Source organism: Lolium rigidum, chromosome 7, assembly GCF_022539505.1.
Source record: "Lolium rigidum isolate FL_2022 chromosome 7, APGP_CSIRO_Lrig_0.1, whole genome shotgun sequence".
Taxonomy (NCBI): domain Eukaryota; kingdom Viridiplantae; phylum Streptophyta; class Magnoliopsida; order Poales; family Poaceae; genus Lolium; species Lolium rigidum.
In genome coordinates this window covers 97021687-97093775 of record NC_061514.1, presented here as the reverse complement: position 1 = coordinate 97093775, position 72089 = coordinate 97021687, and the positions used below count along the sequence as shown (strand labels likewise).

The following is a 72089-nucleotide window of genomic DNA, read 5'->3' as shown; positions in this document are numbered from 1 at the left end:
GTACCTTGGACAGGACTATGCAGTGAGAAGAAACTTCATTCTTCAGTTGCTCAAGAATTATGGTTTACACATTAGCTTCGAGCCACAAGGTTCAGTCTTTGTGTTTGCTGAGCTGCCCAAGTCTTGGCAAATTTCTGATGTGAGTTTCCTTTACGTACTTAATTACTGTTGAAGTATACGACACCAGTATAATCTGGCAGCTCAAGCAACAATTTTCAATTGAATTGGGGAGTAAAACAAGATATTATTTGAATGGCACTTGTTGTTTTATAAGCCCCTTTGCAGACAAAATAAACCATGTGTTATAAAGAAATACAATATCTCATGAATGGTTTACTATATAGATTTTTCAGATAATGTTGTACTCCCTCCGATCCGGAAAATATGTCGAGCAGGTCATTTTACGAAAACAACCTTGCATTTGTCTTTTATACAACCCGCACTCCAGGTCGCTGGGAGTGAGCGCGCGTGGATCTGCTTGGCGCATGGCAGTTGGTGGTATTGGCCAGACCCAGTTAAACTGATGGTCTAGTTTCCTGATTTCCGAGTGGTGTAAATGTAAAACGTAATTGTACTAACATCCCGACTCTTTTTTCGGATATGAGGAAGTACTAATATTGTCAGACTCATCAACTTAGGTATATGTGAGAATACTGTCTATTCACTATATATTTTTCATTATCCTATCAGTGAAATGCTTTCGAAGTAACCAGTGGAGTACTAAATCTCAAATATTTGAAAACATCTCTCTGTGCTGTGCAATGCAGATAGATTTTGTGACGAACTTGATCAACAATGCTGGTGTGGCGGCCGTACCTGGCCGTGGCTTCTTCCACACAGACTCCGACGACCAAAGCTACCATCACCGGTATGTTAGGTTCGCGTTTTGCAAGAGCGATGAGACCCTCAAGGCTGCTGCGCAGAAGATGATGAAGCCAGCCGAGAGCAATGGAAGAGAGTTGCATGACACTCCTCAAAGCTCTTGAGTTTCGAAATAGTAAGGTGAGAGGAAAATCATAATATCCTCTACATCATTTCGTTCACCAGAAATGCCATCCATATCTTCTATACCAGCACTGTTAACAGAGATTTGAGTATTAACACTATCATTTCAAATATGAATGAACAGGTGCAGTATCAGATGCTTAGAGACTACAGTCGAAGGGCGGCATGACTATTACCCCCAGCACCCGAGCGTAGCCCTGTTAACGATCCAACTAAACACATTTGTTGATGAATTCCAGCGAAGTTAAATCCAATCTATCTCAAGCCAAACGATAGGTCATTTCAGAACCGTACAAGTACAAGATAGTAATTTCGAAACTTGTGTGATGGTTTGCAGTCGATCAATTGTTACTGAATAGTCATAACCACTGTCTTGTCAAACAATAGGGCGATTTCGAGAGTGCTGAGTGATTACAAGGCTCTTTTGGCAGATAACCGGACAGATCCTGTACTTGGTTTCATAATCACTGTCAAGAGTGCAGACTTTATGAGCAACCGCCCAGCTCCGTCATCCGGCTTACGTTATGACCGGAGCATCCTCGGGATAGGGAGACGGCAGCCGGCAGGCAGGGCCGGTCCTGAGATTTCGGAGGCCTGGGCAAAACTAAAATTTTGGGTCCTCCCTACTACTTTTTTTTGCATGTATGAGATGATGAAAAATAAATACTTTTAAGTATACACAACATCAATATTCATGTAAAACAATGTTTGCATGATACCTTAAAATTTTCTTCGACAATCCCTAGAAGCAAAGTCCATGACGATGGAATCAATATCAAACTCGTCCACTAACTTCTTGTTGATGTATAGAGTTGCCAAACTAGTTAACCCCGCTCCTACAAATAAGAACAACAACTACTAATCAAAATTCAGAACCCGAATTATAGGCGAGCATATAGTAGAATTCCAAGAGAACTCCAGCGGGCGTTCTTACCTTCTATCTTAATCTAATACGCAGATTGGATGATTGTCTGATTGACGACTACCGGACTGGGACTTCCAACTACGACGACAACTGGCCGGCGGACTAGCAGGCAGCACCGTAGTCCGCAGGAGGGCAGCAGTCAGTAGATTGTCTCGCGGTCGGTACGTCGTGATCGGCGAGAGCTAGGGCAGGCAGGTAATCGAGGCGTCGGGCTCGGAAAAATTGGCGATGTTTCACGTATCGATAGATGGAACGGATTTCAGGCGCTGACTCAAGTCGTGGCCAGCCAGCTGGATTGGAAACCAATAGGAAAAGAAAAGGTCCAACTATAGACCAAACCCATATAAAATCGTAAAACTGCTCTCTTTTTTCTGCAATGTATAGTAAGTCTATACAGAAAATATGGGCCCCAATTTTTCTGAACCAGGGGCGGCCGCCCCGCCAGACCCTCCCAGGGCCGGCCCTGCCGGCAGGGGGAACCAAAGGTCTGGTGAGCTCGACACTGACGTTGAAAGCAACGATGTTAGAGCATCTCCACTCGTCCCCCCGACGAGGCCCCCGAGCGACGTTTTTTCCATCCGGACGGCGTAAATCGGCCCAGTCGCGCCCCCGGTTCCTCGTTTTCGTCCGGATTTGGCCCTTCATCCATCCGGTGAGCCCACGCCATCCCCGGTCCCCCGGGGCGCTCGGGGACTCCGGACGAAAGATTTTGGCGCGAAACGTCGTGTGGACCCGCGTAGTCGGCGACAGGAAAACCAAATCCTGTCGATTTTCCCTCCAATTTGCTTGCTTATCCCCATTCCCTCCAATTTGCTTGCATATCCCCATTCTCTCCCGCCGAATTTGTCCATTCTCGTCGTCTTCCAGTTCCAGTTCCCGGCGGCGTCTTCTCGTCCACCACCACTTTCCTCCTCGTCTTCTCGTCCACCGCAATGTCGCCGAAGGCGACGACGAGGAAGCCACGGGCGAAGAAGGAGCGGCCGCCGGGCATGACGAACGCACAGTGGGCGGCGGACGAGAAACGGCGCGAGGTGGAAACAAGCGGCAGGGCGGAGAGGGTGAAAAAAGCCGCCGCCAAGAGGGCGGCGGCCCAGACGAACAAGCGAGGAAGATCAGCATGGCCTTTAGCGGCGGCGGCGGCGCCATGTTCCCCGGCCAATGGCCGGCGCAAGGTACAAGCAGTTCCCCGTCGTCCTTCTCCCCTTCGATGTACTCGCCGTCGCCGCCCGCCATGTTCCAAGACGGCGCCTACATCCAACCGTCCAGGTTCACGCCCGAGCTTGACGTCGGCAGCGGCGGCCAGTTCGAGGGCACCTCGCCGGTCATGCGACGAGGGCCGCTCCCGTTCGGTGCGATGGCGGCGCCGAACGAAGAGGATATCCACGAGATGATAACCTCCGGCTCCATGGCCGCCGCTGCGAGCCCGAGGTTCTTCATGGCCGCCGCCGCCGCGAGCCCGGGGTTCTTCACGCAAGAGGAGGCAAGGGCGACGGCAGCTGTGGCGGCGCGCAACGAGTATGTGGAGGATGTGGCCGACGGAAGCCAAGCCGTCGAAGAAGAAGCACTACAAGAAATGTGTTAACTTGTGACCTTCTCGCAATGACCCTCGGAAAAATCGTCATGATTCTATGACGATTTTGCACTACATGGTCGTTAGCTATTTTGCGGGTTCAAAAGTACAAAAAATTGCGACGATCTAAGTTGAAAACGTCGTAATTTGCTTCCATAAAATCGTCATAGTTGGAAGGATTTGATCTACGACGTTATTTCTAGCCGAGTATGACAAATTAAGATCGTCATGGCATGTATGACAATTCGAAAAACGTCGTAGCCGCTAATACATTGTTATGAGTTGAAGGCCACGTCATCCGCTTTGCCTACGTGTGCTATCTATGTGTCGCTTTTCAGCTACGTGTCATTTCTGATCATTTATTTGAACTCACTAATATGTGGGACCCATTGCCAGTGAACTCTTGGGCTACTACTGTGTTATTCTATATTTTTGGGCTGTTGATTTTTCTTCTCACGAATAGGCCCATAGCCACAGATTCCGGCGGCCACAACGAATTGGGCCCCATAGCCCGTCGCCCGTCGCCGGAATTGGCCCCCGTAGCCCGTGCAGGAATTGGCCCATACAGGAATTAATTCTTCGGAATTGGCCCCCGTAGCCCGTGCAGGAATTGGCCCATACAGGAATTAATTCTTCCTGCAAAAATATGCGCCGGAAGGGAATCGAACTCGCAACCTGTGGCTGCCGAGGACTAGTCCCGACCGCTGTGCTAGCACAGCTGTTTGGTGAAAGACGGAAGTTTTGCTATGTATCTATTACGAGAATAGAGCACCGGCACAAGAGCCTGTAGTAACTTAGCAGAAATTTCCCCGTCTCGTGCAGTCGTGCTTGGTATCTGCGGGGGCGAGCGCAACCGGCGGGGGCCGGCGGCGGCGGACGCTGACAGAGGGGGAGACGGCAGCGGCGGTGGTGGTGGTGCCGACCCCGCGGCCGAGCAAGTGGGAGGCCTCCTCGTCGGTGGATCTGCTCGACCACGTCGCCGTTCGCCTCAGCCACGACGGATTGTCGCCGCAGGACTCCCCTTCGGCGGACACCTCCCGGTCTGCACCCATCTCCCCCCTCCCCTCTCTATCTATTATTTTGTAGCAGTCTTGCAGATAGTTTCAGATGAACAAAACCTCTTCTTTTCTAGCAGGTTTTCAAGATTATGTGTGCAAAAAGAATGGTCTTTGTTCTACTTCCTCATGCCCTGTCTCTCGCAAGTATCAAACATATGTAATTGACGAGTAGTGTTATCACTCTATACTAGTATAAATAAGAATTTCAGGGACATATCTAGCAAAATCATGAGCTTTTTCTGTTGAAATAACTATACTGATGCCAATATCTCCTGATGGAAGGACTACAGCTGTACCATATGCTGATGAACAAAACCTCTTCTTTTTCCTAGCTGTGTAATTTTTTTAGCAAATTGAAATAAATTGTATCCCTTTTCCTTGGATTGTTAGGAGTGATTCACAATGTGTCGATTTTGATTATGCCAGGCTAGAAAAAAACACATGCGGTACATTTGTATCCCTTTTCCTTGGAAAATATTGATTTGTACTCAAATTCTTTGTTCTCATTTTGGTTACATCTGCAGTACATACATCTATTAGTACAAACATAAGAAACTATACCAAAATGAGAAATACATAGATGTCCAGGGTCATGGTTTACTAGCGAGAGGGGTTCTGTCAAAATTATGTTCGTCAAAATTCCGTGCACTACCTTTTCTACTTGCCCTACACATTGAGTATCTCCTGAACAATGCTATTTTCTTGTACATACCTTCTGGGTGGCTGCTGGTGCTAGCACTTTGCAATATTATTGCACATCTTTGAAAGATTTATCTATTTTAGTGTTTCTTTGGCAGATGGACGATAGAAGTTGGATTACTAAAGGAGCTAGAAGGCTTTCCAGTGAACATTTGAAGGGTGTTGAAGGGTTCATGCAACATGTTAGCACAGTTTTTGGCAAAGACGTTGCCATTCTTTGCCCATGCTGCCAGTGCCTCAACCGTAATTCACTGCCTCAAGGAAAAGTGGAATATCATCTGCTTCTTAATGGGATTGCCAGCACATATGATAGGTGGATCCATCATGGAGAACCTTTACATTCTCAACCTGAACATGATGAACCTGAACATGGTCAACCTGATGCACAAGCACACCATGCCAATGATGATGGCATTGATTTCTTAGAAAATATTCTGCAAGATAATGCTGGTTTGGAGGAAGAGGATGGTTATGAAGATGATAGAATTCCTGATCTGTTGAAGGATATGTACATGTCTGAAGACCATGTTGATGGAGAGAAGTCAGTGTTTGCCGACATGATTGAAGAGGCAAAGCGCGCAGCTGTTGAAGGCGGTAAATTCTCAAGATTTACCTTCACCGTGAAGTTACTCCATGTCAAGTCTTTCTACCGGATCAGCAATGCTGCATTCAACGCAATCCTCCGTATTCTGACCTTGCAATTCCCTAATAGCTCAGTTCCGAGGTCTTATGATGAGGCATTGAGCATAATCAACAAATTAGGGCTTGGTTACGTTTCAATCCATGCGTGCCCAAATAATTGTGTCTTGTTTCGGAAGGAATATGCAAAGCTTGACAATTGCCCAAAATGCAATGCCTCGAGATGGAGAGATGCGGATGGGAAGAAGCGGATACCGGAAAAGGTATTGAGGCATTTTCCATTGACTAAAAGGCTGCAAAGGATGTTTGTTTCGAAGAAAGGATCGGAGGAGGTACAGTGGCACAAGGTCAAGCGACAGCCCGTGGATAATGAACTCAGCCATCCAGCTGACGGAGATGCATGGAAAGATTTTGACGAGTAAATATCCAACTTTTGCCGCCGATGCAAGAAACATTAGACTCGGCATTGCGACAGATGGTTTTAACCCGTTTGGCATGAGCAGAAAGTATAGCATGTGGCCCGTATTTGTGGTGCCGTACAACCTTCCACCATGGGCATGTATGGATCAGTCCAACTTCATGATGGCTTTGTTGATCCCGGGTCCAAGCTCTCCAGGAAAGGATTTCGACGTCTTTATGGAGCCCCTTGTGGAAGAGTTGCTCCTGCTCTGGGCGGGTGTACCTACCTATGGTGCCCTGAAGCCAGCAAATAAGTTTGATATGCGTGCTGCAGTAATATGGTGCATCCATGATTACCCGACACTGCATACTTTGTCGGGGAGGATCACAGCGGGCTATCAGGCATGTGTGCGGTGTGACAAAGAACCTTGTTCAAAGAAAATAAGGAACAAGATCTGCTTTATTGGGCACCGTCGTTTTCTTCCTAAAAACCATTCTTGGCGAAAAAGCAAAGACTTTAATGGCCATACTGAAATCCGTAACAAGCCAGCGGAATTCACTCAACAAGAGCTGCAGCAACAACTTGAGAAGGTCAAAGATGTGAGGCCAGGAAAGCTTCAAAGGAAAAGAAAGCGTGAGGAGGGTCAATGTTGGAGCCGCAGGTCCTGTTTGTGGGACCCGCCATATTGGGCAGATCTGAAGTTGAGGCATAATCTTGATGTAATGCACATCGAGAAAAACATATGTGACAATCTGCTTGGGACATTTCGAACATCGAAGGGAAGACAAAGGACACGTTGAACTCTAGGCTTGATTTGGAAGATATGGACATAAGAGATGATTTACATCTACGGCCTGTCGACAGTGGAGAATCGTGGGAAATGCCAGAGGCATGGTACACAATGAGTAAAGAAGAAAAGCTTGCATTCTGTGAGTTCATAAAAGCGGTGAGGTTTCCAGATGGGTATGCCTCTAACCTGGGAAAATGTGTTTCGGCTGATGGATGCAAGCTTCAAGGGCTGAAGACGCATGACTGCCATATCTTGCTCCAACGAATCTTACCGGCAGGCCTCCGAGGCATCATGCACAAGGATATATATGAAGCGGTTGCTGAACTTGGAAATTTCTTTAGAGAATTGTGCTGCAAAACACTGAAGCGAGATGTTCCGGATAGACTTGAAGCTGAAATCCCAGTTATCCTTTGCAAGCTTGAGAAGATCTTCCCGCCATCATTCTTCGACGTGATGGTTCATTTGGCCGTCCATCTACCAAAAGAGGCAAGGCTTAGAGGCCCTGTGCAATACGGTTGGATGTATCCAGTTGAACGAAGGTTTCTTACATGTAAGCGTTATGTGCGGAACACGGCCAGGCCTGAGGGATCGATTGCCGAAGCATATGTTGTTGATGAGTGCCTGACATTTTGCTTGAGGTACTTCGACGATGTGGAAACAAGATTCAATCGTCCAGGCAGAAACAGTGAGCGGGATGATTCGCACATTGGTGATGTCTCGGCTTTCAAGCATGGCGTCAACTTTATTGGAGGGTCCGAATACTTGGATGCCGGTGCTCGAATATGACAAGATGGTTTGGTATGTGCTGCGAAGTTGCCCCCAGGTTCTACCATACATCGAGTATGTCTCTTCATCTTGTGTGCACCCATATTCTTCTTATGCTCTGAAGGAACCCATATTGATTCACCATTTTTTATTGGCACTGCAGGTTGTGCAAGGAAGAGTTGAAGCAGCAAAATGAACAGATCAACACTGATAAATGGCTTGCGAAGGGTTTTGCTAAGTGGTTTCGGACTCATGTGAGATCTTTAGCATTGGATCAATTGCCACATGATTTTCTATTGTGTGTTACTCACCCTGGTTTATTTGTGCAGATTGGAGAATTGCATGTTCGGGGGAATGCCGGTGCTTGATATGTTTGCTTTGGCATCCCCGCAGATAGGAGAGTGAGGAAGTACTCAGCATGTATTGTTGATGGTGTCCGGTACCACACCGTTGACCGAGAGAAAAATAGAAAGACACAGAATAGTGGAATTGTTTCCGAGGGAGAACATGAAAAGGAGTACATTGATTTCTATGGTCAGCTCGGGGACATCATACACTTGCAGTACAACTCCAGTGGAGGTATCCATCGTTCGGTCGTTTTGTTTCGATGCGACTGGTTTGATCTTGGTGGCAAGAAGACCGGAGTCAATGATGATGGACATTTCAAAAGCATTAACACTCGGAAGGTTCTGGTATAAGAATGATCCGTATATTCTTACATCACAAGCCACGAAATGCTTCTATGTGCCAGACACAGGTTTGCGTGGAAATTGGCAAGTTGTGCAAAAATTTCAGCATAGACATTTGTGGTCTGTGACTGAAAATGAAATGGAAAAAGGTCCCAGTGGTGGTGGACTAACCTACCAGGATGAAGACATGGAGGAAGTTCCGATACGAGCTAATGAATCCAATGTGAGAATCATATTGCGAAGGGACCGGCAATCTGTGTTAGTTGATGCTGCAGTTGTAGAAAGAATTAAGAAAAGGAGGAAGGAGGTAGTGGATGAACATGACGGCGAGGATGGTGAAGAAAACCAGACTGATCATACGATGTTCCAGTATTGTGAGGATGATGAAGAAAACAGGGCTGGCCATCGAGTTTCTCGTTTTGATATCGAAGATGATGAGTAGATCAAATAAAGGAACAAGCAGCTTGTGGTGTGATGAAATTTCGAGAGAGGAAGGAATCCCGAAGCCTCGAAGTTTCCTTGTACTTGATATTCTTGTATCGGCATTTGCTGTAATGCTTGTAATGAAGTTTCTTTGTAAGCCCGAAGTTTCAAAGATCAACTAAGATCCTTGCATTTGTTGTAATGCTTATTTGTCAACAAAGTTTAAATCCTTAGCCAAGATCCAAGAACCTCCAGGTCTGTCAAATTGCTTAAGATCCTGGCATTCTTTGTACTGGCATTTGCTGTAATATGCTTTTTTGTCAAGAATTCTTGTTACTGGATGCTTGTAATGATGATGCTCTTGCAATGATACATTGACTTCAGTTGCTGTAATGCAAAAAATAGTTTAATCCTTAGACCGCATCCAAGAACGTACGAGTCCGTCAAATTGCTTAAGTTCCTGGCATTTTTTCAAAAATGTGGACAACCTAGGATTCGAGCACGGGATCACCAACATCTTTCGAGTGTGCCTTGCCATTGAGCCATCTGTACTCGATCTTGTTACAATCTGCTTCACCGGTATTTTTATATATTACATCCTTCTGTCTTTTGTTCAACAAGTTAAATCTTGATCTCTCTGATTTATTTGAACAATTGTTAAAATTCGAAGATCAAGAAATGAGAATAATCACAGTACACATAAACAGTATTCACAACACCATGGTTGATCACAAATAGATAAAGCACAACATCATATATTATGTAGTGAACACTTACAACTCCAACACTAGCACACACGGTCTGGGTAGTAACACTGGAAAAAGGCAAAAGCCTGAAAAAATAACCAAAAAGGCTGAAAAAAGGAAAAAAAAGCCAAAACTAATGGGCCCAGCCCATAGTGTTAAAAAGCTAAGGCCCATAAGATAAACGGACAGAAAAAAGCAAAAAACCCAAAAGATAAACGGATCGAAAATGGGCAAGGCCCAGGAAATAAAAGGCCAGTATTAATGGGCTCGACCCATGTAGACAACTGAAATGGACCGGGCTGATTTCTGATCACGACATTTTCAATTCGTCACCATTTTGCCACGTCAGACAGGCCACATGGGATCTGATGTGGCACGGGCTGATTGGGCGTGACGATATTAGAACGTCATAGAAGTTATGACGATGCAGTATCATCGTAGACGATCATGACGATTCCAAGTAGATGGTCATGTTGGTTGATTACTGACGCTCCGTTTTTGACAATTTATTTTTTGTCATAAAAACGTCATATATTAAAAATAATGACGATACTGTGACAAAAATGGAGTGTCGCAAGTCAACATATTTCTTGTAGTGAAGACGAAGAAGAAGAAGAGCCAACTCAAGCCGCCGCCAACCTGTCGAAGGGGAAGAAGAAGAGGAAGAAGGACTCGCCGCCTGCCGAACTGCGTATCAAATGGACGCCGAAGGAAGAGGAGTGCCTCGCCGAAGCTTGGATGACCGTGTCCATGAACGGCATAAACGGGGCCAATCAGACGTTCGACACATATTGGCTTCGAGTGAAGCAAGCGTACGAGGAACGCAAACTCGTCGATCCCTACTTCAACAAGACGAACATGAACATGTACCGGGGAGACAAGGCAATGGCCACCCATTGGGGGATCATGCAGACGGCGTGCAACAAATGGCACGACATACAGGAGGAGGTCGAAGAACGGCCGATCAGCGGCCACGACTTGGAGCAAAAGGTATGCTCCGTCGACCCTGCATCACCGAGGTACATCGTTGTGAGCTCACCCGTATCGCCGTACTCTTTTTCCCCAGCTGCGCCGTGCTTTGGACATGTACTCGGACGACACCGGCATGCAGTTCAAGTTCCTGAACGTCTACGCCCGCCTCGAGAACTGCGAGAAGTGGAAGGAAACCCGCATGACCCTCTCGAAGAGCAAGACCGAGCCATACAACCCCGACGCTCCGGCGGCTGGTGCGGCGGAAGGGCGCCCTGAACAAGGCCAGAAGAAGCTCAAAGAGCTCAAAAAAAGGGCAATCCCGCCGACAGGATGCAGGCGTCGATCAACAAGTGCTGGGCCGACTTGAGGTCGCACGCCGACGGGAGGAACGACAAGTTCGACGGCAGGTGGCGGGAGATGCTCGCCAACCAAGGCGCCCGGATCGCCTCGCCGAAGACGACGGCGGCGGCGAAGAAGAGGAACACGGACTTGGCGTTCACGATGGGCGGCGGCAACATGGAACCGATGGACGACGAGACGAGGAATTGGTACCGGGGCCACCGCAGCGACATCCTCCGAGCCACTCCGGCCGAGTCCTTCGTCGTCTCCGAAGGAGATATGCCCTAGAGGCAATAATAAAGTGGTTATTATTTATATCTTTATGTTTATGATAAATGTTTATATATCATGCTATAATTGTATTAACCGAAACATTAGTACATGTGTGATATGTAGACAAACAAGAAGTCCCTAGTATGCCTCTTAAACTAGCTTGTTGATTAATGGATGATTAGTTTCATAATCATGAATATTGGATGTTATTAATAACAAGGTTATGTCATTGTATGAATGATGTAATGGACACACCCAATTAAGCGTAGCATAAGATCTCGTCATTAAGTTATTTGCTATAAGCTTTCGATACATAGTTACCTAGTCCTTATGACCATGAGATCATGTAAATCACTTATACCGGAAAGGTACTTTGATTACACCAAACACCACCTGCGTAAATGGGTGGCTATAAAGGTGGGATTAAGTATCCGGAAAGTATGAGTTGAGGCATATGGATCAACGATGGGATTTGTCCATCCCGATGACGGATAGATATACTCTGGGCCCTCTCGGTGGAATGTCGTCTAATGTCTTGCAAGCATATGAATGAGTTCATAAGAGACCACATACCACGATACGAGTAAAGAGTACTTGTCAGGAGACGAGGTTGAACAAGGTATAGAGTGATACCGAAGATCAAACCTCGGACAAGTAAAATATCGCGAGACAAAGGGAATTGGTATTGTATGTGAATGGTTCATTCGATCACTAAAGTCATCGTTGAATATGTGGGAGCCAATATGGATCTCCAGATCCCGCTATTGGTTATTGGTCGGAGTGAGTACTCAACCATGTCCGCATAGTTCACGAACCGTAGGGTGACACACTTAAAGTTGGATATTGAAATGGTAGTACTTGAATATGGAATGGAGTTCGAATATTTGTTCGGAGTCCCGGATGAGATCCCGGACATCACGAGGAGTTTCGGAATGGTCCGGAGAATAAGATTCATATATAGGATGTCATTTTATGTGAATTAAAATGTCGCGGAAGGTTCTATGGAAGGTTCTAGAAGGTTCTAGAAAAGTCTGGAAGAAACCACCAAGGAAGGTGGAGTCCACATGGGACTCCACCTCCATGGCCGGCCAACCCTAGTGGGGGAGGAGTCCCAAGTGGACTCCCCTTAGGGGCCGGCCACCCCCCATATGGGAGGTGGAACTCCCACCTTTGGTGGGAGTCCTAGCTTGGCTAGGTTTCCCCTCATATGGAAGGTTTTTGGTTCGGGTCTTATTCGAAGACTTGGACACCAACACTTGGGGATCCACCTATATAATGAGGGGCCAAGGGAGGGGGCCGACCACCCCAAGACCACAAGCTGGCCGCCCCCCTTGAAGTGGCCGGCCACCCCTCCCAAACCCTAGCCGCCCCCTCTCCTCCATATCTTCCGCGTAGCTTTAGTGAAGCTCCGCCGGAGTTCTCCACCGCCACCGACACCACGCCGTCGTGCTGTCGGATTCAAGAGGAGCTACTACTTCCGCTGCCCGCTGGAACGGGAGGTGGACGTCGTCTTCATCAACAACCGAACGTGTGACCGAGTACGGAGGTGCTGCCCGTTCGTGGCGCCGGAACCGATCGTGATCAAGATCTTCTACGCGCTTTTGCAAGCGGCAAGTGAACATCTACCGCAGCAACAAGAGCCTCCTCTTGTAGGCTTTGGAATCTCTTCAAGGGTGAGACTCGATACCCCCTCGTTGCTACCGTCTTCTAGATTGCATCTTGGCTTGGATTGCGTGTTCGCGGTAGGAAATTTTTGTTTTCTATGCAACGTTATCCTACAGTGGTATCAGAGCCGTGTCTATGCATAGATGGTTGCACGAGTAGAACACAATGGTTTGTGGGCGTTGATTCTCTTGTTATCTTTAGTTTGAGTACTTTGCATCTTTGTGGCATAGTGGGATGAAGCGGCTCGGACTAACTTTACATGACCGCGTTCATGAGACTTGTTCCTCGTTCGACATGCAACTTGTATTGCATAAGAGGCTTTGCGGGTGTCCTGTCTCTCCTACTATAGTGAAGATTCAATTTACTCTTCTATTGAAAACATTAGTATCAACGTTGTGGTTCATGTTCGTAGGTAGATTAGATCTCTCTCGAAAACCCTAAACCACGTAAAATATGCAAACCAAATTAGAGACGTCTAACTTGTTTTTGCAGGGTTTGGTGATGTGATATGGCCATAATGTGATGATGAATATGTATGAGATGATCATTATTGTATTGTGGCAACCGGCAGGAGCCTTATGGTTGTCTTTAAATTTCATGTTGAGTAGTATTTCAAAGTAGTTGTAATAGTTGCTACATGGAGGACAATCATGAAGACGGCGCCATTGACCTTGACGCTACGCCGACGATGATGGAGATCATGCCCGAAGATGATGGAGATCATGTCCGTGCTTTGGAGATGAAGATCAAAGGCGCAAAGACAAAAGGGCCATATCATATCACATATGAACTGCATGTGATGTTAATCCTTTTATGCATCTTATTTTGCTTAGATCGCGATGGTAGCATTATAAGATGATCCCTCACTAAAATCTCAAGATAATAAAATGTTCATCCTTAGTAGCACCGTTACCAAGTCTTGTCGTTTCGAAGCATCTCGTGATGATCGGGTGTGATAGATTCAATAAGTACATACAACGGGTGCAAGACAGGTTTTGCACATGCGGATACTAAGGTGGCCTTGAAGAGCCTAGCATGTACAGACATGGTCTCGGAACACGTGATACCGAAAGGTAGAGCATGAATCATATGGTTGATATGATGAACACTTTGAGTGTTCGCCATTGAAATCACACCTTTTCTCGTGATGATCGGGTTTAGGTGCGGTGGATTTGGTTCGTGTGATCACTAAGACAATGCGAGGGATATTGTTTTGAGTGGGAGTTCACTTAGATTTTTAATTATGTTGAATTAAAATTTGAACTCAATTTGTCATAAACTTAGTCTAAACTATTGCAAATATATGTTGTAGAGATGGCGTCCTCATTCAATTTTAATCAGTTCCTAGAGAAAGAGAAACTTAAGAGCAACGATAGCAACTTCACCGACTGGTTTCGTCATGTGAGGATCTTCCTCTCTGGCGGAAATCTGCAATATGTGCTTGATGCACCGCTAGGTGACCCTCCTGCAGAAACTGAAACCGATGAAGTAAAAGCTGTTTACGAGACTCGGAAAACTCGGTACTCTCAAGTTCGGTGTGCCATCCTGTGCGATCTGGAATCCGATCTTCAAAAACGTTTTGAGCACCATGATCCTCATGAGTTGATGAATGAGCTGAAAGCTATATTCGAGACTCATGCGGCCGTGGAATGCTATGAAGCATCGAAACAATTCTTCAGCTGCATGATGGAAGAAGGCAGCTCCGTTAGTGAGCACATGCTCGCCATGACTGGGCATGCGAAGAAACTCAGTGACTTGGGAATAGTGATTCCTAACAGACCGGGGATTAATCGTGTCCTTCAATCACCGCCACCAAGTTACAAGAACTTTGTGATGAACTACAATATGCGAGAACATGAACAAGGAGTTACCTGAACTCTTTGGCATGCTAAAAGCTGCTGAAATTGAGATCAAGAAAGAGCACCAAGTGTTGATGGTCAACAAGACCACCGGCTTCAAGAAACAGGGCAAGTCTAAGGGAAAATTCAAGAAGGGTGGCAAGAAAGCTGCCACGCCTCCTATGAAACCTAAGAACGGCCCTAAGCCCGATGCTGAGTGCTATTACTCGCAAGGAGAAGGGACACTGGAAGCGTAATTGCTCCAAGTATCCGGCTGATCCGAAGAGCGGCCTTATCAAGAAGAAGAAAGAAGGTATATCTGATATACATGTTATAGATGTTCATTTCACTGGTTCTCGTTCTAGTACCTGGGTATTTGATACTGGTTCGGTTGCTCATATTTGTAACTCGAAACAGGAACTAAAGAATAAACGACAACTGCTGAAAGATGAAGTGACGATGCGCGTTGGAAACGGATCCAAGGTCAATGTGATCGCAATCGGCACACTTCCTCTACATCTACCTTCGGGATTAGTTTTAAGCCTAAATAATTGCTATTATGTACCTACGTTGAGCATGAACATTATATCTGGATCTTGTTTAATGCAAGACGGTTATTCATTCAAGTCTGAGAATAATGGTTGTTCTATTTTTATGAATAATATCTTTTATGGTCGAGCACCACAAAAGAATGTCTTATTTCTGTTAGATCTCGATAGTAGTGATACGCATATACATAACATTGATGCTAAGCGAATTAAATTGAATGATAATTCTACTTATATGTGGCACTGTCGTCTTGGTCATATTGGAGTGAAACGCATGAAGAAACTCCATACCGATGGATTACTTGAATCACTTGACTTTGAGTCACTTGATAGATGCGAAGCATGTCTAATGGGAAAAATGACAAAGACTCCATTTTCTGGTATGATGGAGCGAGCTACTGACTTATTGGAAATCATACATACCGATGTATGTGGAGCAATGAGCGTAGCATCGCGCGGTGGTTATCGTTATGTTCTAACCTTCACAGATGATCTGAGTAGATATGGATATATCTATTTCATGAAACATAAATCCGAAACTTTCGAGAAGTTTAAGGAATTCCAAAGTGAAGTAGAAAATCAACGTAACAAGAAGATCAAATTTCTAGGATCTGATCGTGGAGGTGAATATCTGAGTTATGAGTTTGGCATGCATTTAAATAAATGCAGAATACTTTCACAATTGACACCATCGGGAACACCTCAACGTAACGGTGTGTCCGAACGTCGTAATCGAACTCTCTTAGATATGGTTCGTTCTATGATGTCTCTTACTGATTTGCCGTTATCATTTTGGAGTTATGCATTAGAGACAGCCGCATTCACTTTAAATAGAGCACCATCAAAATCCGTAGAAACGACACCGTATGAATTATGGTTTAATAAGAAACCTAAGTCGTCGTTCTCGAAAGTTTGGGGTTGCGAAACCTATGTAAAGAAGTTACAACCGGACAAGCTAGAACCCAAAGCGGAGAAATGCGTCTTCATAGGATACCCTAAGGAAACTATAGGGTATACTTTCTATCACAAATCCGAAGGCAAAATCTTTGTTGCTAAGAACGGAACCTTTCTTGAGAAAGAATTTCTCACTAAAGAAGTGACTGGAAGAAAAGTAGAGCTCGATGAGATTGATGAATCTATACTCGTTGATCAGAGTAGCGCAGTACCGGAAATTGTACTTGTACCACCTACACCGGCAACAGAGGAAGCTAATGATAATGATCATGAAACTTCGAACGAGGAAACTACTGAACCTCGCAGATCGACAAGGGAGCGTACCACTCCTGATTGGTATGATCCTTGTCTAAATGTCATGATTGTAGATAACAATGATGAGGACCCTGCGACGTATGAAGAAGCGATGATGAGCCCAGATTCCAACAAATGGCAAGAAGCCATGAAATCCGAAATGGGATCCATGTATGATAACAAAGTATGGACTTTGGTAGACTTACCCGATAGCCGAAAGGCTGTCGAGAATAAATGGATCTTCAAGAGAAAAACAGATGCCGATGGTAATATTACTGTCTATAAAGCTCGACTTGTCGCAAAGGGTTTCCGACAAATTCAAGGAGTTGACTACGATGAGACTTTCTCACCTGTAGCGAAGCTAAAATCTGTGAGGATTTTGTTAGCAATAGCTGCATTTTTCGATTATGAGATTTGGCAGATGGATGTCAAAATAGCGTTCCTTAATGGAGACATTGAGGAAGAGTTGTATATGGTACAACCCAAAGGTTTTGTCGATCCTAAAAATGCTAACAAAGTATGCAAACTTCAGCGTTCAATCTATGGACTGAAGCAAGCATCAAGAAGTTGGAACCGACGCTTTGATAAGGTGATCAAAGACTTCGGGTTTATACAGGTGTCATGGAGAGGCCTGTATTTACAAGAAAGTGAGTGGGAGCTCTGTAGCATTCCTGATATTATATGTAGATGACATATTATTGATCGGGAATGATATAGAACTATTAAGCAGTGTTAAAGGTTATTTGAATAATAGTTTTTCAATGAAAGACCTTGGTGAAGCATCATATATATTAGGCATCAAAATCTATAGAGATAGATCAAGACACCTAATAGGGCTATCACGAGTACATATCTCGGACAAGATTCTAAAGAAGTTTAGAATGGACGAAAGTAAGAAAGGGTTCTTACCTATGTTACCGGGCAAGGTATTGAGTAAGACTCAAGGACCGGCTACGGCAGAAGAAAGAGAAAGGATGAGTAATATCCCCTATGCCTCGGCGATAGGATCTATCATGTATGCCATGCTATGTACTAGACCGGATATAGCACATGCTCGTTAGTTTGACTAGCAGATATCAAAGTGATCCAGGAATGGAACACTGGACAGCGGTCAAGAATATCCCGAAGTACTTGAAAAGAACTAAGGATATGTTTCTTTGTTATGGAGGTGACCAAGAGCTCGTTGTAAACGGTTACACCGATGCAAGTTGGAACACCGATCCCGATGACTCTAAGTAACGATGCAGGTACGTGTTTATATTGAATGGTGCTGCAGTAAGCTGGGCAAGCTCGAAGCGGTGCACGGTGGCGAAGTCTTCAACGGAATCGAGTACATAGCGGCTTCGAGGCTTCATCGGAAGCGGTATGGATGAAGAGGTTCATTGTAGAGCTCGGTGTGGTTCCTAGTGCATTGGACCCATTAATCATTTACTCGTGATAACATGGGTGCCATCGCCAATGCACAAGAGCCAAGGTCACACAAGAGGTCGAAGCATATCAAGCTGCGTTACCACTCGATTCGCGAGTACATCGAAGATGGAGAAGTAAAGATTTGCAAAGTACACATCGATCCGAATGTAGCGAGATCCGTTGACTAAAGCTCTCCCTAGGGCAAAGCATGACCAACACCAGAATGCCATGGGTGTTAGGTATATTACAATGTAATCTAGATTATTGACTCTAGTGCAAGTGGGAGATCGAAGGAGATATGCCCTAGAGGCAATAATAAAGTGGTTATTATTTATATCTTTATGTTTATGATAAATGTTTATATATCATGCTATAATTGTATTAACCGAAACATTAGTACATGTGTGATATGTAGACAAACAAGAAGTCCCTAGTATGCCTCTTAAACTAGCTTGTTGATTAATGGATGATTAGTTTCATAATCATGAACATTGGATGTCATTAATAACAAGGTTATGTCATTGTACGAATGATGTAATGGACACACCCAATTAAGCGTAGCATAAGATCTCGTCATTAAGTTATTTGCTATAAGCTTTCGATACATAGTTACCTAGTCCTTATGACCATGAGATCATGTAAATCACTTATACCGGAAAGGTACTTTGATTACACCAAATACCACTTGCGTAAATGGGTGGCTATAAAGGTGGGATTAAGTATCCGGAAAGTATGAGTTGAGGCATATGGATCAACGGTGGGATTTGTCCATCCCGATGACGAGATAGATATACTCTGGGCCCTCTCGGTGGAATGTCGTCTAATGTCTTGCAAGCATATGAATGAGTTCATAAGAGACCACATACCACGGTACGAGTAAAGAGTACTTGTCGGGAGACGAGGTTGAACAAGGTATAGAGTGATACCGAAGATCAAACCTCGGACAAGTAAAATATCGCGAGACAAAGGGAATTGGTATTGTATGTGAATGGTTCATTCGATCACTAAAGTCATCGTTGAATATGTGGGAGCCAATATGGATCTCCAGATCCCGCTATTGGTTATTGGTCGGAGTGAGTACTCAACCATGTCCGCATAGTTCATGAACCGTAGGGTGACACACTTAAAGTTGGATGTTGAAATGGTAGTACTTGAATATGGAATGGAGTTCGAATATTTGTTCGGAGTCCCGGATGAGATCCCGGACATCACGAGGAGTTCCGGAATGGTCCGGAGAATAAGATTCATATATAGGATGTCATTTTATGTGAATTAAAATGTCGCGGAAGGTTCTATGGAAGGTTCTAGAAGGTTCTAGAAAAGTCCGGAAGAAACCACCAAGGAAGGTGGAGTCCACATGGGACTCCACCTCCATGGCCGGCCAACCCTAGTGGGGGAGGAGTCCCAAGTGGACTCCCCTTAGGGGCCGGCCCCCCCCATATGGGAGGTGGAACTCCCACCTTTGGTGGGAGTCCTAGCTTGGCTAGGTTTCCCCCTCATATGGAAGGTTTTTGGTTCGGGTCTTATTCGAAGACTTGGACACCAACACTTGGGGATCCACCTATATAATGAGGGGCCAAGGGAGGGGGCCGACCACCCCAAGACCACAAGCTGGCCGCCCCCTTGAAGTGGCCGGCCACCCCCTCCCAAACCCTAGCCGCCCCCTCTCCTCCATATCTTCCGCGTAGCTTTAGCGAAGCTCCGCCGGAGTTCTCCACCGCCACCGACACCACGCCGTCGTGTTGTCGGATTCAAGAGGAGCTACTACTTCCGCTGCCCACTGGAACGGGAGGTGGACGTCGTCTTCATCAACAACCGAACGTGTGACCGAGTACGGAGGTGCTGCCCGTTCGTGGCGCCGGAACCGATCGTGATCAAGATCTTCTACGCGCTTTTGCAAGCGGCAAGTGAATGTCTACCGCAGCAACAAGAGCCTCCTCTTGTAGGCTTTGGAATCTCTTCAAGGGTGAGACTCGATACCCCCTCGTTGCTACCGTCTTCTAGATTGCATCTTGGTTTGGATTGCGTGTTCGCGGTAGAATTTTTTTTGTTTTCTATGCAACGTTATCCTACAGTCTCCGCCGGCTCCTACCTCGGCTTCCTCACCGTCGTCCACTGCCGCTGCTTCGACGTCCACTGCCGCAGCCTCGTCGTCGACTGCCGCAGCCGCTTCGGCCACGGCGTGTGAGGAAACTGGTCCGTCGGACACCGCCGTGCTGGCCGGGACTGCCGATGAGCCTGTTTCCGTGTAATTCCCCTCCGATCGCCGATCTGTGGCTGATCCTTTTGCTCCTTTTGCCGATCAACTGGCCGTACTTGTAGCGCGAGATGACGCTTTGTTTGAATTTAAACTATGTCCGCCGAACTCCGGGTGGACGACTAGAAATACGGTACTCCCCACGACTTAATTTCGTCCAATCCGGCGGTTGTTTCGTCCGGATTTCGCCGTGGGGAGCGCCAACGAGTGGAGATGCTCTTACCCGTCTTGTACAGAAAGTGCTGTAGCCGCATGCGACAGGGTAACGAATGAGGATTGAGGAGGAGGCCATGGAAAGGCTTGGACTTGGTGACACGATCAGGGATAATGAAGTCTTTGTCCATGAGCTTCTTGACCTGAATCGGTAAACTTTTCGATGGTAAAACAACAATAGTCCGTGCTATTGTTTATAAAACTCTTCACTGCCTAGCTTGAACTGAACATGATGTAATCAAAGTTATGGTTGACACCGTAGATAATATAAAGTCAATATGCAAAGTGTTATGCCCTAATAGATCCAAACACTTGCCTTAGATTGACTTCAATATATAATTGCTCCAGTGAATTAAAAAATAGATCAATGTTAGATAGTAAAAAAGAATTAAATCAAAATATCTTTCCAAATATATGTTTCAAGGATTCACCAAAAATATAGTTTGTGGGTCTCTTTATTTGTCTTATTTGGAAAGAGGAAGACTTAATAATTACTGGTTCGCGGGAACCAAAAGTACAAATAGCTGTAGATATGATCCTATAAAAACATCTTTTGGGAATGGCTCGTTGGTAATGGTAGGGGAGAAGAGGATCAGGGATAACATGAATGAAGACTCTTCCAGGCATGCAATGGTTGATGAGACAAAACACATTTTTTACAGTAATTTTTTGAGGTTACTCTTTTTTACAATATAAAGTGTATAAACGAACACTTGTGTCGTTTGATGGGCTGGCCACGAGCCCACGACTGAGATATCCATATACTCGCAGAAAAAAAAGATATCTGCGGCCCAGCTTAGGCTGTACTCATTAGGGCCAACTTGGGTTTGCCTAGCCGACGACTACCACCACCGCAAGTCGTCAGGTCGCCGCCGTGTTCCTCCCACGGCGATTCGTCTGCTCCATTGATCGGCCGTCCTCGCCAGCGAGAAAGCCACTGCTGAGGTTGGTTCCCTTCATATCTAACCCGCAAAAAGGAGAAAAATACCACTACCACATGGTTACGCTTCTCCAGCCAGCACGACCATAGGTTGTTTGTTGAAATGTCACTTCGACACCTGCTTCTCCAAGCTAGGCGGCGCTCGTGTCAGACGCCTCCGCAGCTCTCTGCAATCCTCCATATATTCTGTTCACTCTCCATTCAACCACCCAGAACCTCCCCGGCCCAAATCCAGCTGCCCCAAACCTCGCCTTGTTCCAATGCCAACGCACTTGGCGCCGGCTTCCACATTGACATTGTTGACTCCGACCTCTGGCCTTCTTCCTTCGGCTTCTCCTCAGAACCCATGCTGGGTGATGAGTGTCTTGATAGCTTCCAGGAACACGGAGAAGAAGTGTACGACTCGGATGACGAGATAGATGACATGAGAAACCGCAAGAAGCTGTTCTACAAGCTGGACAGGGGGTCCAAGGAGTTTGAGGAGAACAATTTGCCCTTGCGGCGCAGATGGAAGAGAGAGAAATCCAATTCCAAGAATCCATCAGAGAGCAACAAGGTGGAACCTAGCAAACCACCTCCTTTGAAGGTTCCAAAGTTGAAGGTCAAGCCTGTAGAGCGAAAAGACGACATGGTTGAGGTGAAGAGGGACCGAGTGCCGACGTTTAACCAGATGACTGCTCCTTACCACTACCCTTTCTGCCTAGACATACATGTCTCAAAGGGGTCCGTGCGTGCTTGCTTCGTTCACCGAGTGACCAGCAGAGTGGTGTCAGTTGCTCACTCCATATCAAAGGACATGAAGTTTGATCTTGGTTCAAGGAAGGGTATCAAGGCATGTGTGGCGGTTGGGGCGTTACTTGCGAAGCGTGCGATAGAGGACGATATTCACAATGCAATTTATACACCTAGAAAAGGGGACAAAATTGAAGGAAAAATCGAGGTTGTGCTGCGTGGAATAATTGAGAATGGAGTTGATGTGAAGGTGAAACTCAAACAAAGGAAGCTAACAAAGGTATCCCATGATTTTCTTATTATTGTACTTCGTTTTTTTTATGATGCCTGTGAATTTGTCTATTATATATTTTAGTCTTCTTGGCATATAACATCTGGAAGTAGTTCAGAATACTTGGTTGATATCAACTTATCAAGTGTGTGAATTTATATTTATATTTTTGTTAAATGAAGAAGCTCATTATGATGTCTGTCGTTGGAAAATGCTTCACAGAAGCAAAATGTTCAGGATGTGCTATGAAAACCATGTGCCCGTCTCGTTTATGTGACATTTGATTGTTTTGGTGAGCCTGTTTTTCTTAGGTAAAAATATTATGGTTTGAACATTGATGCCCAATATAGCTAAAAACAACTCAGTTTTGATCCATCTTTACTGCTGGGAGCAGTTAGAGCCGAATTCTTATTATCGCACTGTTTGCCATTATTATTAAGTGCTAGCAATGCTTGAACTCACAGTTTGAACCTTTACTTGCAGAATGCGCCGGCGGTGCAGCGTGACGAGTCTCGGTGATAACCTCACAGTTGGCCAGCATATATTAACCCCTTGATAGCATGGATCCAGCGCCACAGTACCCATTTTTTACTTTATGTCGGAGCCAAACCATTAGATATAGAGCAGACAAAGGAGATGTGCCAATCCTATCAGATCTTAGTGTTTGTGCTACCAGGCTTGCAGCTAGTCTACACTCTGCAGTTTGTGCTGAGCTTCTAGTTCCATGTGTCCGTCTTTCGCTTGCTTCATGACATGGCACAGTTTGGTGTATTCCTGTGTAGGACTCCGACGGCTGTCATTCCCCTTGTAGTGCTATTCCTCCTCATTGTCGCTGGCTGAAGATCAGAGATGTAGCTGTGATCTGGGCTTGTGGCTGTACCTATTTTTTTAGATGTCCTGTTGATCATACTGTGTATGTAGATGCAATGCTACTGGTTGCCGTCTGCACCAGACTATCGAGTGCCTAGTCAGAATTAGGGCCTCGTTGTATCAAAGGGAATTAGGAGACTATCAAAGTCTGGGGGAATTGTACATTTGCCACACTTTTGTTTGCACTTTGCATATTTGCCACATCATGTGTCACTGACATGTGATGGTCATAGGGCAAATATGCAATAACAAATGTAAAATGTGGCAAAATGTAAAGAGAATTAGGGCCTCGTTGTATCAAAGGGAATTGGGATTTTTTCCCGTGTATGTTGTTTGACAAAAGGGGCTTGCTCCAGTATAACCCCCTCCCCCTAAACTTGTAGAGCCCATCTAAGACCATGTCCAAAACCATGTATATCCATGCATAGGTATACAGATCCATGTATAGGCGTTATGTAGTCTCCAATCTCTATCCCGCACACAACCCTGAGCCACCCAACCTCGCCGTTGTCGACCGTCGGTAGGCAGGTCGGCGTCTCCTTGGCCACATCGCCGTCGCCCATTGCCGCTGGCGGGACAAGCAGCTGGACATGTCCGGCAACAAGTCCGGCTAGCCCACATTAAAATTTCTTTGCCCAGTACTACTTCGACGAGCATGTATCCAGACTATCCGTCGCGTCAACGCGCCGCCCCCTTGCCGTGCCGCCGCGCCTCCGCCCTTGCCAGCACACACCTACAAGGCCATTCTGAGGTGTGTGCCGGCCGGATCCACCTCACAGTGCATAGTGCCTGGCCAGCACTACCACCACCACCAGTCCGCCGTCCGTGACCATCGTCAGCGATGAACCGACATACCTATGTACTATTATATATACACATATGATAGAAAGGAGTATAATTTAGAGTGTGGATTTTGTACACCCACGCATGGGTGTGGGTCTGCCGCTCGTTCAGACCTCGAGATTCGTGCAAAGTGCAGCTGGGTTGAACATTTTCCATCCCATCTGGAATTTTCGGGTCGCATCGCGAGCTCCTTTTCGTCTGGCTTTTCTCCGCTGGAACCGGTGCCTGAGCCTAGCCTCTGTTCATGTCGGAGACATAGCCCTTGATGGAGACGCTGCAGCTCACTCTGTCCCAAAATCAGTAGGTGTCCCATCCTCCGTTCCCCATCTATTTCCGGGATTCCTCGTGCTCTTGCCGCCGGCCGAGATTCGCGATTCTCCCCCCGCCGGCCATCTTCCCCGGGAGCGGCGGCTGCTCCGTCGCGCAGCCTTGCCGCAGTACCACCAGTTAGCTCCGTCGTGCTGCTCTCGTGCAGGTACAGAACAGTACGCCGTCGCGCAGAATCACAGTATGTCCTCTTCCCCTTTCCTTCTGTTTGATTTTGTACTTACGGCGACTATGTCCTCTTCCCCCTTTTCCTTGAGCTTTGCTTCTGTACTTACGGCGTCGTCTGCTGCGTGCAGACAATGGCCGCCGGGAAACTCCAGAGCGTGCCACGCCACGGTGCCGCAGATAGGCTCACGGGCAGACGCAGGAGCCACACGCGGGCGGGAACCGTCACCGTGGATGAAACGGGCTCGTCCTCCACAGGCACACCTCACGCCGCCGAGCGTGGCGTCCAGGAGGACGGCGGCGGCACCGCCTGCGACGACTGCGCATTGGCAGATGTCCGGCTCGACGATCTTGGCCTCGTTGTTGGGCGATAGCAGCTCGGCCGTTCCATGCCGATTGCCGACGGCTTTCTTCGATCGAGTCCGTGGGCGCGCCGATGGCTGGCCGTGTTCTCCGTCAGCCCAAACCGCAGCAGGATCTCCGCCTGCGGTAGCGGCTTCGGGTGCGCGACCATGGCGACCAGCCTCCAACGACCGTCCGCTCTGACAACGGCTGCGGCAATGTTATAGGGCGCCGAGCCGCCGACAGCCACCCGGGGAGGTGAAGATCACATGTCCTCTTAACTTGACCAACGGCCTATCGTCGTGCTGCGGCGGCCGGGCCGCCGGTAGGATGGACGTGTACGTCCGCTCTGGACCATGCCGCGCGCACGCCACGCGGGAGCTGGTGGAGCAGTACGTCGGCGCCAGCGACCTCATCACCGTGTGACGGTGGACGGCCGGACCAGCTGCATAAGGGTCGTCGCGGAGATGAAGCCGACCATGATGGGAGAATGTTGTCGAGGAACAGAGACGCCGTGGAGATGGCAATTGCAGAGCTGGCATCGGAGTGGAAGAAGAGGGTGGACGTGGCCAATGAGATCCAGTGGGAGGCCGCAGCAGCCTCCTTCTCGCGCATTGTCGTTGCTGTCGTCGATACGTATATTCAGTTTGTAAATATGATGAGGCGAGTTAGATTGTCCTAGATATTCAGTTTGTAAAGAACAGATGTCTTGTTTTCAAACACAAAAGCAGAGTGTTCCTGATTGTCCTAAATATTCAGTTTGTAAACAACATAAGTTGTTCAATCGAATATGGTGTCTTGTTTCCAAACACAAAAGCAGAGTGTTCCTGACGGTGCAGGGGCGGCGAAGTATGCATGTAGCGGAGAACATGATCTCCGGCGACAAAGAATTTGCAACTGTGGTGCCGTGGTGGTGCTGCTTGAAGACGGTGACTCTTCTTCAGACCTTGGCTCGCAGTGTTTTAGGAGCGGGGCGAAAATGCCAATCTAGAAATCACATAGGAGTAGTATTAAATTCAGCTTGATTTTCCATGATTGGATACTAGATACATTAGAGCTACAAAGTTAGGCGTTAATTTAGAATTTTAGATATATTTGCAACTTAAGTCTTTACATTACTGAGCTGCAATCGCATAGGAACAACACGGCGCAAAGGACAATGGCCGGCGACGTGAAGTTCACGTACGCGTGCGTGAGCCCGCCAGCGGCGAGCAGCTCAGCCGCTGACGTGCAGTCCAGGTGCGCGTGCGTGTGACCGTCGATGGCGAGCAGCTCGGCCGCTGACGTAAAATCCATCCGCGTGCGTGTAATCGTCGACGGCGAGCAGCTCGGCCGGCGACGTGAAGTTCAGGTACGTATGCGTGCAACCGTTGACAGCGATCAGCTCTCTCCATGGAGTGCGCCCTCCATGGACTGGGAGCAGTTGGCGGCGGGGACCGACCGCATCCACCACACCAGGCCAGGACGGAGCCCCAGGGGACGGCCGCGTGACTCCATGCCTGGCCAGAGCCGCTACCGCTACCGCAGGCGCATAGCATCAGGGGCTTCGAGACGTGCTCGGATGTTTCTTCGTTGAGGCTGCATGCGCGGTTTTGACTCCATGCGCGGCCAGCGTCACCGCCGGATCCGCCGCCGCCGGAGCCTTCGCAGCCGGAACCGCCGCCGCCAGATCCGCGTCCTCCACTGCAACCGCATCCGCCGAAGCCTGCGACGCCGGCGCATCCGCATCCGCCGAAGCCTGCGACGCCGGCGCCGCCGCGTCCTCCAACGCCGGCGAATCCGCATCCGCCTCCGGCGCTTCCGCCCCCGCCGCCACAACCGCCACAAGTGCTGCATCGGTGGCCAGACGCGTCGCTGCTACGCAGAGAAGAGTGCGACATGGTGCAGCAATGGAGGTCGCGCGCGAGGAAGGAATGGAGGGGGCGGCGTGCCTGTCGCGCGTGAGGAAAGTGTGGACTGTGGAGGGATGGTGACCTGGTGTGCCTGTCGGTTCGAGAAGAAAGAGAATCCGCGAATCCTGGTGTCAAAGCCGTGCCGGGATGCTTTCCGCACGACCCCACGCGCTGTGCAAAACTATTGAAAAAATGACTTACAGGATTTCTCTTCCCACCCCACTTTTTCGAATCTGAAAGCATCCGACGGCTGTGGAAGCACCCACACCCATGCTTGTAAGCACAAATGTATTTCCGTATAATTTAGTTGGGCTATACGAGTTTTGTAGTATTAATTATGAAGGGGTATCGGGCGATCTTCGCTGTTCTTGTGTTTGAGTTTGTCTAAGTTTAGGTTGAGTTTGAGGGGACGGGGTTGTACCAGAGCAAGCAAACGCCTTAACAAAATACAATTTTGTAGAAAGTCTTGTCGATGTTTCATTTGCACTACATTTCCAAGCATCACTTGTGTTGACGCTGAACATGTTTAAAAGATTTCCATGTCGTTTCAATCATGTAAGATTCAGAATGCGATGGCATTGTGATCAATCATGTGCGTGTTGGAAAAGGAAAATCCTGAGAGCCGAACGCTCGCGTCAGTCACCGCTCCATCTCCAAACCGAGAAAATTCATCCCCACATTGTAGCAAACACCCTCCATGCCGCTCCGCACGCTGCTCCGGCACCTAGCCGCCGGGCGCTTCGCCCGCGTGCAGGCTCTCACGGGCGCGGCCACGGCGGCGGCGGCGCACCGCGTCCTCCACCTCCTCCTCCGCACCGCGCCGCTCCCTCCCCTGCCCCACCTAGTCTCCCTCGCGCGCTGGTCGCGCGCCCACTTCCGCGCGCCGCTCCCGCTCCCGCTCCACGCGCTCCTCCTCGCCCGCCTCGCCTCCCACAGGCTCTACCCGCTGCTCCGCTCCGAGCTCCACGCCCTCGCTGCCGCCCGCTTACACTCCCCGCCTTCCATCCTCCGCGCCCTCCCCGCCGCCTCCTCCCCCACCGCCCCGCCGCTCATCGCGGACATGCTCGTCTGTACGCTCGCTACGGATTCCCAGCCCTTGCCAGCGTACGAGGCTTTCCTCTTCGCCGGAGACAACTACCCGCGCCACCGCCCCTTTGTCTTCTCGGTGAACCGCCTTCTATCCGCCCTCGTCGACGCTGGCCGGGCCGACCTCGCCGAGAGGGCTTTCAGGGCGGCGCTCCGGCGGCGGGTATCGCCGGACCTTTTCACTTTCAACATCGTCATCTCCGGGCTCTGCAAGGCCGGCCAGCTCAGGAAGGCTGGCGATGTGGCCAAGGACATCAGGGCGTGGGGGCTGACTCCCTCTGTGGTCACCTACAATACTCTCATCGCTGGATACTGCAAGAGGGGTCGTACCGGGAGGATGTACCATGTGGATACACTCTTGAAGGAGATGATCGAGGCTGGGATCTCGCCAGATGAGGTAACATTCAATGTGTTGATTAATGGGTACTGCAGTGACTCGAACCTCGCTGCTGCGCTGAGAGTCTTTGAGGAGATGAAGCAGCAGGGGATTGCGGCGAGCGCGGTGACATACGCTGCACTTGTTTCTGGTTTCTGCGGCGAGGGGAAGGTAGAGGAAGGGGTGAAGCTAGTGGATGAGATGCAGGATTTGGGGTTGGCGCCTAATGTGGCTACCATGAACAGTGTGCTGAATGGGTTTTGCAAGAAGGGCATGATAGCAGATGCTGAGAACTGGATTCATGGTATGGTGCAGAGGAGTGTTGAACCTAATGTCGTTACTTACACTGTTTTGATCGATGGATATCGTCGGCTCGGCAAAATGAAGGATGCAGTGGCAGTCATGGACGCGATGGCAGGTAAGGGAATTAGTCCAAATGTCAGATCGTACAATTGCCTGATAGCTGGGTTTACCCATAATGGGGATTGGAGGAATGTTTCTGGCCTTCTCGATGAGATGAAGGAGAAAGGTGTTTGTGCTGATATTGTTACTTACAATACACTTATTGGTGCCCTGTGCTGCAAAGGGGACGTACGGAAAGCCGTAAGGCTTTTGGATGAAATGGTGATGGTTGGCGTGGAGCCAAAGCATGTGACTTACAACACCATAATACATGGATACTGTGAGAAGGGGAACATCAAGTCTGCCTATGAAATTAGGACCAGGATGGAGAAAGATAGGAAACGGGCAAATGTGGTCACATACAATGTGTTCATCAAGTACCTTTGTAGAATGGGGAAGATGGAGGAGGCTAATGAGCTCCTGAATGAGATGTTGGAGAAAGGTCTCGTTCCAAATGAGGTTACCTATGAAACAATCAAGGAGGGGATGATGGAGAAAGGTTATGTCCCCGATGTTAGAGGACTCACTTGCTCAGAATCCTCTCAAAACCTTTCATCTACCTGAACACATGGTATGTTCTAGTAATGTACTAACATAGCTTGTGTATACCTACTAAATACCTAACAAATAAAGCAACCAAATGGGAAGTCGGATTGTTGTTGAAATGATAAATTGGTGGTCACTACTTCTGCTAGGTCATAGTTTGCCCACCCGGTAAAGGTTTGGATATGATCATGTGGGCTGTATGTGGTATAATGTAGGAGCTACTCTGTTCTTTGGTATAGTTCAGCCATCAACACCGTCCTGGTCCAACTATTACCTTATGAGGCTTGCTCCAGTACAACCCCCTTCCTTAAACTCAGTTTTGGTACCAGTGTCATTAGCCAATTAATTAATTGGCTCTCCTAAGCCCGTGTCCAAAGCCAGTATATACTGTATACCGCATAGATTGCTCCTCCCTCATCGGTCGCCCATGTCCCGCTCGCGATCGTGATTGTTGCCGCCACGATCCTCTTCCCATGCCAGGAGTTGCATCCTCGCTGGCCAGTTGATCCCCGTGCCAAGGCTGACCGCTCCACATCATTCCTCGTCACTTGCGTCGGCGAAGGCAATCAACCATAGTCATTGACGTTAACAGCATCTCCTGTAGTTAGGATTTCTGTTTTGCACCTCACGGGCTATGGCAGGAGCAGGGCCGGACATGTCTTTCGTTGTTGACAGACTGTATTGTGGGAAAAAAGCAAGGCGCCGTCCGCCGCGCCACCTTCCGCCGCGCCACACTACAGTATTTCCATATAAATACACGACCTACATGTACAGATCCATACACATGCGGTTGGGCCATACAGGTTTCTACTGGGCTAATGTATTAATTAATTATTCATTAATTAGTCGTAAAAGACAATCAAGCCCTTAAGCGGGAAGGGGTATCGAGCGATCTCATCCGTCCTTGTGTTTTAGTTTGGCTGAGTTTGAGGAGAGGGGGTTGTACTGGAGCAAACGCCTCACCTTGTATCCAATTGACAGTTGTAAGTCCTAATGGTTGGCATTCTCTAGACCTGGTCTTTTTGGTGTGCACAACGTTGTGCATTGAAGGAAGTGAACTAGAGCGAACTAAGCAAACTTGAGTATCTGATTATACATGCTTATTAGTGTTTAGTGATAATGTAGTACTAGAATTTATTTTGGCTTCATTTAGCATGAAACTCTCTCATGCGTCCTATTTAGCATCACAGAGGAAGTTGGAGTCTGGAGATGAACACCTGTGCAACTCCATCTAGCAGATCCATGAATCTGAAAGTTCTCATCTGGTACTGTGCCTCTGGATACTGAATTAATCAGTTACCTAGAACTTACTTTTAGACATCTCTCATAATGTTATTTCTTTAAGGTTAGTGGCCAATTTATTTGGTCCATACTGGCCATAATTAGTCCTCGAGTAGAAGACTTGGTCGTGTTTCCCTAGAAAAGAAGTTTTCATGTTTACCTTTTGGTTGGATTTGAACTCAGATTCAGAGCAGCTACTATCCGCAGGGTACAGATATTTCCTTGATTTGTCCGGATAGTTTCCTGGATTTGAAATCAAGATATCTAGCGATAAGGCATTAGACATTCATCATTATCTTTTATGTGCATATCATAATTAACACATGAGAAGTGGTTCTATGCTCTTCCAAAATTCTATTTCCACAAATGTCAAAACGTCCCTAGATACTTAGCGCAAGGGTAAGTTAGTCATTTGTTATTGCAGTAGACCCGAAGTCCAAAACCGTTCGATCGGTGTTCTCCTTCACCCCCATGATCTCTTTCTTCATTCACCGACCAGACACCCCTGCAGCGGCCTGCGGTGAACCGGCTCCGGCGTGCCACTGCAGCTCCCCTCCACCCTGCTTCGACCAGGTCAACTTCGCGCTGCCCAGCCAGCGGATGCCCATATCAGACCTCTTCACCTGTATGACGCTCGTAGAGTGGTTCACCGTGTCTGTGCTGGTTTATTGGTAAGTATATTGCTCCAACAATCATGTAATCCTTGTTAGTGATGCTTCTCACTGTTTTCCTCTTGCTTAAGTATATTGCTCCAACAATCATTTGGATGGCTCATGGTTGGTACTTTACAATGTGACCTGATTCATTCCTAGTTAGAAGCACTGCATGAAAAAATGCACATTTAACAGAGCAGAATGATCATTCAGCTAACAAGGAATTACACAGGAGTATGCAAGTATATAATTGAATAGGGTTATTTACAAATTACAATTATAATAGTGCATGTCAAAAAATTATCAGCGTACTCATACGATGGCTGAACTATTCTCATTGTTTCCTAATTCCTATCATTTACTGCAGGCATACTACCCAGGACTTTTGATTGTCCCAGATTAGATAATTTGATCGTTTCAGGTATGTTGTCACTTTGTCTCTTTCACAAACAGTGTTGTAAGCATGATTCCATCAACTTGCGGGTGCGGCTCCAACCATCGACATAGTAGGATCACTAAAGAGTTCCCTGTCATTCACACTTCTTCATTGATTAGTTAGTTTGCGCCATATGCAATTGATTTAATGTTTATAATCTGTGATATATGAACTGCCAAATTCGCTGATAAAAATCTTGTATGTTCACCTGCGACAGTATCCAATATTTTCCATGATTGATTTGGATAAATGTCGGAGTTTTAGGAGCTTTAAGAATCCTTGGATCTTGCTTTGTTGACGACAAGTATGTGAAGTATTTTATCAGTGATTATTTTGGATGCACTTCTGGACCTTTTGACAGCTGAACGAAACCATCTTTCATTGCTATTCATAGCATCCAAATTTCATTACCACACGTAAAACCTGCACTGTGTCAATTTGTTGAAATAGACATATATCTACTAATTACCAATACATAGTCATTTTCTATCAGCTAACTATGCAATGTGTTGGATAACTGTTGGTGAATCTGTTGTATGACATGTTGGGCTGTCTTCTTCCAGTTCTGACCTATATAAGGTGCTTCTATCTCAGAGTTCTGTAACCCTAACAATAGGGAGGAAAATTCCTCCCTGCAGCCACCATCAATCCCTACCTCTGTCCACATGGTATCAGAGCAAGGGGCACTGAGGGCAGTGTTGATCTGGAAGCCTAGACTGCTGCGGTAGCTAGGAGGAAGAGGAAGGGAGCAGGTGGCTGGGGGAAGAGGAAGGGAGCAGGCTGCTGCGGCGGCAAGGAGGGAAAGGCAGTGACAAGTAAGGAGATGAAGAGGACATCCTGCGGGTAAGCCCTTTGATGTTTCTGAGAGGTTAGTTTGGTGCCAAGCTGGCTGGGGGTGCGAAAGGCAGTACCACAGCAACGAAGGCAAGCATAGGGGACAACGGGAATTTGACCAAGGCTCTGGAGAAACTAGCACTACCAAAGGATGAAAGGAGATGGAGGAGGATCTGCTGGAGGGGGGCAATCGTTTCCCATACCGACATTCGTCAGAAACTTGAGCTGCTGGCTAATGAAATCAAGCTGGAAGGAGTGACCAACTATCTTCGGTGGTCAAGGAGGGCGCTGTTGATTTTGAACTCGAAAGGGCTGGATGAAAGCTGCAGAACCAGCAGACAAGACCAGTTCTGAATGGAAGAAGTGGAATGCCATAAGTTCTCTGATTGTGGCATGGTTGCTTAACCCTTTGGTTCCTAATATTGCTGCTTCTGTAGAGCACTCACAAAGAAGGTATGGGACACCCTATCAAATCTCTATTCTGGAAAGGGAAATATTATGTTGATTGCTTAGATTGAGGATAAAGTGCATGACTTGCAAAAAGGAGACAAAACTATGATAGCATATGTGGCTGAGCTACAGCATCTTTGGGGAGATTTAGATCATGTTGATCCTCTAGAACTTGCCCATGGGGAATGCGTGAGTGCTGCTACGAGCTGGATTGAACGCCGGCGGGTTATGAAGTTCTTGAAAAGTCTTAATCAAGATTTTGAGGGAAGAAGGGCTGCTTTAGTGCATCAAACCACTACCCCTTCTCTCAAAGAAGCCATTGCAGCTATGTCCAGAGAGGAAGTGCGTCTAAATATGGCAAAGGGCAGCGATTATGTCCCTCATTCGACCTTCTACACTATCGAGAGACCGAAGATGAGAGACTGCTATACTTGTGGACAGAAGGGACACTTGAAGCATCATTGTACCTCCTTTGCTACACCCGACAGGGGGAGAGGGGGATACATATATGGTAGAGGAAGCTGGAAGAGGTGATGGTAGAGGTGGTGGACAGCAATATGTCAGAGGTGGTGGACAACAATATGGCAGAGGTATGGTAGCAGCTTTAGAGCCAACAACCAGGGTCAATGAAAGAAAGAAGGACAAAATGAAGCAACCTTTGGGAACTTTGCTCACTATGTCTACAAAGATGAAGGTAATATTGATAGTGTCTATAGCCACTCATAATGTTAATTCAGATTGGATTCTTGATTTGGAGCATCCAAACATGTTACTGGGAATATTAGTGAGTTTGACTCTTATACTCGGTATCCTCCCACACATATAGGCACTATTCAAACAGCAGATGGCACAACACAATCTATAAAAGAAGAGGGGTCGGTGCAATGTACACCCAACATAAAATTGTCATCAGTTCTACATGTTCTTGCAAATCTGTTGTCTATATGCCTCAATTGATCAACATGATTACCGTATAATAGTTGATATGTGTTTAATTCATGAAAGGGAGAGCAATAAGAAGATTGGGACTGCAACCAGGCATAGAGATCTTTGGCACATAGATCTTGACAAGATGTAGCATGATGCAAGTTTTGTGCTTGCTGCGATTGTTAGAGGAAAGGAGAGTATGGCACTGATTCATCATTGTCGAATGGTCCACATGACGTTTGATAAAATGTTTCAAGTTTTTCCTGATGTAATGGATGGAGTGGACAAAATCAAATTATGTTGTGATGCTTGCGAATATGCTAAGCATACAAGAACCTCTTATGTTTAGAGGGATCAGAAGTGTATCTCCATTTGTGTTAGTGCACTCTGATGTATGGGATGTATGGAAGTACTTTGTGACCTTTATTGATTGCTATTCCAGAATGACTTGGATCTATCTTATGCATCACAAAGATGAAGTGTTCACTTATTTTCAGAGTTTTTGCGCCTACGTGAAAAACCAATTCAATGTTAACTGATAATGGTACTGAATATATCAACAAACCTTTTGCTGCTTTCTTATCTTCACAAGGTATATTGCACCTACCTGACTTCATGTCCTGACACCCACCCCTCCCCAGAATGGAGTTGTTGAGCGGAAGAATAGGCACATTCTTGAAGTGGCTCGATCTGTTATGTTTACCATGAATGTTCCCAAATTCTTATGGAGTGAGGTAGTTATGACTGCTATGTATTTGATCAACAGAATGTCTTCAAAGATTCTAGGTACGCAATCTCCTTGCCAACTCCTTCTAGATAACAATGACTTTGTTGTGCCACCCAAACTCTTTGGTTGTACAAGTTTTGTAAGGGATCACAGACTATCTGTTGTCAAGCTAGATCACCGGGCTATCAAATGTATTTTTATTGGCTATTTCTCCAGATAGAACGGTTACAAGTGTTGGAGTCCCACCGACAGGAGGACATTTGTAAGTATGGATTTTACGTTTCACGAGTCAGAACCATTTTATGGCGGTGAGAGTGGTCTTAGTGGCTTGTTCCAGGGGCTTGACCATCTAGGTGATGCTCAAGAGGGGGAGAAGCAGATTGGAGACCAACAACAACAAAGTGGTGACCAACAGCAACATCATCAAATTCCTATTGTTGCGGAGATTTCTGGTACACCTACACCACCTAGACCCGTACCACCACAAAGATGGCTGCATAATCCATTTGTGTACTCCAGAAGACAAGTACAAAGGTAACAAGTAGATGCACTGGAGGAGTAACAAGACCAGGGGAGCAACCCATTGGACCTGAAAATCAAGGAAGCACAAACGTAGATTCTGCACGAAAAGAATCATTCTCGGACCGAGTCCAATAATAGCCTAGACTTGCCAATTGCAATAAGAAAAGGGATAAGGAAAATTGGGCCCCAAAAACAACATAGTTATGATGACTATGACATAGGAAATTATATTTCTTACAAGGCATTGTCACCCTCTTTTCGGGTTTTTGTTGCTTCCCTGCAAACTGTATCTGTTCCTAAGGATTGGAAGGTGGCTAGGTTGGACCCGAGATGGTGCAGTGCAATGATGGAAGAATTAGAAGTTTTGAAGAAAAATAGAACATGAGAGTTGACATATCTCCCTAAAGGAAAGAATGCAGTAGGATGTAAGTGGATCTATTTTGTAAAACAAAATGCAGAAGGAAAAGTGGAGAGATATAAGGCAAGTCTTGTGGCAAGAGGATATAGTCAGACTTATGGCATTGACTATGATGAGACCTTTGCACCAGTGTAAAAAATGAGCATTGTCAGAATATTAATCTCTTTTGCAGCAAATTTCGGATGGCCCTTGCATCAACTTGATGTCGAAAATGCCTTTCTGCATGGTGATCTTCAGGAGAAGGTGTATATGGAGATGCCACCAGGATTTGTCACACCTGACACTAAAGGGAATGTATGTAGACTCAAGAAATCACTATATAGGCTCAAACAATCTCCACGGGTCCGGTTTGACGAGTTTAGACAAGTGGTGTGTGGTGTGGCATGGGGTATGGTCAATGCAATGGAGACCTTACCTTATTTTACAGATATTCTGAGCAGAAAATCACTATCCTTGCAGTGTATGTTGATGATATTATTATCACGGGAGATGATGATGTGAAAATCGTAAAACTGAAAGGATGCTTGAGTCAAGCCTTTGAGGTGAAAGATTTGGAAAAGCTTAAATACTTCCTTGGAATAGAAGTTGCAAGATCGTCAAAAGGGATATCACTATCTCAAAGAAAGTATATCTTGTATCTCTTTGATGATATAGGCATGCTTGGGTGTCGAGTGGAGTCTGGAGAACCCATAGACAAGGAGAAATATCAAATACTTGTTGGAAGACTAATGTACTTATGCCACACGAGACCAGATATATCATTTGCAGTGAGTGTAGTGAGTCGCTATATGCATGACCCGAGGAATGGATACTTGGAAGCAGCTCAAAGAATCTTGAGATACTTTAAGGGCACCAGGAAAAGGATTATGGTTTAAAAGTAATGGACACCTAAATGAAGATGGATATTGTGATGCAGATTGAGCTAGCTACTTAGATGATTGAAGATCCACCTCATGGTGTGTTTTTGTTGGGAGGAAACTTGGTGTCATGTAGAAGCAAGAAATAATCAGTTGTCTCGAAATCAACGTACCGAATGTCGAGCCTGGGTGAAATGTTGTGGGTACGAAACCTTCTAAGAGAGCTGAAAATTTTAAGGCAAGAAAGCTTGAAAGTGTGGTGTGATAATAGTCTGCCATAAACATAGCAAACAACCCCAGCATGAGCAAAGTAAACATGTGGAGATAGACATGTTCTTTATTAAAGAAAAGATTGATGCAGGGATTATCTCATTGGCTTATGTGAGATCAGCATAACAAATGGTTTGACAAAAGGGCTAGACTCAATGGAGTGCAATCTTGCCTGTGCTAAGATGGGATGCTAAGATAGGGATGGTTGACATTTATCACCTATCTTAAGGGGGAGTGTTGGATGGTGAATCTGTTGTATGACCTGTTGGGCTGTCTTCTTGTTCTATGTTGTGGCCCATCTAGCCCGGCCCAGTTCTTGACCTATATAAGGTGCTTCTATCTCAGTCTATAACCCTAACAAGAGAGATCCTCCTTGCAGCCATCATCTATCCCTACCTCAGGTTAGGCCCTCACCTCTGTCCACACAATGCAACTTTTCTAGGGCCATAGCTAACAAAAGGTATTCTCTATGTAGCATGTATTTTAGAGGTTTCAGTGGTGTTTCAAAATCTCACAGTATTAATGTAGTTGGGAAGACACGTGAGGACTAAGAGCATCTCCAGCCCCTAATAGGGTCTGCGGCAACAACGCCGGATTGCCGCTATCGGGAGCACCAGCACAAGGTGAAGGAGTATTAGGAGGCGCTGGCCCCAGTGGCGCCCCCAATAGGAACTTTCAAAAAAAACTCATGAATATAAATGAAAGCCGGCAAATTCCATTGAAATTCTTAGGAAATTATACATGTTTGAAGTAAGTTTAGTTTAAAAACCTAAACTAAATCATAGATCTAGCTGTACTGGTTGAATGTGTCGTAATCGTCGCTGCTGTCATCGTCATTGAAGACAGAGACCACTACCAGAGTCGTCGTCGGAGATGTCAATTATGTCGGAGTCCCGCGCCGACCACGCCTCGACGTATTCAGTGGCCACCAACATGATGTTTGCCGACTCGCATAGGGTGGCATTGAGACCTGGAATCTCCTCCAGGTTGGCAGAGTCGTGCAACAGTGACGGAATCCGATAGTCCGCCAGAAATGTCGGCAGCTCCTCTTCAACTTCTTCAGCGGCAGAGGTAGTGGCTTCTTCTCCTTCTTGGGGCGCTCCCAGCTGCGGCAATAGAATTGGGTGGCACAGCGTGAGACGACAACGCAACCATGTCATTCGTGGCGGCGATTGTGGCTCCAGCTTGGGGACGATGGGATGCACCGCGCGACGACGATGACGCATGGTGCCTCGATGGGGTGGCTCCGGCTTGGGGACGAGGGGCGGCGTGCACAACAACGAGTGCGACGACGATTGGGTTTGGGATTTGAATCAGATATTAACAAGCATGTACCTGGTGCATATAACCTACAAAGAGAAGAACCTGGAAACACGAGAGTATGAACTGCAGTGCAAATTTCGGTACGTGGAGAACCAGGAGTGGTAGACCCTCCTCATGGACCAATTGCCGATATTCCACCTGCCTACGCCAGTGGAAAAATCTACTGGATAGCAGACCCTAATCTTGGACAATTTTCCCTTAGCTATGAAATTTATGGTGTCTAGGATTGCATACCAATTAAGGGTATATTTTGGTGTGATGGCAGTGTCATATTAGGAAAACTATGTACACATAGTGTCAAATAAGGAAGAAATATATTTCCAGGGCCAAATGGGGAATTGGAATTTAGGGGAGGGCCAAATTAGGAATTCTCTCTTATAACACTACTAAAATTGATATGGCTAAGAAACCTTGCCATAAGCCCTAACACATCCGGAACATCTATTCCCCATCTCCTTCCTCCAGATCCACCTCATCCCACCACCTCGACTGCCGCCGTCGCCGCATGCTACAGCCGCTGCCCTCCTCCTAGTGTTTGCCGCGACGGCATGAAGCCGTCTGAGGCAGCCGCGACGGCATGGAGCCGTCGGAGGCAGCCGCTGCCCGAGATCCTCACAGAGATTTTCGCCCGTCTCCCAGCTAAGTCGGCCGCCCGCTTCCGCTGCCTTTCTTACGAGTGGTTCGCGACTCTCTCGTCGGACTACTTCGTGGACCTCCACGTCCGGAGATCCAACAGGCCAGGACGCCCCAGGCTGCTCCTTGCTCCGGTAGGTTCCCTCTATGATGGCCACATCTATTCATGGAAGCCCGGTGGCCCCGTTGAGAGGCTTATGACGGACGATTTTGCGTCGAATGGTTTGCTTGTTCCTAACACCAAGCCCTGCCATGGCCTCGTCCTGATGCGGTGCACTGACCATGGTGGGTACTTTGTTTGTAACCCTTGTACCGGTGAGGTCTTAGCTCTACCTGACAGCAAGTTGCCATTGAAGATGACTTTGCGGGTTGCCACACGTGGCCAACCTGAAGCACCATACTTCTTTGAGGTAGCTTATGGCCTTGGTTACTGCTCGATTACCAGGCAGCATAAGGTAGTGCGTTTGTTTCGCAACATTGAAGTGTCAAGCTGTGAGGTATTTGAGCTTGACACACCTGCATACTGGAGGCCCACTGCTGAACAGCCTCCATTGTGCCATGTCAAGGAGCAGAAGATGGCTGTTTTCTTCAACGGATATCTGCATTTCCTCTGCACTGATGCTAGCATTACCACTTTCAATACTTGCAGTGAGACCTTTGGTTCGTTGCCACCGCCGACAGGTTTTGTGAACGCCTCACCGGTGCTGACGGAGCTGGATGGCTACTTATGTTTCTGCTATGGAGAACCTGATACTGATGATCCTTACCATGTCTTCCTGCTAAGAGATTACATGAAAGGCAGGTGGGAGAAGCTCTGTTGCATTGATCGAATGGCTTGGCCAGAATCTGAGCGAATGCTACTGCGGTCTCTCTGCATTGCCCCACTTGCCATGTATCATTCAGATGATGGACAGAGGAAGATCATGTTCGGGACTGGATCTTGCAAAGTGTTTGGAGTTGACTTTGACAGCAACACCCCGGAGATTTTATTCACACCGGACGGAACCATCATTGGTAGCTGTGAAGATGACTCTAACCTGCCGCTTTGTCTGTTTGAGGAGTACCTCGGTCCAGTGGGACGAACACTTGATGAGATGGTCTTGTCATCACCGATCACTAAAGCTTGGTCTGACATCCTCAAGTGGTTGCCCGGACGCTCGGTGTCCGAGTTGAGCTTGGTTTGCAGGGAATGGCGTGCAATGATCATGGCAGACTGTTTCATTCACTCGCATGTCATTCATGCTAATTTGAACAAGAGCCCTCGGATCATGGTCGTCTTGGATCCTCGTTTTGGACATTATATGGATCTGAAGGACTTTGTTGATGCGGGTGTGCCACACTTACTTGGTAATCTTGTATGTAACCCCCAGCCTTGTCACGGCCTGAATGTAGGGAGCTGCAGTTCATGGGATTATGTATGCAATCCTGTTATGGGTTATTGTGAGTACATCGAGCCTGACGTTGATGATGGCACTTTGTTTGCTGGGCGTATGGGATTGGGTTTTGACTCAGCTATTAACAAGCATGTACTGGTGCATATTACCTACAAAGAGAAGAACCTGGAAACACGAGAGTATGAACTGCAGTGTAAATTTCGGTATGTGGATATCAAGGAGTGGATTTTGGTAGACCCTCCTCCTAGACCAATTGCCGATGTTCCTCCTGTCTACGCCAGTGGGAAAATCTACTGGATGGTAGACCCTGAGCTTGGACAATTTTCTCTAAGCTGTGAAATTGTGGCGTTCAATGTTGAGACAGATGAATTTGAGGTTCTGCAAGGTCCTCCATGCAGCCATGAGAAAGGCCGTATGTCCATCCTCCAGATTGGGGGTGCACTTTGTGTGGCTTGTTCAAACAAAAGCATGAATGTGATTGACATATGGAGGATGAAGGACATCGGCACCTGGTTAATAGAACATCATATAGAGCTCAGTGGGTTCTCCCCTGAGTATTCGTCGGAGAATACTACACCTTTGGTCGTAAATCCGAAGGATGGTCGGATTTTTCTCAACACAGGTTTGTCACTCGGCTATTATGACCCAAAGATGGTGGCATTGGAGACCATTTACAGTGTGGGCATCCTGGAGCACGCCGGCAAAATCTGCCCTATTATCTGTGATGAAAGTTTAGTCCGCCCACTTGGGCGAACCTAATCTGCGGTATGTGCAATCCTACATTATTTAGTACTTAAATTATACTGATGGAAGGAGTCCTTAACGTACTTAGTGGAGTCATCAACTTACTATATGACTAGAACATTTCTCCAGCTAATTATATTTCATCTATGTCTCTTTTTAATGTGCAATAAAGGAATGAACAAATTTTGTCTCCAGTGTACTGATTAACAAAATTCTTGTTCTTAAGACGATACAGGGGCATGATACTCATAAGTAGCATTTTCTCATACATGTAAACTAAATCAGTCTGACAACAAAATCACAACATGATTTGTGCAACTATTAACTTTATCGAACAGGTAAATCGCATGAACTTAGTAATGACATGCAGATCACAGAATTGAACTGATAATGATAATTTTCGTTGTGGTTCACTGGATGTCCTGAGCACAGATAATTACCAAGTTCGATAATATCTTGCTACGATGTTCCACAAACTACCTATTGGCAAAATTGGGACTGGTACTCCCTGGTTATGATGATCATTAGTTCATTACTGCACATGCTAAGCCATTTATTCCTTTATATCCAAATTTTAGTTTAACTTACAGTATATTTGTCCATGTGCTACATCCTTATCCTAAATTTATGTCTTCAGGTGGGGCTACACCTTCAGCTTCCATATTCCATGGCATATATGTAAGTAAGACTTCCCATCTTTATCTTTCTATGTAGCAGTGTTCTTTAATCAGCTGTATTTCTAAAAAATATAAATGTGTCAGGTTTCTTACATCCCACCATGTTTATGCTCCCTGGTTCTAATTTCCCAACCTCTTCTATCAATGGTGCAGAAACGAATAAAGAGCCCTCACGTGGAAGGTGGAACACCAGAACGCTATGTGTAACTCGGTGATGGGATGTCTCTTGTACCCCCTTCGCTCCATTCATCTTCTATCTTATACGAAGAAACTTGGTCGTTTATTTCTCATCAACTGTAGTGGAGTTTTAGTGCTTGTCTCGTTGCCTGGTATCTTCAGAATTTGCACTTAATTGGTTAAAGTTGTAATGCAACTTGTTTGTTACTTGCTTCTAGTACTCTGGTTATGTCGAAACTAATTACTTGTGGTACGTTTTTTAGTTGGTTCGCGAAATGAGAATTGTTGGTTGTTGTTAATTTTGTTGATGACCAAAAATATGCATAGTATCGAGTATTTTGTACTCCCTCCATCATACTAAAGTTATCTTAGACTTGTCAAAATTTAGATGTATCTACACACTATCTAGTATGTAGATGCATTTAAATTTAGATAAATCTAAGACAGACGGAGGGAGTATGATTCTACGGAACTTGCAATGACAGTGGCAATGTCTGTCCAGCTACTCTGTCGTTGTTCTCTGCTGGCTAGCTCATCTTTGGAGCAGCTTCTAGGATCCCTATCTCACCCACCTCATTCGGCTGCCTCCCTCCCGCCGCCTGCCAGCATGCCCATCGTCCGCCTGTGAGGCCGTAGCCGCCTGCTCCATCCGCGAGCCTTCAGTGGCGCCAACCAGCTTTGGGAGGAGCCTGCTCTGCCCAATTCCTTGGTCCTTGGTTCAATTCCTTAAGGACGAGGCGATCCTTCCGGTGGTGTTGGCTGGACTCGATCGATGACACGGTCAAGGACTCGGCATGTATCGGCGGGAGGCGTCGGGTATACAAGGCACTGACAGTTTTGTCTCCGAAATGTTAGATACAAAGGGTCTCAGGTGTGAATTTTCAGAACCCTTTAAAAATATTTAAGGGTCACACGATTTTAAGGGGTCTGTTCAGGACTTTTTTTTCAACTAAAACTGCAAGAGTAAGTTATTTTAAGGGTTTGATCAGTTTGCCAGAGTTGCTCTTGTGTAGAATAATGTGATCGTAGAAAACAAATATTGGTCCGATCTGGAAAGGTGCTAGTCTACCAGAAAATGCTCGGCTTTGGAATAGCCAATTAGCATTAGCTGAATTTGTAACAGAAAGACTCAACATGTCCAGTGTATTTCAATTTTCAAGACTTCAACTGCTGAGTTTCAACGATGAAAACTATGCAGAAGAACAACTCTGAGTCTGCACTTGACGAAAATGAAATCTGCAGAAAACAAACTATGAGTCTGCACTTGACGAAAATACAACAACATACCATACAACATGACTGCACGACAGGCAAATTCAAGGATAACACTACCTAATAGTATTTAGTACTGCTTCCGAAACATACAAATGAGTGAGCAACAACTGAGTGAGCAGAGGGGTCATCAGAATCCTAACAATCCTAGCATTCTGAATGCACAGACCATGCACAGCAAGCAGATCCAAGATAAAGAACGCAGTAAATTCAGATAAACATTTGTCTACTGTACAGTAAAATGAGATGTGAAAGGCTTCTCAAGCATCTCAGGGAAAATGAGAGCAACAATGAAACAAACAAAGAAACAGCTCCGAAAATTGTAATGAATGTTATCATGCATCTTATGTAAACCATGTTGCTTGGAAGAGGGCAAGTACTAACGTGTTCGCAGGTTGCAGCCTCTACTACGAGAGCAATGCAATGGGCACGAGATCCTGACAGCAAAATAATCAGATACTATCAGTCTGATCCATAATATAGGACGTTTTGGCAAACTAAAACAGTTTGCAAAAACCTCTGACATTATGGAACAGAGGGAGTACTTGTCAACCGCACAAAAACAAAAGGAGAAGATCAATACATAGTTGACCTGTAGGATAATCAGGCAGCCAAGCAGCATAGTTGAAGATCAATGTTACCTTCTCCTACATCACCCACAGTGTTGTACAAGCACTCCAGAGAGCATTCGCGGATCTAGCATCCCTGGCTTGCTGGCAGAACATGACATTACATCAAGTGTTCTCTCATGGCAATTTGGAAAAAATTAACATCCTAAGCTTTTAATTTTGCAGTTTGCCCAGGCTTCGAAACATTCTTGGGTCTGGCACTGCCACAGAGGCATGACCAAAGTTCGAAGATGCTACCGCTGACCAAGTTCAAACCTTACGCAACAATGCCAGGGTCAGCTTCTGATCATCAAGCAAATGTACTACGTATACCAACCTTCCTGTCAAACATATGAGCTAGTGACCTAACCAAGTACAAGACTACTACTAGTGAGCAATTTTATGCCGTGTCTAAAACCAACACATCAGATAACCTTTTCTGGTTAAAAAGCAAAGACTGTATATCCATGGCCATCAACAGTTTGGATTTTTTTCGAAAAGATCAACAGTTTGGATAACTCAATGATTCATACCAATGAATATGACCAACCACACTAGATCCTCAAAGCACAAGATCCGTTGCAGCAAAATAATCAGATACTACTTGCCAACCGCACAAAAAAGAAAAGAGGAGACCAATACATATAGTTGATACTACTCTACAAAGCGTAGGATAATCAGGCAGCCAAGCAGCATAGTTGAAGATCACTGTTACCTTCTCCTCCTTCACCCATAATGTTGTAAGTTTCTCCTCTTTTGGCCACTATGACAAAGCTAAGAGCAGGCTGAGGAGGGCCACCAGAAATGATCTGAGTTCAACAAGAAAGTCAAGATCCTTGACGCCATAGCTAACCTTCAGAAGGTACTCCTACACAAAAGCACGCCAAGGTGTCGTACAAACACTCCAGAGAGGCATGGCCGAAGGTGCTGCCGCCCACCAAGTTCAAACCTTACGCGGCAATGCCATGGATCATCAACCAAATATACTATGTATACGTACAGTATGACTCTGACCTTCCTGTCAAACATATAGGCTAGTGACCAAACCAAGTACAAGACAACTAGTGAGCAATTTTATGTCGTGTCTAAAACCAATGCATCAGATAACCTTGTCTGGTTAAAAAGCAAAGACTGTACATCCATGGCCATCAACAGTTCAGATAATAACTCAATAAGACATACCAATGAATACATGACCAAGCAAGTAAGCGATTAGCTATTGTCGGTAGTGGGAAAATGGAACTTTGGAAGTGCTTATACCAGGTAGCAGCACCAATGCGGAGAAATACAAGAGAGCTGTTTGACACTTGAATGGATCAAGAAACAGATGGTCAACGATTCTCAAGAGTGACACTACCATCTAACGAAATACATGAGAGTAACAATTCACAACATCGCCAAGCATCCGAACAATAAGTTGATTACAAACAAAGCACATTTCACAAATGTAACTGCGCATCAAGGGCGTACACACATGGAGGCTACATCACTAGTTCACTACTACTACTACTACTCCCCAGCTACACATCACAGAGACATTTCATGAACTGTTATGCAACAGATGAACAGCAATACTTGCCACTGCTGGGGGATCCATCCACCAAACCCTACGCCCTAGTTCTTACCGCCTCCGTGGGCCTCGCTGGAGATGATGACGTAGCCGACCTTCTTGGGGCTCCCGGAGTCGGACGCCTCGTCGCCGTAGAGCTCGTCGTAGTGGGAGAGCGCGCCGGCGCCGGTGCCGGTGATAACGGACCAAACGAGGTACACGGAAGCGGCGGTGAGGATCCCGACAACTACCATCAGGATTCCATTGAGGCGCTCCTGGATACTGGCGGCGGCGCCGGCCGCAGAGTGTGGGAGCTCTGGCAGCTCGGGGTGGCGGATCTGGATGTTCGCGGGGATGGAGTGCAGGTGGTGGTGCTGGTTGAGGTGGGGTTGCGCGTGTCCCTGCGCGCGGGGGAGGTGGGGCCCGAAGCGGCGGACGCGGAAGACGGTGATGACCGTCGTGGCGAGGGGTGCGCTGTGGTCGGGGTCGTTGCTCGGGTTGGCGTTGGCCGAGTTGGAGGAGATGAGGAGGGTGTCGCACGGACGCGCGGCGGCGACTGGGGAGGCTACGAGGACGGATGTGGCGGATGCGAGGACCAGGGCGAGCAGGAGGAGGCGGTCGGCCATGGCGGCGACGGCGTGGAGCAGCGGAAGTGGTGGCAAACTGGGACTTTGATTTCCTGGAAGGGAGGGGATCCAAGAAGGGACAGTTTGGCGAATCCGGGAATGTGAAGGCGGTCATTACAGTTTACGCCATTGTACAATGTCTATTGTAGATTTGGGCGAAGAAGGAAGTATACCAACAAATCAACGTGGCAGCCAATACTTTGGTAGCACTGCAAGGAGAAATGCACGGACAGTTTAAAAATGAAAATAATATTTTTGAGTTTCAAAAAGATCTGAAAAACATCATGATGTAGCTAGTAATGTATTTCACAAGACACATGGAAAAAATTGTATGTGAGGCATGTAGAGCTACTCATGAAGAGCACATGGGCACGATTGTTCTGGAACAGATGAAGAGGATGGTTGGGATTAAAGTACCATCTTTCCATCCTAATTCATGGTCTATGGATTTGATTGACAGCTATCTCCTCAAAGAAGAAGAAAGAAGCATGGTTTTATGTGGATGTTGGTCCATATGAAATGAACGAAATAAGCATAGACATGAAGAAGGCCAAAGAATAATTTAGGTCTCGGTTCAGTGGGTGATGCAAACCACGATTGATTTGGCTCATGTGGGCAAGGAGAAATCGAAGAAACCACTGACCAAGAAGGCAAGGTGGAAGCCTCCTGATCAAGGTTGGGTAAAAATCAATACTGATGCATGCTACCATCAAGTGGCTCAAGCTGGGAGTACGGGTCTAGTGGTGAGAGACTGCCAATAAGGTTTAATACGTGCTCAAGCATTGTGGTATGATCATGCAGCAAGTGAAGCTATGGAAGCACATGACATCAGGGATGGTGCGAGGCTAGCAGCTGAACGGGGATACACAAATGTTATAATTGAAAGTGATGCGAAGGAGGTTGTACGCCTGTCTGATAAAGCTGATGATAGATCTGAGATTATGGCAATCTGCCAAGATATTAAAGAGATTAAGAGAGCTTTTAATAGTTGTAGCATTTCTTTTATTAGGCGTGAAGCAAACCAAGTTGCTCATCTTTGTGCTAAACAAGCTAGCATTGATAGGAGGAGATGCATGTGGATTAATTATAACTCAGGTTTTCTCAGTGACACTCTAGCGAGTGATTGTAATACTGTCGAGTAAGTAATAAAGCTCTCTAAATTCGCAAAAAAAACGCACAAATTTTCAATTGAAAACAATGTGTAGTTTGGGCTACACAAAAATAACAAAAGTGTAAATATGAGCATAGTGATTTCAAATCTCTAAAAGAATCCATTACATGACCCTTGTTTTTGCAAACATGCAAAATTTGTGTGTGTTGATTGCATTACACGAAGAAAAATCGTGAGGGTACAACAAGTCCAACATCATGCCGATGCGGTTACAAGTCCAAGGTAGTAGGTTGGGCAAGACAGAAAAACAAAACCCAGATTCCAACTGCGTCCTGAGCTAGCAGCCTAGGAGGGCTCTCATTTTGTTCTCTCCTGGGAGCTCTTCTTGGGTTTCTCCACCCGACGCCTCTCCCCTTCTCCGTCGGCGGCTCGGATGCTAGGCGCGAGGATGGGCGAGGAGGCCTGGGCTGTAGTATAGGTAGTAGTTCTTCTTCTCCTCCTCCCAGTAGGTGTAGCTTTAGGTCTAGGGTTTGGGCTTGTCCCAGGTGTACCTATATGGAGTCTAGTGTTATTCCATGGAAGCCCGTCACTCCGATGTCCTGGCGCGGCATCGGGTGCTCTTCGGTGAGGCGCTCCGATGACCCTCCAAGGTGGAGGCGTGGTGGTAGCTGCAGATCCGGTGAGGTCTTACTCAATAAGCGCCGCCGAGAGTCTTGCCGTCAAGATCTTCTTCAGCTCTGTTGTTCCTCTCGTCGTCATGGTGGCGGTGGAGGTAGCCGAGCTCCTCTAGATTGGTGGCGGGGAGATTCTTGCTGCTTCGGAACTACTTCCTGTGCGCAACACGCGACAACGGTCGTCGATGTGATCCTTGGCCGTAGATGCGGCCCATCTGCAACCTCTGGTATGAAGGCCATCTCGATCTTCTGCCGGTGCTCGACGCCACCAGGGTACCAAGTGGTACTTCCACGGGATCCTGGATGTGGGCGGTGGACAGATCTGGTTGCCGGAGCAGAGCCATCAAGCGAGCTGCTCTCTGATCTCGGCGGTGACGCTTGGAGTCCTAGTGTGGTTTTCGTAAGAAAGAGATGCCTTATCTTCAAATTTAAGGTTCTTAGTGCGAGTGATGTCAAGGGCCTCTTTGTAAAATGTAACAGCCACGTGTGTATACAATGAAAGCTCCACCGGGGTCACTTTGACCCCTCTATCTGTTCAAAAAAAACTATTAGCCTATCTCCAAATTAACCTCTCTCTACTGAACCTTGTTGGAACACGCTGGAACTCTCCTCCTTCCGCAATGACCACACCACCAGAAGAACAAGCAAATCGAAGCACTTTCTATGGTGTCGAGGGACTCCAGGCACCACTCAATCAGCTCGGTGTTCTCCTCTGGAGTTAAGTGCTGCAAATTGCGGCGTAACATGCCAAAATTTCTCTCCTTGTAACAATGGGTCTAATTAAATATTCTCCCTCTCCTTTCTCTCTTTGTACAAATCGTAAACCAAATCAGATCTTCTTACCGTGGTGACATAGGTATGCTTAACAGGCATGTTGAATAAATACCTTGGATCTATAGGAAAGTATGAAGCCCATGGATTCGAAGCTTCGGAAGCCCAGAAGGTTGAAGGCTTGTGTCAAAGTTAGGAAAGTAGAGTTGTAATAGGAAACTTGTGTCAATATAGGAAAATCTCAATGCGGCTCGACAGTTTGTAACTTGTACGACATGAAAAGCCTCGGCTTCGCCTCCTATATAAAGGGGAAGCCGAGGAAGAAAGAAGGGATCAAAATCATTGTAACCTTAGCCACCATAATATTGAGTTGAGAACCTTTGTTCGGCTGAACCTTCGAGATCTACTTGCCCTCTACTTCTTACGAAACCCTAAGTCTACAATAAGTAGGCATTGATGAGTTAATCCCTCGGCAATTGGCGCCGTCTGTGGGAATTGGAGGCTACAAGGTTCTGATCTCGATGGCATCTTCAACATCATCGTCAACAGCAAGCAACGCGATGGACGGAGGTAAACGAGTCCAATCTGATCTCGCCAATTTTGTTCCTCACCCTCTTACCCATTTACATGCATATGCCGATCTGGAGGAGTCGACGGAGATGACGTTCGGGAGCTTCTGCTTCCTCGTCGGGAAAGAAGGATCGCATCGTCTCGCGGCACCGATTTTTTCGGGACCGTTGGCGGTCGAGCCCGATTTCTCGGGATCATCAACATCATCTGTCGAGTCAGGCGACGAGGAAGTTTCGCCACCACGCTTCACCAAGCCCGCCGATGGCGGAGCACTCACCGATCTGTTCGGTGACATGACGTTCAGGTCGTTCACAGAAACCGATCTAGATAGTGACTCGGAAAGCTTCACCAACTTTGACTCCACCAACATCAACAACTCTACTGCTAGTAGGGAGGTCTTCACCGATCTATGCGATGGTGTCACCTACCCTGAAGCTGATGAAAACACAACTGCAACATATCACCAGATCTGCGTAATCACGGGAGCAGGTCGTGAAGAGGATGAAGATTTGGGCAACCCCTACGTCGATCCCGCAGATCTCACGCGAGGAACATGAAGCAAATATATTGGAACTGAGTCGCGAGAAAAAGTACAGCTATCGCAGGAAGCATGGGATAGAGCTGCAAGAGCCATGAACGGCACGGAGCCGATGACTACACAAGCTTCACCGCAAGCGCTGCAAGCATATCAATTTAAACTCAGTCGTTCCAGACGTGAGTTAGAAAAACTGCAGCGAAAACTCGTCGAAAGAAAAGGTGCAGCAGATACCTCCAGCGAGCGCAGAACCAACATTAGTAAACACTCGAGGACCTCAGCAGACAATCATAGGGACAACCGCGCAAGAGCAAGATCTCGATTGGCAGGCATACCCGAAGGAGAACGGGAGAACCTGATTCAAAATCTCGACATGTCCTTCATGTCAATAGACACGAGAGGTCACATTATCCCGAAAACACCAGAGGCAGGATACATGGTGACACATGCATTCCTAATGGCATCCAAGCCACCTCAAGGAGATCCTCGATCATCATTTTACCAGATGGCTATGGCAGGAGTCGCTGTTATGGGTGCAGCTATAGCAGGAAGAGAAATAGCACCACAACCCGAAAGTGCTCCACGCCGGAACAGACCAAGGAAAAATAGTCCTCGACGTACTGTGGCAGCAACACGAGACGCCCCAAGAGAAGGCAACGCAAAGAATACGGTAGCTCAAGCTCGAGTCGACAGAGCACGCGAGGAAAGAGGCCGAGAAAACAGAACCCGCGAAAGTCGCCATAGAGCGGAAGATAGCGATGAGGACTTGTGCGGACTCCCTTGCTTTACCCAAAGGGTTCGCAAAACTCGAGTGTCCACTAGCTTCAAGTTACCCGACAACTATAAAAAGTTCGACGGGCTTCAAGATCCAGAGGATTAGTTGGTTGATTCTTTGGAGACAGTAAAGTTGATGGGCAGCACAAGAGCAACAACTATGCAAAGTATTCATGTCCACCTCAGTGGAGCCGCAAGATCCTGGATGAGGAAGTTGCCAGAGGGGTCCATAGATAGCTAGGAAACCTTCGAGGACTTGTTCGTGAATAATTTCCGTTCTACTTGCAAAAAACCAGCATCAATAGATCAGCTAAGGACTTGCAAGCAGAAGTCTGATGAATCAATGAGAACGTATATCCAACGGTTGAGTATCATAAAAAACCCGGCTGAGCACGTGTCTAATGAAAGGGCAATCGACGCGTTTATCGCAGGAATACGAAGGAGAGACCTAATCGAAGAATTGGGGAGATCTAACCCGAGAACATTAGCAGAACTCATGGAAATAGTGAATCGGTGGGCCGACGGAGAAGATGTTGTTCACAACAAATGGCAGAGGTCACCCGAAGAAGATCATAATAGAAACAACAACCAAAACAGGCGACGTTTCCGCAACTTCGTGGAATATGACAGTCCCGGCCAAGTATCGGATGGCTTCCGAGGAAACAGTGGAGGAAATCATCGTGATGATTATCACAGGAGCAATGACCAACGAAGTGATCACAGAGATGCACCAAGCTCCAGTAGACAAAACAATCGACCAAGGTTTCCAAGGCCATACAATGTGTCACCCGGAGATTTGTTGAACGGGCCGTGTGAGATGCACTTCTACATTGACAATGATGGAAGGAGACAGTCAGGTCACCTCCAGAAGGATTGCCGAAATTTTCAAGCTTTGCGAAGGGCGACAGAAAGCACACATGCGGAAGTAGTAAACAGAGGATATGTGCAAGGACCAAGGAGTGAAGTACATGTACCTCTGCCACCACCACCCGCAATTACTAGTGCAAATCAGCATCAATTGCAAATTGCGGGGCCTCCAGACACCAATGATGAATTCACACGTACAAGAGGAGCAGTATCAATGATATAGAAGGGTAGACCTTCGAATAGGTCACAGAAGCTAATTTCACGGCAGGTGAACATGGCAGTACTGGCACCTCCACCAACTACTGAGTGCCTCAATTGGTCAGGTAAACCAATAGGATTCAGTATAGAGGATCACCCACCCCAAGTTCCACGACCAGGACATTCAGTGATGGTATTACCAGCGGTTGTCGAGGGATATGACGTCTCTCGCATATTTATAGATGGAGGAAGCAGTCTAAATCTCATATACGCGGATACATTGCTGAAGATGAACATTTCTCTGGTTAACTTGGCACCAACGGACACACGCTTTCACGGCATCACACCAGAAAACCAAACTATCCCCTGGGCAAGATTGCAGTCGACGTACAGTTTGGAACAATAGAAAATTTCAGAAAGGAGAAACTGGAGTTTGAAGTCATTGACTGGCCATCACAATATCACGCTCTCTTGGGACGACCCGCATATGCTAGGTTTATGGCTGTGCCACACTATACATACTTGTTATGGAGGATCCCTGGACCTAAGGGCCCAATAACAGTCAAAGAAAGTTTTGCCCTGTCAGATAAGTGCGACAAGGACTTTCACAAGCTCTCTGAAACATTTGGAATGCAAGCTGGATACGAGGCATCTAAGCTGACCACAAACTACGACGTGTTACAAGACGGAGGTAGATCCTTGCAGGAGCAAGCTTTCGACACCTCCAAGGATTCCAAAGAAGTGCAGATCCACCCGAAGATCCTAAAAAGACGATATCCATTGCGACCAGCTTGGATAGCGCATAGGAAAGCGCGCTCACCAAGTTCCTCCATGAGCGCAAGGAAATCTTCGCATGGTGCCCAGCTGACATGCCAGGAGTGCCCAGGGAACTTGTCGAGAACCCTCTTAATTTATATTCAAGAGCCAGACCAATTCGACAACCTTTGCGGCGATTCTCCAAGCCGAACCGCAAAGCTATGTTATCTGAAATCTGTCGACTCAAAGAAGCTGGTTTCATTAAAGAACTACACACTGAGGCCACGTGGGTTGCTAACCCAGTGCTGGCCCCGAAGAAAAACACTGAAGTCCTTCGTATGTGCGTCGATTTCACGTGTCTCAACAAACATTGTCCAAACGATCATTTCCCCCTCCCGGGGATCGATCAAATTATCGACTCCACGGCAGGTTGCGAACGTCTTTCCTTCATGGACGCGTATTCTGGTTACAATCAGATCCACCTAAAAGAAGAGGATGGAGTCAAAATAGCTTTCATAACCCCTTATGGCGTATTCTGCTACAGAACAATGCCTTTCGGGTTAAAAAAAACGCAGAAGCTACATATCAGAGGATGATGCAGAAGTGTCTCGCCACGGAAATCGGCAAAAACGTCCAAGTATACATTGACGACGTAGTCATCACAACAAAACAAGGGTCATCCCTCATCGACGATCTTCGGGAAACTTTTGACAACCTCGACAAGTTCCGTCTCAAGCTGAACCCGACAAAATGTTCCTTTGGCGTTCCTGCGGGAGAACTCCTCGGATACTTGGTGTCAGCTAGAGGAATCGAGGCCAATCCAGAGAAAATACAAGCTCTCCTGACAATGAGAAAACCAACTAAGCTTAAAGAGATACATCAGTTAACTCGACGAGTCGCAGCTTTGAGCAGATTCGTCGCAAGGTAGGGAGAAAAAGTGTTGCCCTTTTACGCACTTATCAAGCAAGGGGAAAAGTTCGAGTGGAACGAGGAAACAGACAAGGCCTTTGAGCATCTGAAGCGTGCAATTTCAACACCACCAGTATTGGTGGTGCTACGAGAAAAAGAACCTTTGCTGTTGTACATTGCGGCCACACCTCAAGTGGTTAGTACGGTTCCCGTGGTACAACGAGAAGAAGAAGGAAAAATTCATGGAGTCCAGCGACCAATATATTTCCTTAGCGAAGTCTTATCACCATCCAAGCAGCGCTACCCGCATTATCAGAAGTTGGCGTATGGAGTCTTCATGTCAGCAAAAAAGGTAAACCATTATTTTTCGGCACACCCGATAATAGTGGTAAATGAGGCACCTCTCTCGAACATCTTGAGAAGGTACAGGACGTGTCTCCCTTTTGGGAATCGAACATTCTCCTCGGGACATCACATACGGAAAAAGGAAAGCAATCAAGTCGCAAATTCTGCCAGACTTTGTCGCAGAATGGATGAAACTCCAAAACACAGGACCTCCAGATTTGTAGAGTACCTGGCACATGAACCTTGACGGGTCCAAGAGATTAGAGGAGCTGGAGAAGGCGTGGTACTTGTTTCACCGCAAGGTGACAAGATGAACTACATATTACAGATGACCTTCCCCAACGCATCAAACAATGAAGCCGAATATGAAGCTCTTATCCATGGGATGAAGATGACAAAAGCATGTGGCGCTACTCGCCTCAAAATCTTCGGTGATTCTCAGTTGGTTTCACAACAGGTTATGAACAAGTGTGATGCAGTCAATGACAGCATGATAGCGTACAAAGACATATACAATGAACTCGAAAAAACCTTCGACGGTTGCGAAGTAAATCATGTGAGCAGACTCAGCAACAATGAAGCCGATGTTTTGGCAAACATCGGGTCACAATTTCTGCCCATACCACCCGGAGTTTTTTGGGAGAAAATCAACAAGAGATCAACCAAGCAAAGAAAACGACAACACCGAAGCAGCCGAAGAAAAAGGATAAACCAAAGAAAGCCTCAGGGGCTGTAGCAGTCCCAGAACCACATATTTCAGATGAAGAGGAAGAACCAGAGGAGGTCTGGATGATACAAATCCCTTGGATGCAGACATACTTGGCATATATCACGAAGAAAGAAATACCCGAAGATCCAGTAGAACCACGAAGAATTATTCGACGATCTAAGGCGTTCAAAGTGGTCAAGGGAGAACTATACAAACGAAGTGTATAAGGTGTGCTGCAGAGATGTGTTACACCCGAAGAAGGACGAGTCATATTAATTGAAGGATATACATGAAGGGATATGTGGTCATCACGCAAGCAGTCGAGCAATAGCAGCCAAAGCTTTTCGAGCTGGATTTTACTGGTTATCAGCCATAGAGGATGCGAAGGAAATCGTGCGCACTTGTGAAGCTTGCCAAAGATTCGCATCTAAACCTCACTCTCCAGCAGCAGAATTAATGCCAATACCTTTGGCGTGGCCTTTTGCTCAATGGGGACTAGATATGGTGGGAAAATTACATAATCTTGGCCAGGAGGACACGTTTATCTGCTTGTAGCAGTCGATAGATTCACCAAGTGGATTGAAGCAATACCAGTAACTTTGGCAGATGCAACATCAGCAGTAAACTTCATCAAACAGATTGTTTTTCGTTTTCGCGTCCCTAACAGCATAGTCGCGGATAATGGCAGCAGCTTCACCTCTGATGACCCACAAGTATAGGGGATCGCAACAATCTTCGAGGGAAGTAAAACCCAATTTATTGATTCGACACGAGGGGAGACAAAGAATACTTGAAAGTCTTAACAGCGGAGTTGTCAATTCAGCTGTACCTGGAAACAGACTTGCTCGCAAGAGTTTATCAGTAGTAACAGTTTTATAGCGAGTAGCGATAGTGAAATAACAGCGACAGAGTAACAAAGACAGCGGTAGTGATTTTAGTAAACAAGCAGGATTAAAATACCGTAGGCACGGGGACGGATAACGGGCGTTGCATGGATGAGAGAAACTCATGTAACAATCATAGCAGGGCATTTGCGAGATAATAATAAAACGGTATCCAAGTACTAATCAATCAATAGGCATGTGTTCCAATTATAGTCGTACGTGCTCGCAATGAGAAACTTGCACAACATCTTTTGTCCTACCAGCCGGTGGCAGCCGGGCCTCAAGGGAATCTACTGGATATTAAGGCACTCCTTTTAATAGAGTACCGGAGCAAAGCATTAACACTCCGTGAACACATGTGATCCTCACGTCTCTGCCATTCCCTCCGGTTATCCCGATTTCTATCACTTCGGGGCCATTGGTTCCGGACAGCGACATGTGTATACAACTTGCAGGTAAGATCATAAACAACGAATATCTTCATGAAACAATAACATGTTCAGATTTGAGATCATGGCACTCGGGCCCTAGTGACAAGCATTAAGCATAACAAGTTGCAACAATATCATAAAAGTACCATCTACGGATACTAGACACTATGCCCTAACAATCTTATGCTATTACATGACCAATCTCATCCAATCCCTACCATCCCCTTTGGCCTACAGCGGGGGAATTACTCACACATGGATGGGGGAAACATGGCTGGTTGATGGAGAGGCGTTGGCGGTGATGGCGGTGATGATCTCCTCCAATTCCCCGTCCCGGCGGAGTGCCAGAACGGAGACTTCTGGCTCCCGAGACGGAGTTTCGCGGTGTGGCGGCGTTCTGGAGGGTTTCTGGCGACTTTGACTTCTCCCCGTGCGTTTTTAGGTCGAGGCCGATAAATAGTCTGAAGGAGGGCGTCGGAGGCCAGCCGAGGGGGCCACACCATAGGGCCGCGCGGGCCCCCCTAGGCCGTGCCGCCTTATGGTGTGGGCCCTCGGGCCTCCACTTGAATTGTCCTTCTGGCTCCGTCAGTATTCTGGGAAAATAGGCCCTTTCGTCAAAATCCCGAGGTTTTTCCCGAAAGTTGGATTTTTGCACAAAAACGAGACACCAGAACAGTTCTACTGAAAACAGCGTTAGTCCGTGTTAGTTGCATCCAAAATACACAAATTAGAGGCAAAACAATAGCAAAAGTGTTCGGGAAAGTAGATACGTTTTGGACGTATCAACTCCCCCAAGCTTAGCTTATTGCTTGTCCTCAAGCAATTCGAGTTAACAACCGAGCGATAAAAGAACTTTCACGAACACATTTGCTCATATGATATATATATTCTCATGATATGGCTAATACTTGAGCAGTTCATAATAGGATACATGCAAATAAGATCATCTAACAGCTATGTCAATCATGAAGAGGTACCAACAATTAATAATAAGCATCATGAATCATGTATATAAGCAGGATTGCAATGTTCATAAGAGAGTATGATAAAGTGGTATCTCGCTTGCCTGTATTTGATTGGCAAAACATAAATGCCCGGGCACCTCCGGAGTTCATAGAAAGACTAGAAGTAGTGATTGTCAAAGATAAAAGCATCAAAGTTATACCACAATCAATCATATTTTGAGACAAGCATATTATACTAAGAATGACAGTTGTGCTCTCAAGAAAGTGCTCAAAGAAAGGATGGAGACACCACATAAAAGTAAAAGATTGACCCTTCGCGAGAGGGAAGCAGGGGATTAACATGCGCTAGAGCTTTTCATTTGTAAAGCAGGAGTAAAATTATTTTGAGAGGTGTTTGTTGTTGTCAACGAATGGTAATGGGTACACCAACTACCTCGCCAACCGGACTTTCAAGAGCGGCTCCCATGAATTATTTGCATTTTTATGTGGCACTCCTTCCAACCTTTCTTACACAATCCATGGCTAACCGAATCCTCGGGTGCCTGCCAACAATCACATACCATGAAGGAGTGCCTTTTTAGTTTAGTTTTATTATGATGATGACACTCCCCCCAACCTTTGCTTACACAAGTCATGGCTAACCGAATCCTTCGGGTGCCGTCCAACAATCACAAACCATGGAGGAGTGTCTATTTAAATTAATTAATTCGGGACTGGGAATCCCATTGCCAGCTCTTTTTGCAAAATTATTGGATAAGCGGATGTACCACTAGTCCATATGAGACGTCAAAAGTAAATGACAAGGTTGAAAGCTAAACACCACATACTTCCTCATGAGCTATGAAACATTAACACAAATTGAGAAGCATTTTGAAGGTTTTAAAGGTAGCGCATGAGAATTTACTTGGAATGGTTTGAAATGCCATGCATAGGTATTTATGGTGGACACTTTGGAATAACTTGGTTTTCATGTGTTTGGAGGCACGAGCAGCGTTCCCGCTCGGTACAAGTGAAGGCTAGCAAAAGACTAGGGAGCGACAAATCAAGAGAGCAGTACTTGTCATAATCATGCTTGCGGCAAAATAAATTAACTGAGGCATAAAAGTGATACAAGAACTCCGAAGCAATGTAAATCATGGAGGCTTAATTGACTTTTGTTCAGTCATATGCATGCGTGAGCATGTGCCAAGTCGATATAAATGAATTATTCAGAGGAGGATACCACAATATCATACCTATCTATGAATAAAACAATGCAAGCAAACATCCATGACATGCTACTCATATTAATAAATTGGAGCTAAACATGAGAGATCATGAACTACTAGACTTTCTTAAATGACATATACCTCACATGAACCAACTAAGCATGCTCACATGGATGAGTATATGTACAAAAATGAAAACAAATAGAGTTCATACCAGCCTCTCACCACAATCGGATTGTCGTAGATCGTCATTATTGCCTTTTCACTTGTGTAGCTTGGATAATATGAAATGAAAACCACGCTCCAGCCACCGAAGACCATTGAACTCATAATGAACTTTACAAACCAAAGAAGAACAGCAAATATTTTTGGTGTTTTCGAATTTGAGAATAAGAACAAAAGGAAACAAGCAAACAAAGCAAAATCTTTTTGGGTTTTCTTATAGCAAACTAGCAATAGCAAATAAAGCGAAACTAATGCAAGAAAACAAGATAAACAAATGATGAAGAGAAACAACAAAAATATTTTTGGTCTTTTTATGTTTTGGGAAAGAAACAAAGTGAAAGCAAGAAATAGCAAACTAAAAGAAACACAGAAAAGCGAGATGGCAGAAATCTGCCAAAACCTGACAGCACTACAGAAATCGATTTTTACAAAAATCTTACGTTGCTCAGTTCGAAAAGTGTTCAACTAATGAAAGTTAGATAACAACTTGGGGAACATGCAAAAAAATTGGCTTCGCAAAATACTGTTCTGGCTGTGCGCACGAATATTTACGGTAACAGCCCAGAATCTGTTTTCAGGCAGCACTTCCCCAAATATCATCTTCCTCTCATTAGAAAACCACTCAAACAAACTAAACAAGTATATACAAGTATCCAGCAATCATAATATGCAAAGAATGAGTGATGCCGGTATACCTCCCCCCAAGCTTAGGCTTTTGGCCTAAGTGGAGCTCAATCCCATCGAGGCCATGAGGTAGTATCTCCCTGGTACGACGAAGATGGATCATATTCCGGGTATGTGCTAGAAGAAGCACCCGGATACGTGACGGTGTAGTCGTAGGAGGGCTCGGCGTCCTCGGAGTCATGCTGCTGGTGGAAATCTTGTATCTTCATATGTTCATCCACCTCCTCCTTAGTGCGCGACCATGGTTGCCTGTCAATATCGAACAAACCCGGGTCGGGGAAGAGGGATTTCTTTCTCATCCCCGTCAGCAAACAACATTCTATAGGCCATATTATCTAAAGTGGACTCGGTGGTAACAAAAGGATGGCTTTTCATAGCAGTGATATCAAGCCTCCTAGGGGTTAATGGCACATCATTAGGATCAATAGGAAGTTCTAAATGTGTTAAAACGCGCAGTGCAATAGTTCCTCCAAAAATAGGTCCCCTAGTAGACAGGCGGCGAGCAATAAGGGAACCAAGATGATAAGATGTCAGTCCAGTAAGTGCAATATTCAAGAAAGCAAGATGGTAACTAGAAATATTGCTAGTGTTCTCCCTACCAAGTATGCTAGTAGCAACGTAATATGCAAAATATTTAATGGCGGGGAGTTGAATGTTCCTTATCTTGCCCCGCTGAATGGTGCGACAATCATCGTTGGTAATCCCTCGATAGAGTTCCAACAAGTCCCGGGGGTTGTCATCAATCCTCCTTGCGGTACCTACAGGGGCAATATCCAATGCACGACAAAATTCTTCCAATTCCATAGTAACAGGAGTACCATAGATCTTGAATGCAACTGTCGGATCATATTGCGTGTTTTGGAACTTGAAGCTCTCGACAAAAATTTTGGTGAGCATGTAGTATTGCTCCCTTTCATCTCCAACGTAGGTGGCTAAACCCGCCCTGTTGACAAGGGTGAAGAAATCATCCAATATCCCCGCATTTGTCGGAAAATCATAACATGGGAAGGATGAGGCATTAGGAGCCCCATTGTCCTCTTCGGGCGCGAAGCTAGGCGCGATGATGTCCTCATTGTACGACCGCCTAATTTGGGTGGCGGTCCTAGAAGGCCTCCCGGTGCTGGTTGTTCCTTTCTTGAACAATTCTCCAAATTTGAACTTCTTCATTTTCTGAAATTTTCAACAAACAATATAAAACTTTATTTGGTGACATATAATTGAGGGAAACTACCATAGGAACTTGCTAGAGTACTAATCATGCATCAAAACTAAATTCTTCCACTTAGAACAAGCATGCAAGCTCACTAAATATGTTACCTACAGCAGCAAAATATTCAAGATATACTTCACCAAACAAAATTCTACTTGGATAATCGAAGGAGTCACATACCGGAGAGCAAATGTGCCAAATTTCAAACGAAATCTGGGCTGAGCAAAGAGATCGAAAAATCCCGAGCTCTTGAGCAAAAACGCGAGTGAGAGAAAGTTGGTTCGAGTTTTTTCGGGAGAGAGAAGATGCTGGGAGAAAGAGATGAAGAAGTGGGGCAAGGAGGGGCCCACACCACAGGGTGGCGCGCCGGCCTGTGGTGTGGCACCCTGTGGTGCCCCACAGGTCATCCTCTGGTGCTCCCAGGTGCCTCGTCGAAAAATAGGACCAACGGTGTAATTTTCGTGAATTTTTGAAAATTTTGAAAAATGCACATTTTTGGGTATTAAGTTTATTATTACTGGCGAGGAATTTTTTTGAAAACTCCAATTAACTAAGAAACTTTACAAATTAAAAAATGCTACAGCAACTAAAGCAAGTGGAGGAAGAAAGAAAGAAATGTTGTTTACCTCCTCTATGCATATAAAAGGTATTTGTTAACAAGGTTGATCAAGTCTTGCCACCAAATAAATTTTACATAGCATATGAAGAAATAAACCTCAAATCAATCATGTTACCTTGAATTGTATTGATAAGGATCCAATCACAAGAGTTTGATATTCTTCTTTAGGCTCATATATAGGACAATCGATAGTTCCAACTTTGATAGTTCTCACATGAGAAATAGTATTAACTCCGCACGCTTTTTCAATCCTCTTGGGGAAATAGACGGTGTGTTCCTTATCATCAACATTGAAGGTAACCTTTCCTTTATTGCAATCAATAACAGCCCCTGCGGTGTTAAGAAAAGGTCTCCCAAGAATAATAGACATATTATCATCTTCGGGCATTTCCAACACAACAAAATCAGTTAATATCAAGCGAGTTATTAGTAACTTGAACAGGAACATCCTCACATATACCAACAGGAATAGCAGTAGATTTATCAGCCATTTGCAAAGATATATCAGTAGGTATCAACTTATCTAGATAAAGCCTCTTGTATAGAGAAAAAGGCATAACACTAACACCGGCTCCCAAGTCACATAGAGCAGTTTTAACATAATTATTCTTAATAGAACAAGGAATAGTAGGTATACCTGGGTCGCCCAACTTCTTTGGAACCTTGCCATTGAAAGAGTAATTAGCAAGCATAGTGGAAATTTCCTCATTGGGGATTTTCCTTTTGTTAGTAACAATATCTTTCATATACTTTGAATAAGGAGGCAATTTAATAGCATCAGTCAAAGGGATTTGCAAGAATAAAGGTTTCATCCAATCACAAAATTTATTATAGTGTTCTTCTTCCTTTATTTAGTTTCTTAGCAGGAAAAGGCATTTGCTTTTGCACCCAAGGTTCTCTTTCATTACCATGTTTCTCAGCAATAAAATCTTCTTTAGTATACTTTTTATTTTTAGCATGCTTTTCAGGTTCTTCTTCAACCTCTTCTTTATCAGGAGTATCATTCTTATCATTATCTTTATGATGTTCATTACCACTTTCAGTTTCAGCATCAGAAATAGAAATACTATTAGGATCATTAACGAGTTCGAGAGGATTCTACAACATTCTTATGTTTCTTTTTCTTTTTCTTAGATGGAGCTCTAGGTTCAATGCGTTGAGAATCTTGTTCAATTCTTTTGGGATGCCCTTCAGGATATAGAGGATCCTGGGTAGAGACACCACCTCTAGTTGTTACTTCATAAGCATATTTTTCTTTAGCATTATTTCCTAACAAGTCATTTTGCACTTTAGTGAGTTGATCAATTTGAGTTTGAACCATATGAAAATGTTTAACAAGCATCTTAACATCATTGGAGGTTCTCTCCACAATATCATGCAATTCACTAATAGCTTGAGAATTTTCCATTAGATGATTCTCTACTCTCATATTAAAATTTTCTTGCTTAACAATATAATTATCAAACTCATCTAAGCATTGTGCGGGAGGTTTTGAATACGGAATATCTTCCCTAGTAAAGCGCTGAAGGGAATTTACCTCAATCATGGATGAAGGGAATTATCTCACATATATCTTCTATAGGAGGTAGATTCTTCACATCTTCGGATTTAATACCTTTCTCCTTGAGAGACTTCTTGGCTTCCCTCATATCTTCATCATTCAATTTAATTAAACCCCTCTTCTTCACTATTGGCGTTGGAGTTCGTTCGGGCGTAGTCCAATCATCATAATTCCGGCTTATTTTAGCCAATAATTCTTCGACTTCGTGCGGAGTTCTTTTCCTGAAAACACAACCAAGCACAACTATCCAGGTATGCCCTAGACTCAATGGTTAGTCCACTATAAAATATATCAAGTAAATCATGCTTTTCTAAATCATGGTCGAGGCGAGCTCTAATAAGAGAGCAAAATCTCGCCCAAGCCTCGGGCAATTTCTCTTCATCTCCTTGATCAAAATTATAAACTCTCTGCAAAGCGACATGTTGAGCACTAGCGGAAAAGTATTTCCGGAAGAAAACATTAAGCAATTCTTTTGGACTTTTAATAGAACTAGGTGGCAAACTATTATACCAAGTTTTAGCGTCATCCTTTAATGAGAATGGAAAGATTTTAGCAACAAAGTAAGTACGCTTCTTAACATCATCAGAAAACAAGCTACTCGAAGTAGATAACTCGGTCATGTGTTCAACAACATTTTCTTTTTCAGTACCACAAAAGGGTGTTTTCTCAACAATAGCTATATGAGATAGATCAAGAGAAAAATCATAATCTTTATCCTTAATGCTTATAGGAGATGTGGCAAATTTAGGATCAGGAGACAGTTTATATCTAACAGCATGTTCCGCAAGCAACTTTTTAATTTTTCTTGCATCGGTAGTAGCTTGGCATTTTTCAATAAAATCATCATCAAGTTCCACATAATCTTCACCAAGATCATCACTAGAGTATTCAAGTTCGGGTGAATTAACGGGTGTAGTAACATCGGAGTTTCGAGCATTTTCAATTTGTCTAGACCTAGCAATTGTAACATCTACAAAAGTTCCCAATGAACCACTATCATCAAGCACGACATAAATATTATCGGTATTATGAGAGTTCTCGGATTCGAGCGAAGTACCGACAAGCGAAGCATGTGGTGGTGAAACAAGTTTATCAATCACGGATGGTGAATCAAGAGCGAGCAGAGGTACTCGAGTTGTACCTTTTCTTGTAGTGGATGGTAATATGGCGACCTTAGTATCGCGAGGTTTACCCATGATGGAGAATTTGCAGCGAACAATATCAATCCAAGTGAACTTCCAAATAAAGCTATGCTCCCCGGCAACGGCGCCGGAAAATAGTCTTGATGACCCACAAGTATAGGGGATCGCAACGAGTCTTCGAGGGAAGTAAAACCCAATTTATTGATTCGACACGAGGGGAGACAAAGAATACTTGAAAGTCTTAACAGCGGAGTTGTCAATTCAGTGCATGCTGGAAACAGACTTGCTCGCAAGAGTTTATCGATAGTAACAGTTTTATAGCGATAGCGATAGTGAAATAACGAGCAGAGTAACAAAGACAGCGGTAGTGATTTTAGTAAACAGCGAGGATTAAAATACGTAGGCACGGGGACGGATAACGGGCGTTGCATGGATGAGAGAAACTCATGTAACAATCATAGCAGGGCATTTGCGGATAATAATAAAACGGTATCCAAGTACTAATCAATCAATAGGCATGTGTTCCAATTATAGTCGTACGTGCTCGCAATGAGAAACTTGCACAACATCTTTTGTCCTACCAGCCGATGGTAGCCGGGCCTCAAGGGAATCTCTCGGATATTAAGGCACTCCTTTTAATAGAGTACCGGAGCAAAGCATTAACACTCCGTGAACACATGTGATCCTCACGTCTCTGCCATTCCCTCCGGTTATCCCGATTTCTGTCACTTCGGGGCCGTTGGTTCCGGACAGCGACATGTGTATACAACTTGCAGGTAAGATCATAAACAACGAATATCTTCATGAAACAATAACATGTTCAGATTTGAGATCATGGCACTCGGGCCCTAGTGACAAGCATTAAGCATAACAAGTTGCAACAATATCATAAAAGTACCATCTACGGATACTAGGCACTATGCCCTAACAATCTTATGCTATTACATGACCAATCTCATCCAATCCCTACCATCCCCTTCGGCCTACAGCGGGGGAATTACTCACACATGGATGGGGGAAACATGGCTGGTTGATGGAGAGGCGTTGGCGGTGATGGCGGTGATGATCTCCTCCAATTCCCCGTCCCGGCGGAGTGCCAGAACGGAGACTTCTGGCTCCCGAGACGGAGTTTCGCGGTGTGGCGGCGTTCTGGAGGGTTTCTGGCGACTTCGACTTCTCCCCGTGCGTTTTTAGGTCGAGGCCGATAATAGTCCGAAGGAGGGCGTCGGAGGCCAGCCGAGGGGGCCACACCATAGGGCCGCGCGGCCCCCTAGGCCGCGCCGCCTTATGGTGTGGGGCCCTCGGGCCTCCACTTGAATTGTCCTTCCGGCTCCGTCGGTATTCCGGGAAAATAGGCCCTTTCGTCAAAATCCCGAGGTTTTTCCCGAAAGTTGGATTTACGCACAAAAACGAGACACCAGAACAGTTCTGCTGAAAACAGCGTTAGTCCGTGTTAGTTGCATCCAAAATACACAAATTAGAGGCAAAACAATAGCAAAAGTGTTCGGGAAAGTAGATACGTTTTGGACGTATCAACCTCCCGAGAATTTAAGGATTATTGTGAAGGTGTAGACATCAAACTGCAGTCGCACATCCGCAAACCAACGCCCAAGTCGAAAAAGCAAACGGCCTCATATGCAATGGCATCAAGAAACGCCTGCTGGCACCACTCGAAAAAGCAAGACACGCTTGGGTCGATGAGTTACCCTCCATGTTATGGAGCTTACGGACAACACCAAATGCAGCAACTCAAGAAACTCCGTTCTTCCTAGTCCACGGTGCTGAAGCAGTGCTCCCAATAGAAATAAAACATAACTCTCTTAGAGTTGTGGAATATGATGAAGAGGCTTCACAAAAGGCACTTGAAGATGATATCGACGCAATTGGTGAAGCAAGAGATGTGGTGCTATCAAGAGTAAGTGCATATCAGCAGAACCTTAAAAACTATCACAGTCGATGTTTGTGGCCCAGATCCTTCGAAGTCGGCGATCTAGTTCTTCGACTCAAGTAGGACGGTCATGAGAAGCTGGAATCACCATGGTTGGGGCCATACATCGTTACCGAAGTTATTCCAGGAGGAGCATATCAACTAAAGGATAAGAAGACATGCAAAGGTGAAGCGAACCCGTGGAACGTTGCACAGCTGCGACGTTTTTACGCGTAGAAGGAATCCAATATAGTAGCAATCATGTAAACATACATTGTACCTAAACAGCTCGCAAGTTTTCAGACGCACTCTTTTCCTTTCAGGGCACCGAGTGGGGTTAAAAGGTTTTTAATGAGGCGGATTTCCTTTGCTGCAATATAGCGTGGTTGAAATAAAAATAGTGGTGACAAATATCTTTATTTTCTTTGCGAGCAACACTCGGGGCCTAGAACCGCAAAATACAACAAAGCTTAACTCGACGAATTTGGCAATATATCCGCCTTGGTTTCACAAAGAACCTCACGAACAAATAACACTCTTATATCACCCCAAATACTCGGGGGCTAAGAAGAAAGTTGCAAGTCAATAGAGGGAAATATTATCAGAAGAATTTGCTTTGACTATCCAACTGTCTCGCAAAGTTTTACAACAAGATATGACAATATAGCACACGGGAAAATTGTTATCTATACAAGGACCCGATACTTAAAAAACAAACAAAACATACAAACATACATACATAACTTTGCGTTTTGGCTCAAACGCCACACAATCAGCAATATAAAGAGTTACTATATCAACCTATCTACATTTTCCCTTGCAGCGCGCATCTGTTGCGTCGAATCATCGTATTTGTATTCTTTACAGAAAGAGGAGTATATTTTGAGGAGTGTATCTATCATCTTCTCGGCAACAGGCCACACAGCTGCGTTGCGCCGGTCCAGGTTTATTTTCCTCTTCGAGCTCTGATACGTCTCAAACGTATCTATAATTTCTTATGTTCCATGCTACTTTTATGATGATACTCACATGTTTTATACACACTTTATGTAATTATTATGCATTTTCCGGCACTAACCTATTGACGAGATGTCGAAGAGCCAGTTGCTGTTTTCTGCTGTTTTTGGTTTCACAAATCCTACAAAGGAAATATTCTCGGAATTGGACGAAATCAACGCCCAGGGTCTGATTTTTCCACGGAGCTTCCAGAAGACCGAAGGGGATACGAAGTGGGGCGACGAGGCGCCGCCACCATAGGGCCGTGCGGCCAAAGGGGGGCCCGCGCCGCCCTATGGTGTGGGCCCCTCGTCATCCCTCCAACCCTGCCCTTCCGCCTACTTATAGCCTTCGTCGCGAAAACCCCCTGTACCGAGAGCCACGATATGGAAATACTTCCAGAGACGCCGCCACCGTCAATCCCATCTCGGGGGATTCAGGAGATCACCTCCTGCACCCTGCCGGAGAGGGGAATCATCTCCCAGAGGACTCTTCATCACCATGATCGCCTCCGGATTGATGTGTGAGCAGTTCACCCTTGGACTATGGGTCCATAGCAGTAGCTAGATGGTTGTCTTCTCCTCTTGTGCTATCATGTTAGATCTTGTGAGCTGCCTATCATGATCAAGATCATCTATTTGTAATGCTACATGTTGTGTTTGTTGGGATCCGATGAATATGGAATACTATTTCAAGTTGATTATCAATCTATCATATATGTGTTGTTTATGTTCTTGCATGCTCTCCGTTGCTAGTAGAGGCTCTGGCAAAGTTGATACTTGTAACTCCAAAAGGGAGTATTTATGCTCGATAGTGGGTTCATGCCTCCATTGAATCTGGGACATTGACAGAAAGTTCTAAGGTTGTGGATGTGCTGTTGCCACTAGGGATAAAACATCAATGCTTTGTCTAAGGATATTTGTGTTGATTACATTATGCACCATACTTAATACAATTGTCTGTTGATTGCAACTTAATACTGGAAGGGGTGCAGATGCTAACCTGAAGGTGGACTTTTTAGGCATAGATGCATGCTGGATAGCGGTCTATGTACTTTGTCGTAATGCCCTGATTAAATCTCATAGTAGTCATCGTGATATGTATGTGCATTGTTATGCCCTCTCTATTTGTCAATTGCCCAACTGTAATTTGTTCACCCAACATGCTATTTCTTATCGGAGAGACACCACTAGTGAACTATGGACCCCGGTCCATTCTTTTACATCTGAAATACAATCTATCGCAAACTACGTTCTTTACTTGTTCTTCGCAAACAAACATCATTTTCCACACTATACATTTAATCCTTTGTTTACAGCAAGCCGGTGAGATTGACAACCTCACTGTTACGTTGGGGTGAAGTACTTTGATTGTGTTGTGCAGGTTCCACGTTGGCGCCGGAATCCCTGGTGTTGCGCCGCACTACACTCCGTCACCAACAACCTTCACGTGATCCTTGACTCCTACTGGTTCGATAACCTTGGTTTCTTACTGAGGGAAACTTGCTGTTGTACGCATCACACTGATGTCTACGGGAGCTTCTATTCTTGTAGACAGTGTTGGGCCTCCAAGAGCATAGGTTTGTAGAACAGCAGCAAGTTTCCCTTAAGTGGATCACCCAAGGTTTATCGAACTCAGGGAGGAAGAGGTCAAAGATATCCCTCTCATGCAACCCTGCAACCACAAAGCAAGAAGTCTCTTGTGTCCCCAACACACCTAATAGGTGCACTAGTTCGGCGAAGAGATAGTGAAATACGGGTGGTATGAATGAATATGAGCAGTAGTAACGGCGCCGTGAAAATAGCTTGTCTGGCGTGTAGTTGATGGTGGTAATATGGTAGCGATAGTAACGCAGAGTAAAACGAGTAAACAAGCAGCGATAGCGATATTTAGGAACAAGGCCTAGGGATTACACTTTCACTAGTGGACACTCGCAACATTGATCACATAACAGAATAGATAAATGCATACTCTACACTCTCTTGTTGGATGATGAACACATTGCGTAGGATTACACGAACCCTCAATGCCGGAGTTAACAAGCTCCACAATTCAATGTTCATATTTAAATAACCTTAGAGTGCATGAAAGATCAACACGACTAAACCAAGTACTAACACAGCATGCACACTCGTCACCTTCACACTATGTAGGAGGAATAGATCACATCAATACCATCATAGCAATAGTTAACTTCATAATCTACAAGAGATCACAATCATAGCCTACGCCAAGTACTAACACAGATGCACACACTGTCACTATTACACCGTGCAGGAGGAACAAACTACTTTAATAACATCACTAGAGTAGCACATAGATAAATTGTGATACAAAACACATTGCAATCATAAAGGGATATAAATAAGCACTTCACTACGCCATTCATGACAGTGAATAAGTATTCTGTGAAATATAGCCTAAGAGACCCACACGGTGCACACACTGTCACCTTTACACACGTGGGACAAGGAGTCTCCGGAGATCACATAAGTAAAACTCACTTGACTAGCATAATGACATCTAGATTACAAGCATCATCATATGAATCTCAATCATGTAAGGCAGCTCATGAGATTATTGTATTGAAGCACATAGGAGAGAGATTAACCACATAGCTACCGGTACAGCCCCGAGCCTCGATGGAGAACTACTCCCTCCTCATGGGAGACATCAGCGTTGATGGAGATGGCGGTGGTGTCGATGGAGGAGCCTTCCGGGGGCACTTCCCCGCCCCGGCGGCGTGCCGGGACAGAGACTCCTGTCCCCCAGATCTTGGCTTCGCGATGGCGGCGGCTCTGGAAGGTTTCTCGTACCGTGGCTTTTTCGTCTCGAAGTTTTAGGTCAGGGACCTTTATATAGGCGAAGAGGCGGAGTCGGAACGGCGACGAGGCGACGACACCATAAGGCGGCACGGCCAGGGCCTGGGCCGCGCCGGCCTATCATCTGGGGCCTGTGTGGCCCCCCTCTGGCGACTCTCGGGTGTTCTGGATGCTTCCGGGCAAAATAGGAACCCGGGCGTTGATTTCGTCCAATTCCGAGAATATTTCGTTACTAGGATTTACGAAACCAAAAACAGCAGAAAACGAGAGCCGGCCCTTCGGCATCTCGTCAATAGGTTAGTTCCGGAAAACGCATAAATATGACATAAAATGTGCATATAACATGTAGATATCATCAATAATGTGGCATGGAACACAAGAAATTATCGATACGTCGGAGACGTATCGGCATCCCCAAGCTTAGTTTACGCTCGTCCCGAGCAGGTAAACGATAACAAAGATAATTTCTGGAGTGACATGCCATCATAAACTTGATCATATTGTAAACATATGTAATGAATGCAGCGATCAAAACAATGGTAATGGCATAAGTAAACAACTGAATCATAAAGCAATGACTTTTCATGAATAGCACTTTCAAGACAGGCATCAATAAGTCTTGCATAAGAGTTAACTCATAAAGCAATAATTTAAAGTAAAGACTGTAACGACCCGGAAAAACCCTAAATAGATTTTTCTCCGCTGCTTGTTTTTCCGTGTCGTTCCAAGTTCATCATGGCATATGCATCATATCATTCACATGATTTAAACAAAATAAAATTATTTTAACTAAAAACTATTTCTTTTCCCCCCTCTCATATGGTTTATAAAATAAACCTTCCCCTTATCTTTTCTTTAAAACAAAACCCTAAAACCAATTCTACAAACCAAAATAAAATACTTTACTATTTTGATATTCAAAATCCTTCCCTGTTTTGTTTTGTTTGAAATTGTTTTCAAATAAAATAAAAGGTTTTGGAAAATATCTTAACAGACTAAATCTGGGCTCTCTCCTCCCTCTAGCCCATCTTTTCTCTAACCCGGCGGCCCACCTTCCCCTCCTCACCTTTCAACCCACCAGCCGCAGCCCACATCTCCTCTTCTCTCTTGGACCAGCCCAGCCCGCATCTCCACCGTACCCCTTCGGCCCCCTCCCATTTTTCCTATCGTCGTTGTCGTCTTTCCCAGGAGAGAGCACGCAAGCAACGTGAACCTCCGGTCCTCCACCAACGCCCCCACCTCATCCGCTCCTCCCTTGCTTTATCTCCGGCGCCAGCCAATCTCCTCTCCGTCCCTCTTTTCCTTTCCCCTCGATCACGTCTCTCTCGTCCTCCCCTTTTTCTTCCTCTCGCAAGCGAAACGAGAAGAGGAGAAACCCTCACGGTACGCCTCCTCCTCACCGTCAATTCGCTGCTCCGGCCACCCCCTTCCCCGTCCGAGCACATCACCGGAACCGCCTCGTCTCCCTGGTCATCCTCGTGCAAGGAATTGAGCCGGGACGTCCGCAATCAAGCACGGTTCACCGTTTCCCCCGCCACGGTGGCCACACTCCGGCGAACTTTCCGACGCCATCCGACCTTCCCCGGCCTCCTCATCTACGCCATGAGCTTCAGCGTGAGAGGACGCATCTCCCCGACCCCTTCCCGCTCCTTCTCCCGCTCTGGTTTCTTCCCACGACGGTGACCTCCATTTTTTCCCGCAGGTTCATGTGGCCGGCGACCTCCGGTGCTTCCCCGACTTGAACTCCACCGGATCCTGCATCCCCGTGGGCTTCTGCGTCGAACGCGCTACCTCCCGTGCCTCGGTTCGCCCTAAGTCGATAGATAGGTCTCCGACCGGATCTCCCGCCATGGCTGCAGGCTTCAAGCTCGACCCCGCCTTCTTCTTGTTCTTTTTGGTGCGCACGAGTAACTTGACAAGATCAGCATCGCAACCCAACTGGTCCGTTCCTTGATCCGGTGAGACCCGAGTTCAAGTCACTGTGACAGCGGATTAATCCCACCTTTTTCTTTCCTTTTTAGAGTCAGGCCAGATCTGGCCCATCGTCCTTCTCTCGGTTATTCCTTGCCCTTTTCTTTTTACGGGATATGTTCAAATCTTGCAAAAATCATATTTCCTAAACCGTAACTCGAAATAAAAAGTGTTATATATGAAAATTGATTAGAAAAATGTGCTGAACATGAATATGCCATCCATGCTTGCTGTTGCATCACGCATCATATAATTTCGTGCTAGTTTGCATTACCACCTAATATGTAACATATGGAATATGTGGGATATTATATAAATGTTGTCCCGGTTCCATTTAAACTTGAAGTAGATCACCCTTGCCATGTCTATGCCATGCTAATCAACACTTAAATTTGCCGGTAGAAATGCAACTCTAACCTTAATTTGTTTGTCCGGGGTTCCGACTCGATTAAATTGGATAAGATGCATTGCACCATCTTTGCCATGCCATGCATATCATCTTGATCATGCCGGTTCTTCTTCCGTAGTAGTAAGATGTGCATCCGTTGGTTGTTGTAGCGATTTGCTTCTTCCCGGATAGGATCACGAAGTGGTGTTGTGAGATACGCCAAGTTCTCCGGATGATCCCTCGGCAAGCTTTAACAGGCAAGCATTTCCCCTATACTCCTGTCCCTGCAGGAGTCGCTCACCTATTTTATTTTGCCTTCTCCCTCATGCTATCCTTAAGTTGCGTTCTTGTCACGTGTCCTTTCCACTTGTTACCTTAAGCAGCCCATATTGCCACCATCACCTCCCATGGCTAATGTTTGGTTATCGAGTCTGCCTTGCGAGTCGTAGTGCATGCTAGTGTTGTTTTATCTCGTTACCGTTATTGTTATCTTATCGGGTTATATGTTGGGAAGAATCATGGTTACTTTAGTTGTTGACATTTGTTTAGCGGAGGCATCGGTGGGTCAGCTGATCGTTTTATGACGGCTCACTGGTGTTTCCTAAATATCTTAGGACCCCGAGTTCTTGTTATCTGTTCCGAGACTGAGCGCTCTAACCACACGTGGGTATGCTTACCGGGTCTCCCCTCGACCACTGCCGGAATCTACAGCTTTGTCCAGTGGCCACAACTAGTTTGAATGTTTGTTTTGTTTCTCCCGGGCGTGCAAGCATGTTTCTTTGTGGTCAGATGATATGATGTTACTTTTGGGGAAGCCATGTTGCCTTGTAACCCCGTTGTCTCTTGCACGCTCGTAGGCGCGGTACGTATTGCTGAAGATGGATTCACCCTACGGGCACTGTTTCCATCCGAAAGCCGTAGACGCAAACAGCTAAGTCCGCTTCGGAGCACGGCCGGACTTCGATACGGGTTAACTTAGTTAGGTGGCTTCCTGGACATTGTTGTAGTGAAGGAGAGTGCGTGTCGTGATATCCACCTGTCGTAAGTGGTTTGATCGTGCGTGTGGGCACATTTGGGCACCCCTGTAGGGTTACAATCTTATCGATAAGCCGCGTCCGCGGTTATGGACGACTTGGAGCTGTATGACTCGACCATAGACAACTTACACCTGTTGTTTCAATATTAATAACTTGTG

The 72089-nt window shown here is 45.8% G+C and overlaps 4 protein-coding genes across 15 annotated transcripts in view; 3 read left to right on the top strand and 1 right to left on the bottom strand.

Annotated features, from left to right (window-relative positions):
• Positions 1–1435, top strand: part of LOC124677953 (probable N-succinyldiaminopimelate aminotransferase DapC) — a 2969-nt gene extending 1534 nt beyond the window's left edge. Inside the window, exons 8-11 of one of the 2 annotated variants that reach the window (XM_047213886.1) lie at positions 14–139; positions 354–361; positions 609–638; positions 768–873. In XM_047213886.1, the coding sequence (XP_047069842.1) occupies positions 14–139; positions 354–361; positions 609–615 (141 nt within the window). In that variant the 3' untranslated portion in view covers positions 616–638; positions 768–873. Of the gene's footprint in view, positions 1–13; positions 140–353; positions 362–608; positions 639–767; positions 1003–1129 lie in introns of those variants that run through there. The other variant, XM_047213885.1, reaches the window with a different exon arrangement.
• A 19902-nt stretch (positions 1436–21337) lies between these two features.
• LOC124678532 lies at positions 21338–22973 on the top strand. Its single transcript, XM_047214404.1, has 2 exons — positions 21338–22424; positions 22899–22973. Exons 1-2 carry the CDS (start codon positions 21516–21518, stop codon positions 22932–22934), a joined length of 945 nt encoding a protein of 314 aa, XP_047070360.1. The 5' UTR covers positions 21338–21515; the 3' UTR covers positions 22935–22973.
• Positions 22974–27551: 4578 nt separating this feature from the next.
• Positions 27552–41869, top strand: LOC124679364 (pentatricopeptide repeat-containing protein At1g09820-like). 11 transcript variants are annotated; one of them, XR_006994947.1, is made up of 5 exons: positions 27552–29289; positions 31045–31216; positions 31566–31619; positions 41371–41411; positions 41564–41869. XR_006994947.1 is itself a non-coding variant. In XM_047215135.1 (3 exons), the coding sequence occupies exon 1, from the start codon at positions 38511–38513 to the stop codon at positions 40746–40748; it is 2238 nt and encodes a 745-aa protein (XP_047071091.1). In that variant the 5' UTR covers positions 37890–38510; the 3' UTR covers positions 40749–40754; positions 41371–41411; positions 41564–41869. The 11 variants fall into 11 exon arrangements, 4 of the variants coding, with proteins under 4 accessions (XP_047071095.1, XP_047071093.1, XP_047071094.1 ...); XR_006994949.1 differs by having other exon boundaries at positions 41371–41415; XR_006994948.1 differs by having other exon boundaries at positions 30970–31216.
• Positions 41870–44779: 2910 nt separating this feature from the next.
• Positions 44780–45743, bottom strand: LOC124678333. Its single transcript, XM_047214234.1, has one exon. The coding sequence runs from the start codon at positions 45640–45642 to the stop codon at positions 45082–45084; it is 561 nt and encodes a 186-aa protein (XP_047070190.1). The 5' UTR covers positions 45643–45743; the 3' UTR covers positions 44780–45081.
• Positions 45744–72089: the final 26346 nt, after the last annotated feature.

Coding starts and splice junctions, on each gene's coding strand:
- LOC124678532 (XM_047214404.1), top strand. CDS start 21,516: ATGTCACTTCGACACCTGCTTCTCCAAGCTAGGCGGCGCTCGTGTCAG. Junction 22,425..22,898: donor AACAAAGGAAGCTAACAAAG/GTATCCCATGAT, acceptor CTTTACTTGCAG/AATGCGCCGGCGGTGCAGCG.
- LOC124679364 (XM_047215135.1), top strand. CDS start 38,511: ATGAAGCCGTCTGAGGCAGCCGCGACGGCATGGAGCCGTCGGAGGCAG.
- LOC124678333 (XM_047214234.1), bottom strand. CDS start 45,642: ATGGCCGACCGCCTCCTCCTGCTCGCCCTGGTCCTCGCATCCGCCACA.